Source organism: Xiphias gladius, chromosome 21, assembly GCF_016859285.1.
Source record: "Xiphias gladius isolate SHS-SW01 ecotype Sanya breed wild chromosome 21, ASM1685928v1, whole genome shotgun sequence".
NCBI classification, from domain to species: domain Eukaryota; kingdom Metazoa; phylum Chordata; class Actinopteri; order Istiophoriformes; family Xiphiidae; genus Xiphias; species Xiphias gladius.
The window spans coordinates 3,759,788-3,831,876 of record NC_053420.1 but is presented as its reverse complement, the minus strand read 5'-3'; the positions used below and the strand labels follow the sequence as shown (position 1 = coordinate 3,831,876).

Sequence of the window (72,089 nt, the reverse complement as noted above, 5' to 3'; positions counted from 1 at the left end):
TATTTGGCCCCATTGGACTAGTTTCCACCCCGTCACCACATTCGCCACAAAACTACGCATCGTGCATCAGTTTTTAAAGTTTGACTGAGCAGTTTGGTTTGGCTTTATCCTTCAATTCAACAGTTTATACATAACACGTGTGCAAGTAACCAATAAAATAAAACACATACCCAAAAAGTACATAATTCAGTAAATCATGCGCAATTCAACGTATGCGGACAAAAAATAGGGGAAAAGAAAAATAATAAAATAAAATAAATCCACATTCGGCTACACTTTACGCCACTAATTCCCATTAGTGGTCCTGAAGTGAACATCACTGCATCTTTATATGAAGCAGATTTCTCCCTCCTGTTCTCCTCTGCACAGACAGGTTGCCATAGTGTTCTGTTACCGACAGGGGGCGTCATTGTTACACTAAGCCGTCGCTTTCCTCCGCGGGCATCTGCCGGGCATCGAAACGTCAGCAGAGAGCAGCTGGACGGCGCGCTCTCGGCTGCAGCTCGGACAGATAGGGGGATGCGCAACGCCCAGTCCAGTCCGTGCAGACGGAATGCACACCGACTGGCCGGAGGGTAGGACCGGGAGAAAGGGAGCGAGGGAGGAGAAGACCGGTGAGAAAAGAGGGTGGAGATAGAGAGAGGAGTGGAGGGAGAGAAAGTGTCGGCCAGGAGGAGGAGTGGACCAGCGGGGAAGTGGGGATGGTAGAGGGAGGAGAGGAGCGGACGGTTTGGGCAAGGCCCGGAGATGAACAGACACGTTTAGGAATGAGAGGAAGTGGAAGAGGGAGAAATTAGGAGGAAGAAGGGTGAGGAGTTAGTGAGAGAGCGACAGATGCAGGAATAGAAATAGGGCTTGAGCACAAGAGAAGAGAGAGAAGAGCGTGGGCAGAAAAAGAAAGACAAAAACAGAGACGAAGAAATGAATCCATGAGAAAATGATTCTAAATATTTTCTTCTTCCTCCCTTTTCATCCCCTCCTCTCATTTACCCTTCTCTCCTCCTCTTCTTCCCCTTCTTCCTTCGCTCTCCTCCTTCTCTGCCCTCCTCTCCCTTTCTCCCCATGCTCGTTCCCCCATCCCTCTCTCTGTCTTGGAGCATTGGAGCGAGACAGTAATGAGTGCTGTGACAGATTGCGCCAAATTATCGGCGTCCTAACGCTGCTTACAGGGGCGAGCTCCAAACCTTCCCTTCATCGTGATGGAGGAATGGAGAGAGAGAGAAAAGGCGGGAGAAAGAAACCTACCATTTTTCCTCCATTTTCACTTCTTCTTTACCTCTCTTTTATCCTCCTGCTCATCTGTCTTTCTTGCGCCCATTATTTTGCTTCCTGCATCATGTCTTTCCCCCCTCTCTCCATCCCTTTTCTGCCTGTATTTTCCGATCTTTCAGTCTTTTTCCATCTGTCCTCTCTTTTCACCTGATGCTCTTTTTGTCTTTCGCCACGTTTCTCCTCACCCTTTACTTTCCATCATCTCTCTCCATTCTTCTCATCCACTTGTACAGCTCTCACTTGCCCTCCTTTCCTTCTGTCCTTTTTCATTCTCCTCAAGCATTTTTCGTTTTTTTTTTTTTACCCTCACCCTGCATCCTGTCTTTTTCCTTCCTCCCTCTGTCTCTTCTCTGCCTGTACTTTTCAGTCTTTCCCTCTGTCAACCTCCATCTCTCTCCTCCTTTATCTGAGTCATCCCTGATTTTTTTTGCTCTCCATCACCCCTTTTGCTTGCCCCTGTGTCCATCCGTCTTTCGTCTTTACCCTCTTTCCCTGTCTGTCTTTCTCTCATCCAAATCCCCATGTTTTTCTCTCTTTCCTGTTCTTCTCTCCCTTTTCTTTCCTTCCTCCGAACTTATTTTTTAAATCTTTTTTTTTTTCCTTTCTAAATGATGAAAATTTCACTCAGAGCCGCTGTTCCCCTCGCTACCTCCCTCTTTCTCTCCCCATACATCCATCAGGCAGCGATCAGTAACAGTTGTTGTCCCAGTGGGAAACCAGACGGATCCCATCCTGGTCGCCCAGACTTAAAAAAAGCACAGACACCAGGCTTCTCCTACTGTATCCACACACCGATAACAGATGACAAGGAAAAACATGAGGGAGCGATGAGGAGAAGGTGGCGAGGAGAGTAAGATCCTGTATTGTTGGAGAAGGAGGGAAAGTAAGAAGTCGCAATGAGCGTAGAGGGAGAATATTTCGTTCCAAAACCAAGCAACATTCTCCCACTATATGACTGAAATTAAAAATAGGAACTTTATCGACAACACACCCCTTAAGTATGAGAAATTAGGGGGAGGGATGAATGAGGGCAAGGGAGATGGGTTGAACACTGGGGTCGAAAGGTCGGTCTTGGATGGGCGAAGTCGGAGAGGTACTGTTTTGTGGAAACCAGGAAGTGTGACGCTGGTTGGCTCCCGTGATGAGGGTGAACGGACACAGAGAAGGAAAAAGGGTTTGGAGGAGAGAAAGAGGGTAGACACACCTCGGTAGGCTTTGGCTCGAAATTTGGATGGGACTGAAGTACGGATTTTGTTCCCGGACCCAAGTTAAAATACCTTCGTTAACTTGAGGCTTTGGTTGATAATATGGATCACAAGGTAAAAAACAAGAATTTGTCCAGATCACTGAGCTGTAACCATATACAGTATGTACAGGAAATGGAACCTTTCTGATAGACGGCGTACATTTTTCTTTTCCATCGCTACAAGGGTATCGCTTTGAGGCTTTGCTTTCATGTTGAAGGTGCACAGTACTGCTGAGGAAGACATCATGAAGTACTGAGTTAATCTCAAGGCTTGGCAGGGACAAGGATTCTGATTAAGGTGACTGGCAGAAATAGCCACCAATGCAGACAGGTGACAGATTGAAGGTAAAGAGCAACAGAAGGTGTTCAGAATTGGAGGAATGCAAAAATTAGAGAAGGAAATTCATGCCAAGAAGTCTGATTTGAGTAATGCATCCATGGGTTTTCAGCTTTATTCGTAGCCAAAACACTGAACAATGGTTTACAATATTAGAAGCACGTGTTGCTTCAAAGTCTCCTGCAGTGGGGATCAACTGTTCAGCCGGGTTGCGACCTGGTGATTGTGAAGATTCCCATCACTCTCATCAAACTGTTCAGTGGCCTCCTGTGCCCCCTTTCGATGCGTCTGCCTTTGTTTGTCCTCCTATTTATTCAGATTTGTCGTTTGTCACCTGTATGGGTATATAATTAAATGCCAATTTTTCTCTGATCCATTTTCTTCAAATAGAAATTTCATGATGTTTGTTAATCAATATCGCATAATTCACCATATGACACTTGAAAAAAACGTATTCTGCTTGCGCCGTAAAAAACACAAGAGGACATACAATACTTTAATAATGTCATCACAGTTAGCTATGTAAATATGGAAGAAATTCCATTTGCTGGCGTGGAAAGAAAAAATATTCATAGGCTCAAAATCTGAAAATGTCAAAGAAAACGCATGAACTATTCATGTACTTTTAATGCTTTTATGCAAATCATAATGCTTGATGTGCATTTTGCTGGATTAAAATAGCACCTTTTACAGACCGGATCCTCTGTAAATTGGAAATATTGAATGCTGAGCTTCAGATGGTGATTTCTCTTTCACCTCCCCAGTGAATATATTAAACATTTTAGGAAATAACTTCTCAGTTCTCTGCAGATCAGCTTACGCCTTGATCACGTTGAAGGTGCTGAATGTGTTATCCTTTCATCCCACGGCGGTTCATTCATTTGAAATTAGAGAATCTTTTTCCACTGCGTGATTTTGTTGCAGATGTATCGCGACGTGTAGCTTTACTCTACTCATGCAACGATAATGCGTGCATCCCTGGTTTTTGCCTTTTCTTTGTGGTATTTTCGCAACGGCGGTTAAAGCTGTGCTGAAAATGTGAAGCATTAAGGAAAGAAAAAAAAAAACGGACTCAAACATAATATGGCATCCAGCTGGTGACCATCATTGGGCAGCAACAAGCCCTCCAGCCTAAATGACAAAGTCGGTCATTGGTTTTTCAAAATGTGCTTCAGTGTTATGGAATTGATTCATGACTTTTTCCTGATCTGCCATTTGGTTAAGTTTAGGCACTTAAAACTATTTGGAGGAAGTCAGGGTAAATTTGCAGTAGTGATTAAAAGGAAACCGCGTTGATTCATACATCCACCTTGACATTCTCCCTGGATGTTTTGCTGCACTATAGCAGTGTCACGCTACTCCTGCCTTTACTTTTCACAGTCATTATTTCCGTTGCTGTTGTTGAGAACAGTCTTGTTTGAACTAATTAAAAATCCAACACGAAGACACTGAGAGGAGCATTTGCTTTCTAATGGCATACGAGAAGAACGTTTCTAGAACATGTTGGATATTAAGCTGTTACATAATGAACTACATAATCAGCAAAGATATTTCAGAGTTGCTTCGGCGCCTTTATTAGGTCTTTATTTTTACCGAGTTGCAAAGAAACAAAATCCCCATTGTGCATCATAGTGCATCAGGGTATTAGGAATGTTAAGCCTCCGGTTTGTCTGCAATAAATATAGCAAGTGTAGCGATAGTCACGATGGATGAAAAGACAAAAAAGAGGAGCACCATGCAGCAGTAACTCAAGCTAGAGTGACAGAGCGTCCAGGGAGGAATATGGAATCGTGCACAGCCTGCATTCTTTGATTGACAGGTGATCTCCGGTAAATGTAGTGCAAGAAAACCATATCAAAACAGTAATGAGCAAAAAAAAAAAAGGATCCTGAGGATTACCACTTTAAGGTTTCCAGTGCAGGATCCAGATTTAGTCTCTCTGTGGAGCCGGGCTCATTAAAACATGCCAGTACTGCTGTCATATGAGAAAATACCTGTTATAAACCGGAGCCTGTGACCCACTTTATTATAAGTGTTACCTGTGGACATGTGGGAAATACACGCACACACACAGACACATACACACTATCTGACGTTACACACAAACAAACTCTCAGTTATTCAACATATTCTCCTCGCATGACCACAAACACTCCATAAAACAATACAGCACACTTTTCCTCTCACATGCTGTAGATAGACACACACAGGACCACAAAACACGTGTCTTCACACCAATTATCACGCCCTCCAGCCCACAATCACACACATGTACACACACAAACACACACCACAACAGTCACCGAGTTTGATGAGGCGCCGCACTGTGGGGGAAGCTGTCACCAGCCGGTCGGGATGGACAATTTGTTGTCACACAGAAATTCGACTGGTTGACAGATCAACAGGCTCGCGACAAGCCTGCAAGACATGGAGGGAGAGAGCGAGAGGGAGAGAGAGAGAGGATGTAAGATGGAAAGAAAAAGTAGAGAGATCAAGGAAACAATAAGGGCAAAGAAAGAAGTACAGGGGAGAAAAGGAAATTAAAGGAGAAAAAAGGGGGAAAGGAATAGAGACATACAAAAACAGAAGTGAGTTAAAGTCAAGAAAAGTGAAAGAGAGATGGAAAGGGATGGGAGGACTGGGAAAGTTAAAAAAAAGCCTTTGAAGAAAGTTGAAATGGGCATCATTTGAGTAAGATTGCTTTGTTTCATCAGACACATCTGCGTGTGTTAATTACAGTAGTCATTAAAATCAGTCATAAAAAAATCCTCGTTTTTGAGTGCATTAAAGAAGTAATTATATCAAATGGATGTTGACAACACTGGCACATTCATTAAGCTCTTTAAATACATGATCCACAAAGACACTTTACTGTCACTGTTATCTTGACACTCCCTGATTCTACTTCCACTGCCTCCGCCAGAAAAATCTCCCGCGGTTAAATACACCGAGATGAATTGCTTCAATTAGTTCGGTGAAACTATCGAGCAAGAGGGTGATGGATATTCAAGCATTTAAAAAAAAAACAAACAATCAGTGCTGTTGCAGAAATCAAAAAATAATTTTGTTCCAAAAAAGTATTAAAATAATTGTTTTAATAAGATTCGTGGCAATTATATATGAAATACTGCTTTAGTTACAAAGTGCTATTTAGCTAGCTAGCATCTAGGCTTCTTGGTGATAGGTGACAGAAGATTTTCCATCAAAATTTAACATGGTTAACAATGCTTTTTAACAATGTCATTAAAAATGTCATTTAGCATAAATCTTTAGAAGGTCAGCCTGACTCAGGACCTGGGTTGACTCTCGGTTCTTCACAGCAAGGCGGACCCATGAACACCTCTACTGCCCAGCACGACTTCAGGTAAAACGTTCCAGAGAAGCTAAATAACGACACAATGATGATTAGACCTACCAGCCGTCACACATTTAGTTACCGGCCGTTAGATGGCGTAAGGGTTGATGAGTAAGGGAAGTTTAAGCTGGCCGCGAAACCAGAAGAAACAAGAATAAGCCCCAAAATGTCAGGTATACGAGGTGGAAGATTTGGAAGCTGCACTAACACAAGTGTTAAACAAAAGAAGTCAACAAATTGGAAGGTGGAAGAAGCTTTACACCAGCGCAACACACAGTTACCACTCACGGTCACGTTGGGGAAACGCTTGCTGGAGAAATCCACTTGTTTTGCTTGACAACCTTGGGAAACTTGAGGTGGCCTCTTGCAGGCGCCATTTCTTTTTTTTTCTTGGGAAAAACATCTTTAAAAGATGCCAAAATTAAATTCTGCAGCCGCGATGCCTTAATGATCTCCACGTGGATTTATATGTCTGCGTGTGATCCCTGTGTCTGGTGCGGTGTAAACGTACCCACGACATTACAAACTCTGCGGATGACACCAAGACACAACCCCTCACACACACACACACACGCGACACACACACACACACACATATACACACACACGCGCGCTCATACACACACAGGATGCACAGCCACAGGGCAGGAGTCTGGTCTGACTAAGCTGTCATAAATTTATGAGACTGAACGATTGGCTGTCATACAGGGCTGCGATTAGCTGACGGGGCCGTGATGGCATTCGTTCCTGTCCAGAGGGGGGAATCCTTCCCAGGATACATCGCATGAATTCCAATCTGCTCGGCTTACTGCTCATGTATAAAAGTATATATGATCCCCTCAAATTGAACTGGCACATTGCACCAAACACGAAATACAGACGATACAGTTTACATACGGTACATACATTTGTACATATGTATTATACATTGATAATGAAAACAGGACGCAATGCAGTACGACCCAGCACGGCAGAACGGCCAACTGGTTGTCCGAGGAGCGTCGGGATGTCGACGTAGGCGCCGGTGGATCAGGAAAGGCCGGATCAATCACCGTCTAATCAGTTTAACGTGTAACATTGCGACACGGCGGGGTCAAGTACACTCGCCCACCCACACGCTTCACATGAAAGGGTCAAGCGGGCAGGGCTGGCCGGCAGTTTACTGCTGAGACCACAATAATATAAATATAATGCATGCCAGTGACACTGTGTGTGTGTGTGTGTGTGTGTGTGTGTGTGTGTGTCTTTTATTCATCATTCTCTGAATTATGATTACTTGGTGCATGTGGCGCAGGCAAAAGGGAGATGTGTGTTTTGTCCGTCTACCTCTGCGAATTATGGATAGCTGTAGAGGGCAGGGCACTAAAAATGTGTGTGTGTGTAGGTGTACTTCTATCTTTGTGGGGACCAGTTTGAGTTTTAGACCTTGGGAATGAGGACATCCTGGCGGGTCCCCACAGCTTCAAAGGGGCTGTTTGAGGGTTAAGACTTGGTTTTAGGGGTTCGGGTTAGAATCAGGTTTAGGTTAGGGTTAGGGACAGGGCTAGGCATTCAGTTGTGATGGTTAAGGTTAGGGTACGGGGCTAGGGAATGCATGATGTCGATGAGTGTCCTCACAAAGATAGAAGTACAAGTGTCTGTGTGTGTGTGTGTGTGTGTGTGTGTGTGTGTGTGTGTGTGCGTGTGCATGTAATTACTAATGTGAATTATTGAATTATGGTTCGCTGTGTGTGTGTGTGTGAGTGCGTAATAACTAATGCTCGCAGGGTAGATGGGTGCAGAGCAGAGCAACGATTATGGAGTCATTCCTCAGCTCAAGGTTGGCAGGGCAGACACACACACACACACACACACACACACACACACACATAAACAAACACATACACACAGCAGAGAGGGATAAATGATTACGCTGCTGTGATTGTCCTGTCCCACCCCAAAGTCCTCAACACATCCTCCACCTGGCAAAACTGTCACAATTACATGTTTGTATGAACTTGTGAGGACCTTCACAAACGTAGCTCAAAATAGTCTCCACATTATCATACTTTCTAAAAAATAAAATAAAATAAATTATCTGAATTTGAACACTTGTCACACACAAGCAAAATGACAAATTGCATGTAGGATCAACTATTTAAATCAATCAGAAGCTAGGACAGTAGATGCTTCGCTCTCCATGTTACATTCATATAAGCTTTGACTTCCTTGAGCAACTCTGGAAGAGAGGCAGATGACACTTACTGAACCATAAAGGTGAGTCTCTTATAGGTTTCCAGGTTTCCAGGTTTATCTCTACAGACACAACATAAAACAAGCACTTCGCGCCTTCAAAGCGAGCTAAGCAATACCCTGGGCCTTTTAATGAGTGAGGGGTGTAGCCCAAAGGCCGCTTCTCTCAAGACTTCAGTCGGGAGACGTTTTCACCGGCACGTCAGTGCTAACACAACTGATAATGTTGAAGCCTTTTCCTGCATTTAGAAGCAGTGGCTAGCACTGTTAGCATTACTGTTAGCTTTCATCCTACATAATGAAAAACATTTTTTTTTGGCGTCAACGTTACCTCGTGTTTGATCATGCCTGTATTTCAACAGTATCAACAGTAGGTATAGATATAAAACATGTTGAGGGTTTTTTTCCAAGCCACACAAGATTCTCTATTTTTCCACTTTTTCACTTTCCTTCCAGTTGCACTGCCTTCCTATGTACTTGTAACACATTCTGTTGAGCGGATATTTTTTTCAAGCATTGAAACATATGGTACACAGCACAGGAGAAATTAATCATTTTGCAAGTATAAAACACACACACACACACACACACACACGCACAGACATTCAGCAGTAAAGTTAGAAAGGTCGTCGCATTCCTCTGAGGATTGAGATTGAGCCCATGTTCATCCTGTTTGCAGCAGAGCATGGAGGACAAGGGAGCAATAGCTCAACCTCTAGTGCTCAGTAGCAAGGGTGTCCGTGTGTGTGTGTGTGTGTGTGTGTGTGTTAGTGGTCACAGTATCATCAGCTGGGAGATGTAACCCCTTGATTCATTGACTTCATTATATGTTATGCTTGTTATATGCTGACCGAAGCTTATGCCACCGTTGGACTCATTGTACGACTTTCACCTGATGGACTGATGTGTAAAATACAAAAATATCCTTGACTTTTTTTCGTACGCTGACCTCATACTTAAACCTACAATATGCAACCTATGGAAATCAAGCTAGCGCTAGCGTGAGTTCGGGAAGCGAAGCGCCGCGCCCCTCGCACCCCTCCCTCTCCCTGCCTCGTTACGCTCCGCCCGGCCCCCTCACCTACATCCTCGCCGTGTTCGCGGTCTCGGCTAATGCAGGCATCGCTAGCCCGTGAGTCAGACTTAGCCACGTCCTCTAGAAGCTAATACTAGCCTGAAGCCTCAGTGCGAGAGGAGCAGTAGACCAAGAGGCGCGTTCACGTATTGATTTGGGGCCACGAGCTCCCACCCCTGAGTATGGCCTCCTCTGATTGGTCACAGAAGCCTTTGACAGCAACTCTCCACATTAAGGTTCGTTTTGGAACATATTTCAAATAAAAAAAATATCAGAAAGAAGTTACATACTGTAGCTTTAATTTATTTATTCACTTGCTTATTTTTGTTCCTTGGAGTTATTTTTCACCTCTGGCATCACTAAATATTATGTTCTCCAAATATTATATATGATTCTGTGTGTGCGTATTCGTGTGCGAGTGTGTGTATGCGCATCCATAAAATTACTGTTGTCGTTTTGCAGCAGACTGCTTATATCAAATCCTGTGCGGTGACCTTAACTGTCACCTGTCTCTCTCTCTCTCTCTCTCTCTCTCCCACACACACACTCACATTATAAATTAATGGGTATATCCAGATTCTTGTTAGTGTAGTGACCTAAGTCAGCATCGATGTACTGTATCATTTGTGGGTGTGTGTGTGAGTGTGTTACTGAGTGAATATGAAATATATTAGATGTTTAAATATTCATTGGTCTCTCCTCGAGGCCTCAGAGTTGGAAGGGGACCGGTCACCTCTCTGTAGCAAGCTGGTTGCAGCTGACAGCCTTAGGCTTTGTTCAGACTGCAGTCAAATTTGTTTCTCAAATCAGATCTTTAGGACAGACTGCCCGCCCTGTTATTTGCAAGGGATCAGATCAGATTTGTGTGTCCAGACATCACCAACCTACGGTGCATTCAGAAAGTATTCGCTTTTTTCCCATTCACTTTTGTCCCATTTTATTATGTCTTATTCTGCTACATAACACTTGCCGTGACACTTGAAATTTAGCTCACGTGCCTCCAATTTCTCTTGATCATTTTTGAGATGTTTCTACACCTTGATTTCTACACCTGAGGTAAATTCATTTCATTGGACGTGATTTGGAAAGGCACACACCTCTAAGGTCATGTAAGGTCTCGCAGCTGGCAATGCACATCAGAGCAAAAACCAAGCCATTAGGTCTGCCAGGAACTGACTGCAGAGCTCAGAGACAGGATTGTGTCAAGGGACAGATCTGGGGAAGGCTACATGTTCTGATGCACTGAAGGTTCCCAAGAGCACAGTGGCCTCCATAATTCTTTAATGGAAGAAGTTGGGAACAGAGCTGGCCGTCCAGCCAATCGGGGTGACCAAAAACTCGATGGTCACTCTGGCTGAGCTCCGGAGATCCTGTGTGGAGATGGGAGAAACCTCCAGAAGGAAAACCATCACTGCAGCACTTCACCTAAGCGTCATGTCATTGTGAAGCATGATGGTGGCAGCATCATGCTGTGGGGGTGTTTTTTTAGCAACAGGGACAGGGAGACTGGTCAGGGTTGAGGGAAAACTTAACAAAGCAAAGTAGAGAGATATCCTCAATGAAAACCTGATGCAGAGCGCTCAGGACCTCAGATTAGCCCGGAGGTTCATCTTCCAACAGCACAGGCCCTAAGCCAAGACAACGCAGGAATGGCTTAGGGACAACTCTGTGAATGTCGTTGAGTGGCCCAGCCAGAGCCCTGACTTGAGTCTAATTGAACTTCTCTGCAAAGACCTGAAAATGGCTGTCCACCAACAGTCCCCATCCAACCTGACAGAGCTTGAGAGGATCTGCAGAGAAGAATGGCAGGAAAAAAAAACAAATCTAGGTATTCAAAGCTTGTCACATCATACTCAAGAAGACCTGAGGCTGTAATGTCCTTTTGAATGAATTAGCAAAAGTTTCTAAAATTCTGTTTTCAATTTGTCATTACAGGGTATTGAGTGTGGATTGATGAGAGAATTTTTTTTTTTCTTCATTTTAGCATAAGCCTGCAACGTAACATAATGTGAAAAAAGGGAATGGGTTTGAATACTTTTAAGAAAGCACCGTATCTGCATGGGTTGCTGTGTTAATGACATAGGTGTAGCTACTCTGGTAATGCGGCTTTCCAACTCGGAAGCATGAGAAATGATTGCCCATCATCTCGCCCTCCCAAAACTAGACTCTCTGATAGTACTCTGCTAGTACCAGCAGATTCTGCTCACGCCATCATTCTAGATTTGGCACTGTCATTGAGCGTTACGTTGCGAATGATGCAAAAGACACTTTGAAATCCGATATGAGCAGTCGCGGCATCCGGACTGCACTGCATCTGCAGAAATCTGATTGGATTCACTTTTCAAACCACCTCCAAATTTGCAAGAATTGTATTTTGTGTTTTTTTGTGTTTTTTATTTTGGGCTGGCAGTCTGAACAAGGCCAGTGTGTGTTTATAACTAACACTTGTAAGTTAATAAATGATAAGTCTGATAGAAATCTGCTTGAAAATCAGATTTTAAACAAGATTAAGAGTCTCCAGTGGCTTCTTGTCAACGGCATGCTAACATGCCCACAATGACAATGTTTGCATGTTGATGTTTAGTAGGTCTAATGTTTAACATGTTCACATCTTAATTAACAAATAGAACAACATGGAGCTGAGGGTGATGGAGTGCCCTTTTTTTTTTCTCCAGGTGTTTGGTTATAAACCAAGGTATGAAACAAACTGAAATGTTGACCTCACGATGGTGCCAAAAGTTATTCACCCTGTGGGGAACATGGATGTCTCAGCAAAATTTCATTTTAATCCATCCAATAGATACTGAATGTCTAGAAGACACTCAATACCACAAATGTCAAATGGTGCTAGGAAAAAAAGTCGGGAGATCACCAAGGTCAGTTAGATACACTGTCGACCTTGAGTGTCACGTCAAGCAAAGTCAAATTTTATTTATATAAGCCATTACCACAAATCAAAAATTTGCCTCAAGGAGTTTAACAATCTGTACAAGGGTCCTTAGACCCTTGCTGTCTGTACAAAATTTTGTGCCAATCCATCCAGTAGATGTTGAGGTATTGCACTCGACAAGTGAAAGATCTGACCTGATGGTGGCACAAAATGAAAAGTCAAAGGGATCACTAAAGTCAATAGGCCTCACCCTTTCAGGACCATGAGTGTTAAACAAAATTTCAACCGACCACATACTCACATTGCCATCTGCTAGCGTGACTGAAAATATAATGTGCATTGCGAGCATATGTAGTTGTGCGTATCAGAAGCCAGTTGCTCATTGTTACATACAACTTTCATACAACTTTTAGATGCATAGGAACACAAGATATATCTTGGTTTAAATTGATCTGCCTAATAAAAAATGTTGGTGTATCTGGGTGAAAATCAGTAAAAAAAAAAAAAGTATTGCGACTGTAGTAGTTTCATCTTGTGACATATTCTCTCAATAGGCTATTTTTTAGTCTATCATTTATAATGAACCTAATAATAAATAATAATAAACCAATCATATTGGATCATATCAGATTTCAGTGTCGGTTTGTTGCATGAGAAAAAATGTCAAACTTTTATTCATTTTTAGAATTACAGATGGTGTGTCTATGTCACATAATGGCAGAACAGTAGACAGTTAATGTTATTTTGATGTGAATTCTCATTACAATGCAGAATTAATTCAGTTTATCTACTGGTTCTAATATCCTAAAATCTAGCTTCATGAATTAGATTGTTAAGGAAAACAAAGTTAATGACAGATAAAAAGTGGAAAGATTGAATATTGATTTTATTCATACCCATCCCTGATGATCCCATATGAATGGGGTTACAATGGCACTACAGTGACAATGAAAACTGACTAGATGAGTTCTTTTTCTCTCTCTTTCTTTCTTTTAAAAAATATGCATGAATGACTTTTCCCTTCAAACCTAATCGAAAACACAAATCCACCGAGTGCTTGGTTAAGGTCACATCTGTTTGCATGTTTCAGACGCGCTGTTTGTCAAAATAAATCCAGCCAAAGAGAAAAGCGATTGTTATTAAGAGACAGCTATTATCACATCCGAGGCCCTGGAGAGATGCAATGTTAAAGGATGCTTAAAGGACAAAAACAGAATAATTATCCACAAATTATAGGCTTTTAGGTTTCTTTCTGCCACCCAAAAGGTGCAGGAAAGCATGTGGAGTATTTGTGTGTGGCGTATTCAGCCTGTACATGCATCCGTGTATGTTTGGTTTCCTTTAACTCTGGGGAGAAGTATGAGATGACAGCTTTAAGAGAGGAAAGAAGGAAAAAGGGAAACAAGAAGTTGACTGAAAAATGATACAAAAGAAAATAACAAAAAAAAGAAGTCTTAGCAATGAGGGCAAAGAAAAAAAATGAGATGAGAGGAGATGAAAGAGAAACTTGAAGGTCAGCAGGGGTAATTATTGTGTTTCTCCACTTGAAAGACTTCAATTAAAACTGTGAGGGCACTTGCCACTGGACACTAACTTGATGATATGGAGATGTAGGATCTCTGTGATTACGGTCACAGCAGGGCAAGCAGAGGGGAGTCAAGCTGTATTGATCAACAGAGCCTGTAGAATTAGATTTCATAGAACAGGTTCACAAGGCAAATTAAAATACTTTCAGGGTAGTAGAGAATGGCTTGCCTTTCCCGGATATTAAGCGTGAATATACTAATAAGCACGAGCCCTTTTAACCGTAAACATGTTAAGTAGGCTAACTGATTAAATTATCATCATCGGTTGTAGAAATCCAAGACAACATAAGGTAGCATTAAGGAAATAAGGAGAAACCGCAGTCGCTGCCTTCTCCAGTCATCTCACCCTGCACATCTTCACCACCTGCACATTCGGATTGTGTAAATTAGCAAAGTCTGGAAATAAAGCCAGTGACAGCTCTCGCGCAATCGTTACACTAAATAAACATGTTCACATGTCAAACTTCCATTTTCTAATGATATCCGGGGGGTGGGGGATACCACTGATAGCTGCGATCATTTTGGCAAGGTGTGAAACAATTAGTCTTATTACTGTAAACATATAATGCGATGATACTCGTGCGTAATGCTGCATGACAGATGCACTGGCACGCTTACAGGGCTACGTGAATTGAAGAAATAATAGGGAACAAGTGTTCAGGGACCACAAAGATTTCGTTGGCCCATGATGATGACTGGCTAATAAGCCAATTTAGATTCCCTAGAACCATGCTCTTCGATATATGTGCTGAACTGTGTCCAGCATTAGACAGACCAACCCGATGGAATCGCACCGGTACAAATACAAGTACTGACCACTTTGGGGTTTCTGGCAACCGACTTTTATCAGCAGAGGAATTAGCCGACAGGTATGTGTTTGATATGATTAGCATGACGACCCTGACCCAACTGGGAGCAAGGATCCATGAGGATTGTTTGTCAGCTGGCAGTCCTCTTCCTTACTGCCTTTATGGGCACATAGCTACGTTTCCTTGCGCAACACAGCAAACCAACCGTTAATCAGTGCAACAGCGTGACACCAGTGGCAGGACTGCGTATCCTGATGCAGACAAAACGGTAGCCTACTTGTAAAAATATTGCTCCAATGTGCTACTAGTAATCAAAAAACTCCACTGGGTACCTTTCTAAAATGGGATACCCGAAAGTCACAATCGTGGGGTCATCTTGATAACTATATTTACAAACATTTTTTTCAAAATAATTCTTGCCCTTGAAGCAAGATCCTTTTAATTCTGTCATGTGTTATTTGCATGAGCCAAAAAGTACAACTAAAACTAAATCTTTAACCTGAAGCTTTCTGTTATTTTATGTATGTTGTGGCCAGCATTGATTGAAAGACATTTAGATTCCAAATTACACTGTCTTTCATCTTCTGTGAACTCATCGAGGAGCCTTTGAACCCCCCCCCACCACACCTCAGTGACTTTCTCCAAAAACCAAAGATATTTTTGTTGTGGATTGCGGAATCTCATTAACCTTTGGGATGCTTTGTAATTTCTAAACTGTGGTCATGGCGCTGCCGACCAAGGTTCTGATAAGCTATTTTCACAGCCTTTGGAGAGTTTATCAATATGTCAAGCTTTTTCGAAGAATTAGCATGTTGATGAAGTCTTAGTGTTTGTGTTTTAATTCAGAATTGAGAGATGTTTTTTCTTCTTTTTTTGGTGTCTTTCTTTGCGTTTCTATTTGCATGCATTCTCTGTCTTTCTAAACAGAACGTCTGGAAGTGGCATCTGGAATGAACAGAAAGAATCAAAATTCATATTTGAAATTTAGATTTAAAAATTAGTCTAAGGAAAGTACAGCACTGCATGGTCACTTTGTATGCTACAGTATTTTAAGCTTTGTCCTATGCTGTGTGGTCCTTGTGATGGTTCTCTGGTTGACTTTTCTACCAAATTAAGCCCAGTTTTAACCTATATGTCCAGATGTATTTTGACCTTCAAAAACCATAAAACCATCAGAACTATGCTTATTGGGTGCTGCACTCTCTATGGATCTAATGACTGAGATACAGAACACAGAAGAATGAAAGAAGCTTAATTTTAGTTGCAGTAAGTGTCTGTAATAGTACAAAGGTGTCTTTAAAAGGCTGTTTCCTATTGACCTTTTCTGGTGATCAAGATTCCAATACAACTGACTTGCTTTTAGCAGAACCGCATTCCTTAAACTCCTTCCATCCCCCTTGAGTTATTGGCAGCTTGTGAAAACATGTCTGTGTGCACTCAGAAGTGTTAACCTCCACTAAAAAGATGTTCTTTTGAGTTGTCATCAGCAATTTACATGCATACGACTGAGAGAGATGGTGTTTCTCCATGTCTCTATTTATTGAGTTTGTGTGTGTGCGTGTGTGTGTTTTGCATAACTCAGAAGTGCTTTCATTCCTGACCTGCTCTACCTTAATAAAATCACTTGCCATCCTCTCATGATTACCACTCATCACCGACACAGCATGAACCCCTCCTCGACTACTTTGTTTTCCCCAATCCCATTGGAGTTGTACAGCAGGGGGCCTCCTGCTTCGCCTGCGTGGTTATCAAGCACAAGCCATACTGACAGGACAAACATCAAACACTTTTTTTTTTTCTTGGCCTATTTACCCACCAGCAAAAAAAGGAGAAAAAGCAAAAAAACATAGCTTTTTATTCTTGTGTCATGTCCATCTGTCTTCCAAAGTGCAGCTGTTGACACACTGTAAATGTAAGCAGCCCCTCATCTTAATTCTACAGTTTAGAGTGTTGTGAATGTGATTGGTGTGCTGGCAGGGTGATGATTGATGGGCTAACTGGCATGCATATGGTAGCCTGAGGGAAGGCACAAAGTAGATTTTTTAGCCATTTAGCAGACACTATCCAGAGTGAATCGCTTAAATTCTATCATCAACATTACAAGCCTCGAATAGTGGGGAGTTCAAACATCAGAGCCGCGGGCCCCTGACCACAGGGACTGATAGTTAATGTTAAACAGCAAAGGCAATGTGATTAGAGGCGGAGGGAAGAGGTAGTTTGTTTTTTATAAGAATGGAGAGACCAATAAAGACGGGAGGAAATATTCACAGGTTTTCATGAAAAGATGCATGTTTGGCTTGCAAGTTCACGATTTAGAAGGGAAGATTAATTGAGGTGAATACATACAATTGAACTGATTCAATAAATGTATATGTAGAGTGTTTTCAGGGTTGACTATTTACTATTTATAAGATCAAATATTTTGATATTTAACAGCTTGAAATAGTTCCAATAATCGACTGAAAACACCTCTGTGGTTTCTCCTCACAATTTACCATTGTCTTCCTTGCTTCTGATTGGTTAGGTCAATCACATGTCAGGGAGAAACCAGGAAGTGCTTGTTGCTGTGTAGTGGATGAGAGTGTGGTGATCCAACGCCATCCAGCTTCTTGTTTAAGTTACATGCACATTGTGTGCCTTGTAGGACGGTCTTGCCACCACTGGAGATACAGCACAGAGAGAAGTTGCAGGCTGAGTGGAGAGGCGAGCAGGTTGCCACAAGGTAGGGAGGGGGGTCGGGGCATGGCCTGGAGGTGGCAGAGTACACCAATCAGCCACAACATTAAAACCAGTTACCGGTGTTAATGTTGTGGCTAAATGGTGTATACTGTGGAGTGGCCTGCAGGCAATTGTTAGGTTGCTTCCTAAATATAAATTGACTGCTTTCTGGTCTTCTGAGGCAGCACTTGACTTCAAAACAACCCTTAATGTTTGAAAGCTCTGTACACTCAGTTGGCAGTTAATTAGGTACACCTAGCTAATACTAACGCAGTCCTGTGACAAATTCTATTTTAATGAAGGTTCAAATGTTCAGTTTTTGTTGAAACTCTTTTACAGAGGAGTTGTTTCTGCTATGTGGTCATGTTGCGGGCTGAAGTTTGCAGTGCTGCCGATTTGTATAGCATTAGACTTAGATGTGTTTTTATTATTTTGCCTTTTACATTTATATAAATAAGGGTAGGGTTAATAGATCACAGACACAGTTTTGATGCCAGCCTTTGGCAAAACAGAACCCCAATCTATCCTTTCACTGTCAACACTTTTCATGTTGTACAATGGTTAAAAAGACAAGCATAAAGGATAAAACTGCGGTCCACGGACTGAAATTGTATTCATTACTATGGAAAGGCTTCTGGCTTTATATTTAAAAATCAATACAGACGAGTGATGGTGAGAGCTGTTTGTTGATTTCTTCATCTCTCTCCTCTCACTGTTCCCCCTGTTTGAGGGGTGTTCCTCCAAACTTATGTTTAGATTGATTTTTGATGGTCTGCAGCTGAAAATAAGTCCTCATTTAAAGAGTAAGAAAGTAGCTTGTTTTAAGATTCATGTCTTTTTTTTTTAAGATTAGCCCAGATCTTTGTTGTTGTTTGAAGGTAATGAACCGCTCCTGTGAAAAGACAAACATTTGGGGCAACCCCTTGGCTTAGAAGTTAAGACACTGACCATGAACAGCAATGTTCCTGGTTCAAGGCTGGCTGGGGAAGTTTGTTGGCCATCTCTCTCGCCCTCATTTCATGTCATCTCTCTACTGTTGCTGTCTAATGTGCCTTATTTTAAGATGGCTCAACTTGTGTGTAACATAATTTTTATTTTTTTTAATTATGATCTTATTTCAAGATTGTAATTACTTTGTTGTCCTGCTTTAACATCTTAACTCCAAAACTAAGGTGACTCTAAAGACAAAAAATCTGTTTTTAAGCATATTAAATTTGGCTTTCCGACAATTCATTGCCTGTATGAAGGTAAATTTGATACTATTTTTTTTTTTACTAGTTTTTAGATTAGATAGTGTTTTCTAGTGGCTAGTTTCAAGAACACCTATTAATTTTTTTTTTTTTTGCGTGAAATTAGAAAACTTCACTAGTTCAAAGAATGTTTCATGTTGTTGTTGTTATCAGTAGAGTCGTTGCAGTTGTCTGTAATTTTGAAAATTATAGAGTTCGGTGGCTTGTAATTTGAAATTTTCCTCAATTGTACCAATGATTGAAAAAATTATCCAACACTGATATACTTTGAATAACTGTCAGGGTTATTATTGATCCATGCAGTCAACCAATCAGCATCCTGAATGATCAAAGATGGTTCGTTATGCTTAACGCATTACATTTTGCATAACATTTCAATTTACATGTTGCAACTCTTAATAAAACCAGTTTCGACTACTTTAGTTTTACTTTTACGGCCGTATCATTGATGTACTCGTGTAGCTTCAGTAGTACAATATTAAGGTCTGTTATGGTTGACTGAAAGACAAATACTGTCTGTCTTTTATGTCACGCCATCAGTCACACTATCTTAAACATACATACTACACACAGGCAAAGGAAAGGTTTAAGCCTTGTAGAGATATCTACTGTTGACACAAGCAGAGTTAAAGCCTCTGCAACACTCACGAACTTTATAGCGTTTGGAACTAATGCCACCTAGGGTGCCCATCCTACCAGAAAATCAAAAGTAAATATTTCATGTCTGAGTATGTTTTTTTTTTTTTTTTTTTCAACGTTTTTCTTTTTTTTTCAAACCAAGATCAAATATTTGCTTTGGGTTAGATTTTAGATATTGGTTCAATTCTTTCGCTACTTATCTGACTGAAAAAAAAAAAAAAAAAAACTTCATGTTGATCTTGAGCTCATAACTTCCACTCATCCTTTTCCCTGTACCTCGTCTTGTCGGCATAGCATGCACAGCAGCGTGTTACCATGGTGACAGTCTCCAAGGGTATGGCAGTGACAGCTTCACAGTGTCACCTTGGTGATGGTTGCTCAGTGATAGAGGAGGTTGTTAAGTGGAGTGGACATACGATACTGACACAGCGGGGAGCACAGTGTGCGATGCCAGTGTCCTACTGACTGTCTTCTAACCTTCTAATGCCAGGTGAAAACCTCCTATCTCCTGTCATTACGTCCTACAGGAGTCACACTTTGAAGATGCAGGGCACATCCACTGAAAGCATGTTTGAGGCACTTTTGTTTTTTCTTTTTAAACTTCTGATAACCATGAGATACATCTGAGACAGAATCATTACAGCAAGGGAAAATGCCCAATGGATCAGTGGAATTATAAATTTATAAATTATAAATTGTACAACACTAAGGGTATTATGCCCATTATACTTGGAACACTTGCCATCAAACTGTCATACCAATTAATCAGTCAGTCAACATTCATTTAATTCTCGGGGATAAATTTGAGGGTAGCCCTCATTTTCAAATATGCAGTAACAAAATAAAACAATGCAATACATAATAAATATAATAAAATATTTTAAAATAAGTTGATTTCATAAAAGACAATAAAATACAGACAAGACTCAAATAAAATCAGATTAAAACAGTAACAATTAGGCATAGTAAAATGTAAAGAATGCAGACAAGAAGTAATAAAATTAGTTAAACCAGTTACAAGTTGAGGCGGGGAGGTTTGTGATCATGTTTTTAAATTGCCCATAAGATATTAGGGCATTGATTTTTACACAAACAAAAGGCTGACTCTCGTAATTCAGACTGTACCCGGGGGGCCTTGCGCATAAGCCAGTCATTTGAGTGCGTTTCAATCCACCAACATTGCGATATAAGGCATTATCTTACCGATAATGGCCTTATAAATAAACAGAAACCAATGTTTGTTTTGCCTCTCAGCCAGAGAAGACCAACCAACTTTATCAGAGAGAATACAATGGTGAGTACCATAGCTATTTCCAGTAACAACGATAGACTGTGTCTAGGGTTTTAAGATTGGAGGGTCCAGCAGTTTTATAGATTCTCCATCTCTCTCCATAGTCCAACACAGACAGGAAAACTGCTTCAACAGTTGTTCCTCTGCTAAACATTGGAAAGGAGGTTCTGTTTCTGTAAATGTAGCCATTTCTTTGGGGTCAGTTTGCTGACCAGGCTATCTGTATGATATTTAAGTTCAAATTTCTCATTGAGCCAGATGCCAAGATATTTATATTTAGTGACTCTCTCAATATTAGATCCATTTGCAGTGGATATATGCAAACTAGCGTTATCAATATTTTTGGCTCTAGTGAACTGCATGAATTGTGTTTCATTTCTATTAAGTATGAATTTAAGATTGATAAGAGCCTCCTGAAGAACATTAAAGGAGAGTTGCAGGTTCTCAGTGGCAGAGTCAGCAATTCAATATAGAACAGTATCATCTGCATATAGATGAACTCGACAGCAATACAATGAAGAAACAACATTGTTAATATAAATAGTGAATAGAACCGGACCCAAAATTAACCTTTACGGGCACTCCCTTTGTTACTGGTAAAAACTCACACTAGACCATTCCCGACTTTACACAGTGAAGCCTCCCAAAAAGATAATTCCGAAACCGAACACAAGCCTTTCCATCCAGACAAATACTATGCAATCTTTCTAAAAGCAAAGGAGGATTGACTGTATCGAATGCTTTTGATAGGTCCACAAAAAGGGCAGAACAGTCTTATTGTTGTCTGCAGCAAATATAATATTATTTGTAACCAATGCAATAACTGAAATTGTGCTGTGATTAGCTCTAAATCCAGACTGATGCGGACGCAAAGAAATGACTTGAGTAGGTAGCTTAACAAAGATTTCCAGGATTTTTGCCAAGCAGGGTAATTTGGATATAGGACAGTGTTTAAATCTCCTGTATAACCCCCCTTTATGTAGTGGAATCACGTGGGGCGATTTCCAAACACTTAAAAATACACCTGTTGAGAGAGAGAGAGATTAAAAATGTGAGTTAAAGGCTCCATGATGATTGTTTTAGGGTTAGATATATGATCAAATTTAAAGTATTTGCTGTTCATTCACTTTGATTTAATTATTTCAACATTGTTGCTCAGAATAGTGTTTTGTCTGTCAGTTTAGTATGACAGAAAGCTCTACAAATAATACAATACCCGTGAGCGTCAGCTGCCTTTAGACAATTCAGAGCCGTAGCTGATCCAAAATGCTTCATCTTTGTAATTGAGAACAACCACTGCTATCAAATAATCCAACATTTACCCATAATCCAAAAGTGAATGGATTTTAAACTGTTGAAGGTTTTATCAGGTAGCTAAACTTTAATCTTTAGCTTTAGTTAACCACAAAATAAGTTTAAGTTCTCGGTTGGATGTTTCTTACCAAAATGTACTTTGGGAGAAGTAGTTTGCATCTAAACCTGTTTTTATCTACACAGGCTTTAAATTTTTTTGAGCAAAGAACCAAATATTGTCTAAGAGATTTTCATCCTTTGTACTGATTATTCAATCAGGAGATATTACTGCATTTTGAAGCCTTGGCAGTGCTCTAGTCGCAAGTCATCTCGGACCTGTCTATGCAGAAAATAAACAGGACTATTATTCAGAATTCGTAACATCCAAAATAACTCCTCCCTCCATGTAAGACTGGAATTGTACTTCTCTGTGCTGCACGAATGCTAATCCACACGGCAGATGTACGGAGACCTTTGCGTGTTTCCTTTAAACTTTTACATGAACCTCCACCCTCCTTTCCATTTCAAACCTGACTCCCGACAGGAAGTTGGATCAACCAATCCCCTTGCTTGAAGTGCAGGTCCAATGTCTAGTTTAGATTTGGGAGGTGTACACATCATCTCCTCTGCAAGCCTTTGCGACATACTGTTACCCATGACACCCTTTTCTGCGTAAATCTGCGGAAACGTTTACATGTATCTTCTGAGACGCTTAATTCCTGCTGAACTCTACACAGTTGTACCTTAGAATTCTTGGGAGGATAGCTTGGCTGGACTACAATAAAGGAGTTTTAAAATCCTGACAGAATTTTTAATTGTGTTTCTGAAGTTATTACCTATTTACAGTTGAAATCCACATAACCTAGCACTCTCTCTCTCTTACATACACAGGCAAACTAATTCTCCACCCCTTTCCTTTCATCAGATACGCCCATGGCTAGCTCACTCTCTCACTCTGCATTAATTTAGAAAGGCAAACAAACATCTGTGGGAGACATATCCTGTTATACTTTCCCATACAAGAAATGAATGAACGGATGACTATGACGAATGGAGCCAATCAGAATCAAGAATTCTCAGTGGCCATGATATAAGCTAAGTTCCTACCTCAAGGCAGTGTACTGAAAAATGACTGTAAAAGTGTAAGGCCGATTTACTTTATCACTGCAACAGTGTGATTTGAGCAGCCTATTCTGCAAATCAATACAGTTTGTGGGCTGATTGATGACACGTAAATCATCTTCTTTTACACACAAATGGGAGACAAGGATCCATCATCAGTTCATTCATTTAACCAATTTTACAGTTTTTCTTTTAACAATTTTACACAGAAAACAATCAAGTCATCCATCAATCTACACAGTTATATTACCAGCTATTTCTCTCTCTCTAATGAACCTCTGTATCTTTGCCTTAATCGATCTTTACCTCTACGTTTATCTTTACCTCCATTTCAGTGATGTTTTCCTCCATCTCTGTCTGTGCTTCCTGCTTCCTTCCTTCTCTCCACCTTCCAACTGCCTCTCCCTTCTTCCAGTCTTTGCAAGCATGCTGCTTGCCATTTGTCTGTGGCTCATTACTTCATGTCGTTGCTAATTATCCTCTCCTATAGGCCCAGACCAATTCGTCCATCCACCTTGCTACATGCCCCGTCGTTCCTGCAGTCTGGTCATGCCTTATACTTGAGCAAATTGATGACGATGTATAGGATATATTTTGCATTGTTAGCATGTGAAGTCATTTTGAACTCAAAAACACCTTTTCAGTGGTGTTGGCAGTTGTTGGCTGGTACAACATAATATTTGCTGTGGGTGTGTTGTATCATGAACAGTTTTGAGCCACTTGTTGATATCAAAATGATGCCGGCAGCCAACTCCCACCACCCTGGAGGCGGTGAGCCCCTCCATATTGGTCTAAATTTGGACAAACTAAAACAAGTGGATTATATAGGTACTGGAGAAAACTTAGAAAAACGCGATGATTTCCAGGGAAGTTCTTCTACAAAACGACTGTGTTATGACTCTGAGAGGGAGCATGAGTTTATTTAGCCAAGTGTGGCAATCGGTCGCAAAGGGTTTTAAAGAATCCCCATGAGCTGTGCGATACAGCGGCTGCTGCTCCTGCTGCTGACGATGTTGGTGAACTGGAATTGTCCTGTAAGGATTTCTGACAGCCGTGTGAAGGTTTAATCTTTCCTATATCAATGCTTACTACAACAGGGAGTAAGACATCCATCCATTTGTATAAACTTTGTCTATCATATCAGAAAGTAAAAGAAGTTATGCATGCAGCCTTTCCTCCGTCTATCTATCAATCGATCCATCCTGTCGTCCACCCATTCATCTGCTACCTGCAGTCATTTTTCTGTTTTAGAGTGCCCACTGTGTTGTTGCTAATCACTCTCTCTCAGCCTTGCCTCCAGCAACGATTAATGGCTTTCATTTACACTCATTTGGAGGCAACACCTGTGACCAATGAGAGCAAAGCTAGGAGTAATTATGCCGTTATTTGAAACCAGTAAGTGTGTTGTGTGCGTCTCTGTGCCTGTGTGTTTTTACGTGAGAGCGAGAACGTTGTGAGTACAGCAAAGATATAATAACTCCAACTTCACAAAACCTGTGTGTGTGTGTGTGTGTGTGTGTGTGTGTGTGTGTGTGTGTGTGTGTGTGTGTGCGCGCATGTGTTATTTGGGAATGACACCCAGCTGAGCTTGAAGTAATTACGCCGATGCTTCACCTGAACTATGTTTGTGTGTTTGAGAAAGCGTGAGTGAGAGAGAGAGAGAGAGAGAGAGATGGAGGGAAGGAAAGAAAGAGAGAGAAACACTTCTTTGCCCAGTGGTACATCTAATCGCTCAGATGCATCGCGTGAGCTTTGTGCGCATCCGCGTGCGTGTGTTTGAGTGCATGTGTGTGTAATTACTCTGATACATCACCTGAACTAGATGTGAACTCCCCAGCAGGAGCTACCTATCAGCCCCAATGGAGCTTTTATACTCTGTGTGTGTGTGTGTGTGTGTGTGTGTGTGTGTGTGTGTGTGTGTGTGTGTGTGTGTGTGTGTGTGTGTGTGTGTGTGTGTGTGTGTGTGTGTTCATTGTTTACATGTCTATGAGAGAGAACGCTGCATGTGTATGCGTGCATCTTTTCTTCCTGCAAGGAGCGTTGTGGTATTTGTGTGTCTGTGTGTATCAAATGTACTAATGAAAGTGTTTATCCAATATGTTTTTCTCTTTTCATCTGAAACTGCACCCACGTTTAAATCGCTTAAATTTGAAACTGCTGTTTATGTGTGACGAAGATTTGCATCAACAGGTTTTTATTTAGTTTTTTTGTCAGTTTAGTAAACATCATTGCCCGCAGTGTAATGCCAAAACAAGAGAAAAACGGCTAAATCCCTTTTTCTCCTTCCTCGTTCAGTCAGCAAACAACCAAACTAAATGTTAGACTGAAACCTCAGTCTGGTCACTCTGCTGAACCTAAGCTGGTTTCACCGCTGTAATTACAGGTGGTCAGAGCATGTACGAACACATCTAGGTTTGCAGTGCTGACGGCAATCGGATGCAGCCTGCTGTAGTTAGTGGCTATGTAGTGAACTTTTGAACTGAACCGGATGAAACAATTCAAACCAGCAAAGTGATCTGTAGTCTCCACCACTACCCGTTATGTCTCCGTCTGTTCTCTGCTCACCTTTGCTAATACGGTCAAACTCATGTACATGTTTTCCTCCGTCAGCCCTCAACAAGACTTATGTAATTGTTTTCTTAATGTTCTGTCAAGGATCCCGCTTTTTTCAAGAAATGAATTTCCGGGACATTTTCAAAGACATTGGGCTGGTACGTCACCTGAGATGCCCGCTTCGGGATGCCCACATGACATACCAGTATTTTGGAAGTTTAGTCGTCCGGCCAGTGAGGTTACTTTCAAGACTATTTAACTAGTCTAGTTAAGGGGCGTGAGCGTAGCAGGGCCTATCCGATTACAACCGCAACAGACCAAGAAGCCAGCAGACGGGCTGCATCATCTGCCAACTTCTGCCTGCTCGCAAAGAGCCCCGCTCAGCCCTAAAATCTGCTCCATCAAGGCTTTCAGCCGAGCAGCCCCGCTGTCAGACCTATTGCTTAGCAACCGCTGCATCCCAGGGCGCGCCGCCTCAATGGGGAGCTGCGAGTGGAGTCGGCATTGAACCACATCGGTTCCAACTGAAAGGGGCCAGCTCCGAGCCAACACTGCAAAAGTAGGCTAAACCTTACTTCTGCTGTCTGTGATAGTTGGTGTCAGATAATGCTTTTTATTCTTAATTTTAATTCCTAAAGAAGGAAGTTGTCCCCTAGCGTTCTGCCGTTCTCTGATAACTTTGAATTCAACACTTCATATCACTACTAATACGACTAGACATTACATTTTACTATATTATACATTTAGCCATAAATAAATCCTCATTTATCGCCAAGCAGAAGACAGAGATCCCCAAATACAGAGCTTAACTACTTCTGATTATACGGCTGATTCATTTGAACGATCTATTTTCCTTCAATAGAAGGTGGTGCCCCAATTTTCGATAAGGGCAAATTTAGATTTAAAGCGCAGTAATAGTGCTACGTGTTATCCATCTTTATTTATTTATTTATTTTTAATATCAGCAAGCGAGTACTGTCTTCACCAGTATGACACGATTCAGAGTGGATTCAAAAGCCCACAGCTTTGAGGGATGTTCAGAGAGTTTCAGTATCTCTGTGTCCCTTTTCCACACTAAAACACAGTCTGGTGGTTTCCGATTTATCTTCTCTGGAGAACTTTTTCAAAAAGTTCAACAACTTTCGGTTGTGAAAAACATTGGCTCAGCGCTGATGGAAGGACATAACGAACAGAAAAATACGCACTTTCAGATCTAGCCGGCTCCGTGTCTATGGAGTCACATTTTTTTCCCGTGTGCTTTCTGATGGTTTCTCCATAAGTGTGTGATCATTCTCGCAAATGCATGCATCAGGGCATTCTGTACACTTACTACTCCTGCTGGTACTGCATGCATTACTCTCTCTATGTCACTGCTGCGCTCTGTCTTCCCCCGACTTCATCTCATCCTTGTTCAACCTCTCTATCACTGTTGTTGTTCATTCCCCTTGTATTCCTCCTCGAACCCTCATCTCTCCTTCTCTTCCTTCCTTTTTCTACTCCAGTCTTTTACAGCCTCTGCTCCTCCTTTGTTTGTCCTGCTTTTCAGTCCTCGTTTAATGTAATTGTTTCTTTTGTGCCTCTTTATATACGGTATGCTATGTTTCTCTTAGGCCTTTCTCGTCCCTTCCTCCTTTACATTCTCTCTCTCTCTCTCGCTCTGTCTCTCCCTCTCTCTCTTTCTCTCGAACAGCATTTGGTTTTCCCAGCTTGGCTTTTTTTTTTTTTTCCTACATTGTTAGAAATATTGAATTTGTGTTTTGTTCTTTGATCAGTCTGGGTAGAGGGTGATAGACAGGTGGAACTCTGACTGTCTGCACAGAGTACAGAGGCTGTGTTAAACTATAGCTGCATTCAAAATGGTTGAATTTTAGCCTTTGAAAAGATAATGCCGGTATCATTGTATATTTTTATTTTTTATTTAGAATCCTGTAAAAAGACCAGTGAGGTCTTCTCCACAGCCTGATGTAGGTTAAGCCTCTGGGCCATTAAACTTCACTGTCATTCTAAAACGTTTGAAAATACATAAAAAGATGGCATACGATGACCAGTTCCTTATTATTATTATTATTATTATTATTATTATTATTATTATTACAGTGAACAAGACCACTGTTAATAACAAGAACTCAACTATTGTTGGTTTACTGCCCCTTTAAGGAAAAAATGAGCCATTTCTGATACTTTGGTTTGCATAGGGAAGTTCATAAACGTGCTGTGGTTTACTTCTTTGTTACTTTTCTCCAGTCCTTAAAGAACCAACCATGTCTCCTAGAAATACTGTTTATATATTAGTAAACTGTATCCTCAGCTACGTTGTGGTGACAAATGGAATTGCTGCCTGGATTATGTTCAGAGGCTATTTTTAATTTTTTTTTTTTTTTTTGAGTGCATGAGGTGCTACATTTGTGTAACACACATTCCCTTATTATGTTAATAGAAAATCTAATTGGGCTGACATAACATTTCGTAACTTGTTTGCTGCTGCAAATTAGTTTTATATAAGTGTCATTTCTAGGATACAGGGTTGTAAAGAACATAAGTCTGTGATTATTAGGGTAATAATCTGTGAAATACTTATCTTAAAAAGTTGCCTTCAGTTTGTTAAGTTCCTTTATAACCTGTGGCAAATGTTCAGTAACACCGTGTGTCACCATGTCCTTTTTCAGTGCTAGCATTCAAGCTAATCGCAAGCTCATGGTGAAAGCAAAAAACAAAAAAAACGTTAAGCGCTTGATAGTACTGTGCAAACATTTTAGGCACTTTAGATGTTTAAGTTAAAAAAAATAGCGAAATAGTCACGAATTTTCATCTACTGATTTGTGTACATGGACATGATATGATACCTGAAATATTGATAGGATTTTTTTCTGCAGCATCATGTATGAAGTTAATTAATAAAGAAAAACTATTCATGGCATAAACTGGTTACTTTGTTTTAGTTTGGGACTATCTTCTTATCTCTAGTGTATGGCTATGACTATCTTTTTCTATCCCTATGAATAAAGAAGAAAAACAGATTAGTTTAGGGGCAAAGTATGCGTTGCAGTTGCAGGAATGGCCAACTGCAGCGCATACTTCTGGAGATGGTCTGGCTCACCTTGCAATCAGATCTCAACCAGCATCGCATCTGTACAGTTTGGCTTCTTTTTTAGAAAAACAATCTCCCGACAAGCTGAATGTCACCTAACTCTTCCTCCTCTCAGGCAAACCTGACAAAAAGCTTAGATGACCTTCTCCAGACAGGAAAAATAAGTAGAGCCCATAGCCCCACAGCACACAGTGTTTGTTGACAAGCCTGCCAGCTCGGCCTACATACTTTGCATATCTCATCACAATGTGGGCAGAATAGAGATACAAGGTGTAAATGCACAGGCCTTTTGATAATTTGTCATTATCCAAATATGGTATCCAGATACAGATTTCTTATGCTTATAACAGCACATGTAAATAGGGTATTAACTAGCATTAAGAGCACAGAAGTAGAGCGCAGGCATGTCCATCATGCTGAGTGGCGTCGTCAGTCTTGACTCCACTTGCAATCGGAAATTCTCAACAGGTTACCAAAACTCTGTGCAACACATCTCCTACTCTCTGAAGCGAAATGCAACAACGAAAACTTTTTTTGTGACTGCTCTGTCTAAAGAAAACAAACCGGAGGTGTGATCCCCACGAACACCAATATCCTCTGTGTCCCCTCAGCAGCTGCCCTTGAGCAAGACTCTGAACTGCTCCACTGGAGTGTGCAGGTTGGGTTCTCTCTGAGTGGTTTACACCACTCAGTTTATAAACAAAGAGAATCCGCAGCATACTGTATATTGGTTTATTCACCCCGGTTCCTCCCCAAGCTCTTTACAGTGATGTCTTTTGTAGTGTAGAATAGGCCTTTCTGATGCCGGCAGAGATGCAGGGGCGAGTCTCTGAGGATTTAAATAAAGGGAAGTTGAATCAAAATCAGCCACAGCCTCTCGGTTGTATAGCCGCAGGCTCAGCCCCTCGGGGATTTAGAGTGTGTGTTTCCTTGTGGAACCCGTCATGTTGAATGATTGAAGTCCTATACCTGTGTTGGGTTACTCCCGTGGGACTCTGAATGTGCATGTGTCTCCGCAGGTACAGGTGTTTGTCTGTGTGAGAGGGAGGCCAAGGAAATTGCATTTCCTAAAGAATGGCTCATGTTGATTTAACAGGATTATTGTTTTTCCAGTGCACACAGTAAATGATAAACAACCAGTCAGTATTCAAATGAGTGAATTTCTTTAGCTCTATTAATATTTAATAAATGAATAAACCCCTTTTGGGACCTGCAGAAGGATTTGGAAGAATCAGTGGTTTGAGTATGTGCACATATCGGAGCGTGTCTCAGTATTTACATATATAAATAACACAAAACTCTGACTTGCTGCATTTCATATTGTAAGCATGCACAGAGCTTGTACCTTGAAAACTGAAGTATTTTTTTTCTGGAACTGAGCAACATTAATTATGCCCATAGATACATTTATGACTTGTATTAACTTCAGATGTTAATGGTTTGTATTACTAAAGATGCATTTTTGTCTATAATGTCCCTGGACCAGTTGTTCTGAGTGACTTTAGCTTTATCCTTTCCTAATGAAAAAAATGAATAAATAATGATAATAATAATATTAATAATATCACAACAATTTCATTCAGAAGCAATGTCAAATAATTCATGTTAAGTAGACTTGACTGTTATGTTGTTTTTTTGCAGTCTAAACATCAGCAACACAATCGACAGAATATAAAACTTGCACTTTGACATTTTTAGGAAGTTTGTTTTTGTTCAGTGTTAGGAACTACATACCGAAGCATGCTTAGGAAGAGTGTGTAACATGGGATTGGTACACCGCTCACATCTTTATTCTTGTGACCTTTAATTTGCAGGGTTAGGATTTTTTTTTTTTTTTTCATTGTCTTATTTTCATTAATGGGTAATAAGTATTCTCCTCATAAATCACCTGAAACCGGAGTAATGGTTGAGTTTTGCAAAAAAGTCAAAGTAAGAATCTGCATTCAAAGAACTTTCCTCTCCAAAGTTTTCAAGTTCAGGGCTTTCTACCCTTCAGCCTAGACTATGAAAGTTAAGAGGAAGTGCGTGTGAGTGTGTGTGTGTGTGTGTGTGTGTGTGTGTGTGTGTTTGTTTGTTTGTGTAAAGACTCAAGGAGGATTTAAACAGATACTGAAGTTTAGGAGTGCAGTGTCCTACACTACACACACACACACACACACTAGGTAGCAGACATCCCCTGCGGAGCCATATCTTCTTCTGTATCTGACTTTCCATGGCTGGGTGGGCAAGAGGATACAAACGCACACAAACACGCACGCACACTGACACACGCACGCGGTTGACTTGGGTCTTTTGCAGTATCATCATCTTCACTCTGAAAACCTCCAATCCTCTCCCTCTCTCTCTCTCGCGCTCTCGCTCTCTCTCCTCTTTCTCTATATAGCACATTCTTTCCCCCCCAAAGATCCATTTCTGTAAATAAATGGTGAGGCTAAATGGAAGGACGGCAATCCGACAGAGAATCCGGACCCGATGCTGCAGTCACAGAGGGAGGTTCCCTGAAAGTTTTGGAAACACTACTCTCCTCCCCCGACCCCTTTGTGAGGAAATAGGTTCACTGCCACCACAAGGCCAATCTAATTCTAAGTGCTCTCTAAAATAGCTTTCTACAGGACCCGCTGCCTTGAATTTCCAAGCAGACGTGAAACACAACCTCCGGTTTCCCCTGCAGGGCCCAATCAGGGCTTTCACTGGAGGCTAAGGTGATACTCACTTCAACGAGTTTCACCTTGGAAGTACTTTTATGAACTGACTGTGCCGGCATCTGTCAGCACAGCCCATAAGGGATGTTTTATAGCCGGAGAGTTCGCAGTAACTGAGCGCCCACAGTGCAACCAAATGTGGCGATATCTTCTATATCTTCTTATCTTCTACTGTGATCCATTCTGGGCAATGGGAGAGACCGCGACGAGAGGATGCTCTGATATCTGGTTTCAGTTAGGATATGGTTCCAATTTAGTAAAATGCTCCATCTCATCAACAATCATATATTAAAGGGTCAGTTAACCCATATTACAGATAAACCTATTTTTTGAAATACACCTGGCACTATCTGGCCATGCATATAGTAGGATCCCAGTTTCTAAGATGGCTGGGTTTTCTGCCACTACTCTGGGGTTGAGTAGAGCCTTGTTTTTGGTGGTCAAAGCAATGAAAAATTCCGTTTGAAAAACCCACAGCAACACGTTGTTCCAGAATAATACCCTGGCCTTCTCTGAATAATTCACAGACCATACTGTGAACAGTTTTCACACTGTCTTCCAGAGAAACAGTCCTGAAAACTGCTGACCATTCGGTTTGAGGACTATCTTCGGTACCTGAGATTATTAAAACATTCTGGTACTCATGGCGCGATCTATGTGGAAAAACATGTTTTAATTATTTAAGTGCCAGTCTTTGTGTTTACATTTGTGAAAAAATATAGTTTTTTATTTCACCTGAAACCGTTGAAGCTAAAGTTGAGTAGATTTGATAGCAGACTCAACAGAATTCTCTTTCAGTAAGCAAAGGCAATGCTGGGTTCACATATACTAAAATGTTATCAAACACCAACCCAATGCAAACTGGATCCAGACTATGCAGTCTTGTTTGTTAGTTTAAAAAAAAAAAAAAGAGATGACACAAGTGGGGAGTAGCAGTGATATATGTAGTGACGATGGTTTCGACTATATTCCCCCAATAGTGTTCAGATAGTTTAGCTATTTTTGAAATCCTGTCATGGGCCCAGTAGTAAGCAGTAAGGTAGCACGTGATCAAAATATCAGAAATGATTGCATTGCGTCCCACAGAGTTTACGCCTGCGTCTCTCCATCCCCACATTTAGGAGAGAATTAAGCGAGCGGACTGGGTTGAGCTGCGGAGCCGAGACAGAGCGGGACCAGCAGCTGACTGGTTGTAAAGGACACATCCAGCGCCCAAGAGCTGGTCAGTCCAGTGGGGGTTAGCCTGGTGCTGGTTCCACTCGCTGCCGTGTCCATTTCGACATTGTACCTCACCCCAACTGCATTCTGGCAAGACAAAATAACAAGAGGTAATAGTGTGAAGACGTAACATATCATCAGAAACCATTTCATAAGTCCAGCTGAGAAAATTGTTATATTTTCAAGTGAAAATGTCCAATGGGTGTAAATTGGCCCTGATCAGCTCTTACCTGGCCTTGCGGTGTGAGAACCTCCCAGCGAGATTTCTCTCTAGATTTCTTTCCATTACAGGTTTACTGTACATGTCCATTAGTTATGATGGATGTCCTGCAGGCCTAGCTAGGGCAGAGAATGACAAGAAATGAGAACATTCACCTCCAATTACTGTCATCCAGATGAAGTGCTCACGACATGCTAACGAAGCTGGCACCGTGCCCTTGTAACAAGCTTAAATCAGTTAAGACAAAATGCTCAATTTACCTCCGTAATTAGCCTGCGCATTAACGGTTATTATCACGAAACACATTTATTCGTCAGTTCTCTTGGTCTCTTTCTTCACCTCCACCCCCCTCTGAAGACCATGCACTTGATGCTAAATGCGAAGTGTGCAATCAGCTAAATTGAATTTAATTGATTAAATAATTAGACAGATTTAAATGAGTCAATTAATGAGTCAATTATAGGAGGATGGGCGGGTGGGAGGGGGGGTCCCGTGGGTTTCAGGGGTTTATTAATAATAATGGGGATTTTAACATCTTGGCACCAGGGAAATGTAATCCCTCGCTGTCTTTGTGACCCAGAAAAGCTTCGCTCCAAGGAGACCGAGCCAGTCAGAAAACTCAACACAGTGTCTCAGTCTACAGTGAGGAGACAGAAAAGTATAATACAGAGCGGGACTGTGATGCTCTCTAAAATTCTCTCAACATTTCCAACGCGTAAATATGAATGTCTTTATTCATAACCTGGCACCTATCTGCAACTTTAGCGTAGTGATGCCGTGATGCGTTGTGTAGTATGTCTCTAACACAGAGCATCAGTGTGACATGGGGTTAAAGCATTACCAGCCCCACCCTGATTTGGACACTCAAAACGTCCACGGAAACCTTTAGAAAAGCCTCTGCTGCATAATCCACTTTTTTACAGCCATCGGCACACTCAGTATGTTTCTCGTAAATTAGATTGTATCTTACATGATTTGACAGGTAAGTAAATCATCGTGCCTTTATCACTTCTTATCGTTATCACTTCTTTTTTACTCTTGGGTAACATTTTTATTTTTAATCTAACCTGCCCACCACTGCGGCTGCATACATTCAGTAATTTCATGTTAACTATTATGTAAGAACTTATAATTGGGAATATATATATATTATAATATTAGATTAGATTGGATTCAATTAGATTATACATAAATATAATATACATATAAAAATAATATACATAGTGGAGTCCTAATAACCACTTTCCCAGATGATGATGATGATGATGTAGTTCCCACCAATGGTGTCCACCACTTACCCAAAATCTAAAGTAGAGGACAGTCACACACGTGCAAAGGGACGACTGTGTGCAAATGTGTTTAGTTAACTTTTGCTGGATTAAAAGCTACTTTCAAAACAAAACAAAACAAAACGAAAAGTTTCAAAACTTGTTTCCATCCAATTGATTCCTTGATGTTTTTTTTTTTTTTTTCCCAGACAGCTCATACTGTTTTCTCCTCCCTTAGATTGATTACAGTCTACAGTAATGAGACAGCGCGGCGTAGAGTTTTTCTCATCACAAAGCAACAAGGTAAAAAATATGAAGGACATCCTCAATCAGTCACTCATATGGACTGTGTCAGTTTGAATAACTGCAGAGCTTTCTGGTAAATATGGGAGGCTGGAGGCAGTAATGGTAACTGATTGATATTTGAAGTGGCTATGAAACAGTCCTGCTGCTATGCAACCTGATGTGCATAGCTTCGGCCAAATGAACTTAAAAACCAGGCTTTAAACGGCTTTATCACCCTGAATTACTTATTGGGTATGCAACTCCGGTGCATCCCATCCCTACAGATCGAGACAACACAAATTTGTTCAAAATCCCCTATCAATCGACTGAAGGCTCATTTTCTTTGCTGATGGTAGGCGATGGATCAAACCTTCAAGTGATACTGCGACAAGAACGTATGATTTGAGTATCAGACAACTTACGGTTTGATAGGCGGCTCTGAGACGTTTGTAATGTGCTACTTTTCAATGGACAGCAGCTCTAGTCAGCTTGGATTTGCAACGGTTGCAAAGTTACCATTTGGCAAACCCAAATGTCCGCTTTTGGTCCGATCGTGTGCTTGGGATGTTTCAAATGCTTGAGTTTTTGCTAGCACAGTTAGCTGTTTACCTCTGTTGCACCCAACTGCAGGGTTTCCCAGATTTTTTTGTAGCGGACGTTTTTACACTTTTATAAAATATAACATCAAGGTTCACCCTAAAAGAGCGGCAGTGCTACGTCTCACAGCAAAGGCCACATATTTAATGACTGAGGTGACTGTTTGTTTAAAACTTCATCCGGTAACTAATTTGATTATGTTGCAAGACAATGCGGCAGGATTTATCAGATTCATGCCAGCTAGTTATTGATTGGTCATATTGTATGTTCACTTCAGCGTGTCGTGATGTCTGAGGAAAAAAAACAAAAACAAAAAACTTGGGTGCAATTAACTTTCTTTCTAATCATGTTTCAGTGCAGTCCTCCATAGAGATGCAGGATTCTTTAATATAACATGTACTGTTCTATGTCATCAGGTTTGCTCCTGTGTATTTTTATAATGTCTTTGCCATGCGACATCCAAGCATCTTCATTTTAGATCTGTAAGATCTTAGATCTTGAAGCAAATAAGTGGAAAGATATCATACTTAGCATATGATATTGTGCAAAAATATTTTTTTTCCAATATAATTACAATAGTTACAAACACTACTCGTCGTTTTCTGTCCCCATCACATTTCAAACTTTTCTAAATCTAAAAGACTGAACCAAGTCATTGAAATTATATCACAGTGATCTCTCACTCAACCGTCAAACAAACAGCAACACAAAGAATATTGACTGGGCACTTTTCAGTTTGATCGGTCTCGGGTCTTGTCTGAGAGCCTGTTTGGACTCAGGTGGTCCTGATCGTAGCCCTGATAGCTATATTTTTCTGATGTGTGTAGAATACCAACAGGGCACCAAATCCATCCTGGCGACAGAAGGGGGATGGTTGTTCAAGAGCCAACACAGACTCCTCTCCAAATGTCGGAGAACATATTTTCATTGCTTTCAGACAGTCCAAACAGCACTTCTGAGAGACTACATATTTGTTGTAACCCTCAATGATCTCTCTGTGTGTGTAACCCTCTCTGCTTTGTGTACAGTGATCTGTGCGTGTGTGTGTGCGTGTGTGTGTGCGCGTGTGTGTAACCCCCTCTGCTTTGTGTACAGTGATCTATAAGCTGCTGTCTAAATTAGTGAGAGCTCAGCAGGGAGGGCACAGCAGACATCCTTTGTTCCTTTTGAAAGTAAGACCGAGAAATGTTTGGAGTCAAAGTTATTATGGAACAAAGTATTTCTCCTTTTCTCTAAGAGTTTTCAACCACACACAAAAACACATACACGGACACACAAACACAAACGATCATACTTAGTTTTCAACCTATGAGACGCCTCTCACTTTTTTTCTGCGGGCACGCAACCATGAGTGCACGGACAGACTCGCGCACGCACACACACACACACACACACACACACACACACACACACACAGATAAACACAATCAACGATCTTCTCTTCTGCCATCCTGTGGTTATGTCATTCTTTGATGTCTGAGAAGGGAGTTATTACAGCTGGGAGTGTCAAAGCTGCTCTCAGCTGCGATGTGTGTGTCTTTGAATGTGTGTGTGTGTGTGTGCAAATAATTGGGTACATAATGCTTGTATCTTTGCTCTGTGCGTGTGTGTGTTGGGTGTATTTTTTATGAAATAATTAGAAGCTACAAAGCCGAGTCCAGAGCAGCAAGTCTTTTGTTTTTTTTTCCTTTTCTGTAATTTATGAAACCTACTGACAGAGAATAAAAGAAAGACATTATAGAAAATGAGGGACTGTACTACGTCTATATGTTACTGAGATACAGAGGCAAGAAAAAGTAAGTGAACCCTATGGAATTACCTGCATTTACGAATACATTTGTCTTACGAGATGGTTAGATCCTCATCTCCTCATCTGTTTTAACTAATTACACACAAATTCTTGTATGGTGCTTGTCTATATTGAATACATCATTCAGACACTCACAGTGTATGTTGGAAAAAGCATGTGAAGCCCTTGGCTAGTGACATCAACAAATGCTGAACTGAACTCAGGAGTAAGCAAACCAGGATTCCTATCGTTGAAACCCGATCATCGGAGGCGCGGGTTGGAGATACTTTGTCTTATAAAAAGCGCTCAAACGTTTTGAGTCTGCTATTCTCGAGAAGCGTCTGTTGAAGTGAACGGTGCCTCCCAAAACGATGAAGAACTGTCGATTCGCATAGAGCTGGAGAGGGTTATGAAGTGCTCTCAGAGTTTAGATATTCATCGGTCCACCGTTTGACAAACTGTCTATAAATGGAGACAGAGGTATAAACAGAAGCCCCGAGCAACAGTTAACGGTTTAAAGGAATCAATGGAGCTGCTTAACATCTCCGATCATGGGTGTACCATGCACAAATCATGGTGCATGGCTGCATGGAGCATGGAGGTAGCCACTGCTCTCCAAATAAACATTCACTGTGGACCCTATTTGCCAAAGACCAGCTTCGCACTCGAAAATGCTACTCGAAAAATATTTTGTAGACCGATGAAACTAAGCTTGAATTGAAACTAAGCTTGAACATGCCGCACTGCGTACGGTGTAAAAATGGCACTGACGTGAAAACATCTTCCCAACGGTGAAGTATGGTGGGGGGAGCAACACGAGTTGGGGCTGCTTTGCTGCCTCTGGGCCCTGACAGCTCGCCATCAATCGAGGGGAAAAAAAGTATTTCCCAAGTTTATCAGGGTACTTTACAGGATTATGTCAGATTGGCTGCGTGACAGCTGAAGTCGGGTGATGCAGTAGGACAATAACCCCAAACATCGATGTAAATCTACTACAGAATGACTAAAAATAAAGAAAATCCTCCTTTTTGGAGTGACATAGTCAGAGCCCAGACCCTAACACAGGAAAGATGCTGTGGAATGACCTCAGAGAGCCGTTCACACCAGACAACCCGAGAACATATCTGAACTGAAGCACTTCTGTAATGAAGATTGGTCCAAAATTCTACTGAACTTTGTGCAGGTCTGATCCGTAGCCACTGGAATTGTTTGTTTGAGGTTATTGCTGCCAAAGGAGGTTTGTCCAGTTATTAAATTCAAGGGTTCAATTACCTTCTCCATCAGTATTATGAATGTTCAATGTTCAACAGCATATTAGGGCCATTGTAGATTAAAAAAAAAAAGATGGGTCCAGGGGAATGGGGTAATATTCAGAGAAAAAACTCTGAATTTTCGAGATTAAAGTCACAAATTTAAAAGAAAAAAACTCATTGTTTCTTTTTTTTTTTTGTCAAGGTACCACATCACTTCAATTTGCCATGTTGGATAAACTTCATCACAGCACAGACGCCGCCGTTTGCCGTGTATAATGCCTGCAGTGGATGACCTAATCAAATTATGCTATGCAGTCGGATTTAGCAATAAGGAGACTGCCATGACCTACATCGCTTCACTTTGCCAGGCAGGATCAACCTCATCACACCAGAGGTGCAACCCGCGATATCCTTGCATCTGTCAGTTTTGCTGTAGCTCTGGAAAAGCTATCACCTCATCCAAATCGGTATGTTGTTTTCTTTTGAATGGGCCCCATTCACATTAATGTCTCTTCAAAGACGCCTATGATAATACGGTGATTCTGGGCTAAAATCACGAGGATTTCGTTATTGCTAACTCTGGTTGCAAAGTACAATTTAATTACATTAGGTCAAACACTGAAAGCATAATACGTGGTGAACGTCGGTGTCTGTGGTGTGATTTGGTTTATCCATCCTTGCAAAGTGATGCGATGTGGTTCCTTGACAAAAAAAAAAAAAACCCTACTTTTTAAATTTTTATACTCGTAAATCTGTGAGTTTAGCCCATTAAATTGACCACATTAATATCAGAGAATATTCACGTTTTTTTATCTTGTAAATTTTATCTTGTAAATACCCCCCCTCCCGTGGCTCTGTTCTTTATTTTTTTAACCTGCAATGGCCCTAATACACCGTTGTACAAATGGGTGTGTTCCATAAAGACAAAAACAATTATCATTGTTTGTGTATCACTAGCTTAAGCACATTGCATTTGTCTACTTTATACTTGTGACTTTGATGAAAATCAGATCACACTTTTTTGATCAATGAATTCAGGAAACCACACAGGTGTGTGTGTGTGTGTGTGTGTGTGTGTGTGTGTGTGTGTGTGTGTGTAGTGAGTGAAGAATTCCAATAAGAAAAATTGTTAATGAAGGCTAACGGTAATTATTTTACCGTTAGCCGCAGTAGTGGCAGCACACACACACACAATTAAGTTCAAAGGTGTATAGGTGTACATTTTTGAAAATGCAACATCTCTTCATTGTTGTGAAACCTTCCCAAATGAATAATAAATGCATGTTTTCAATATGGTCTCTGTGCATCTGTGACTAGAGTAGCGTGTGGCTCCGATGTCACCATGTATAGAGAAAAAGCGCTGGGGTTATGATATCGTCACGTCAGCAGTGTCCTGGCTCTAGAGATGGTTAGTCGGTCCACCACTTTGGTCCGGATTGAAATGTCTCAACAACTAATGGATACATTGTCATGAAATTTTGCAGAGACATTCATTCAGTTTATCCAGTGCTTGAGAACAAATATCTGCCAAACTAGTGACACTCACATCAGACTCAGCTGTGCTTCGTGTCTAGTGCCAGTTAGCGATGTTAGCGTACTAGGCAGGCAATAGCGAAAGGGTGAGTATGATTGACATTACCGCCTGAACATCACCATGTTAACGTGGTAATTGTCAGCCTTTTACCATGCTGATTCTAGCATTTAGCTCAAAACAAACACTCTGCCTAAGATACAGAGCTGCTAGCCTTGCAGTAGACCTTTAGTTTTGTCAAATTGTAAAAATCATTTTCGGCGCCTGCAGTCAGTTTTCCTGTCTCTCGTTGACACAGTTTCAAAGCAAACATACATACATTCGGATGTGCTCCCGATCCGTCTCAAAGAGACAACCGCTTAGCTAGAACACGTTCACAAACTCATTATGAGCCACAGAAGGCCAGTCAGTCTTCCCCAACTAAAACAGTCGTTGATGAGCCTCTTCCGTTATTTAAAATGAGATGGGAAGCTTCTGGGTCAGCAGTCAGACATTCAACTTAAATTTATAGTCACGCCATGCCTATTTCTTTAATGGAAAAGTTGATTGGGAAAGATGGGAGGAAGAGAGTTAAGGCAGACTTTTTAAAACCTTTTTTTTTTTTTTTTTTTGTCATTGAAAGCAAATGCAATTTATCAAATGAAACGATAGTAAAAACTGGTGTGGTACAGTTATTTTACCACCTGTCACTGAAAATCACAGGGAAAGGCTCCCTCTGACAGTGAAGTATGATTCGAGAAGAATTCAGACTAAAAACACAGATTTATCAGGGCTTTTAGGCAGCAAAGCTGAGGTACAGAGAGAGACAGAAATGCCAATCCAGACATACATTCAAAAATATAAAAGGTTTTGAAAATCCATTCCATCAGACATTATTGGGTCTCTCAGTGGTAGATATATTTATATTTAACGATTCAGCAGTCAAAAGCAGCAGCAAGTCGGGTTCGGGCGTTTTGGTGCCGCCTTCTGCAAATAGCATGGGAAGAATTCAAAGAGCAAAGTCTTCTTCGAAAGGCACAATTTTTAGCAACGTTCAAAAATCATACAGAGTGAGGAAGAGGAAGACAAAGGATTTCTCAGCCGAAAGCAAATTCAAAACACCTAAATGTAAAGCTCTTAAGAATACAAGGAATACACAAACAGAGAAATAAGCTAAAGGTTTTGCTAAGATATTAACAAACATATTTCGATTTCTTTAAATAACACATATTATTTTGATTTATATAACATGCAACATCTTTTCATTTTTTACTTACTTTCTTACTCATTTACAACCTACAAGGCTCTGAGCATCTCTCCGGTCTCTGAGACCAGTATATACCAAATGGATGGTGCTACTCAGTGGCGTCACATCAGCTCAGGTTGACTCTGTGTTGTCTTCACATCAGCCGCCCGTACGCAGAACCCTACAGATGTAAATATTAAGCATGCGACGTGGAAATTAGGAATCACTGTGTCATTTCAACTTGTTGTCTTGGTTGTCAAATAGTCAAGATTCATTGGGTTACTGCGTAGTTTTTGTTTTCTTTGTTTGTTTAGAGTGCTATGACGTTATGGCAACGTTTGTGACTGTCCTCGGCTCAGTGTCAAGGAAGTCGCTCAGTTTAATTAAGCTTTACGCTTGCGAATCAATGGCTGGCCCTTCACTGTGCACAGGTGATGGCCCTGTGCACAGTGAGGGGAGTTCAAAAGCAAAAAGCTGCAGATTGACGCTAATGATTCTGCATACTCAGGTCAGCTCTAGGATTCAGTGGTAGTGGTTTGTCTGTTCACATAGTAAACACCCGCGTTAATCATATAGTTTGTTTATAGCACACATTGTGTTACTGATGCTAATATTCTTAATGTTCATTATGCACCCCCTTCTTTCACATTTACACATACACACACACACACACAAATTAGTTAAAAGATGTTTATGCAGGCATTTTTGAAAATGCAACATTTTTCCCTCTAGTGTGAAACCTTCCCACTAATAAATGCATGTTTTCAATATGGTCTCTGTGCATCTGTGATTGGAGTAACACAAGGCTCAACTGTGACCACCTGTAGAGAAAAAGCGCTGTGGTTATGATATCACCATAAATGCAAAGCTCAAATTTGGATGTTCTTGAGTTTCTCAGAGTTAGATTTACACACTTTCTTACTATCTCTTTTTCTCCTACACATACACAGACACACACAACAGTCCTCCTTCTCTATGGGATACCCTCTCATTGTCTCTCTCCTTCCCTCAGCCCCTCTCTCTCAAATCCAATTTGTTCTTTTATTTTGGCACAAAGCCAGAGCGTCCTACACCTCCTGTTTCAGGCTGTGTGTGTGTGTGTGTGTGTGTGTGTGTGTGTGTGTGTGTGTGTGTGTTGGTGTGTGTATTAACTCTCATAACCTTGAACCTGCCTGTTGTCACAGGGGAAGCTGATTTCTCGGCCAGATTTACTGCGGCTTGTCATTGGTTGAGCCAGCACTGCTTTGCAAATCCACAACCTTTAATTGGTTCAGATGGTGAGGGGGGGGACAATGGAGGTTCCAAAGGAGATGAGAGGAGGAGGAGAAGGAAGGAGAGAGAGAAAGATGTTTTCAAAAAAGGGAAGGGGCAAAGAAAAAGGGGAAAAGAAACAAGGAAAGGAGAGAGAGTATGAGAGTAAGAGTGGAGAAGAGGAGGGAAAAGGTGAGGAAGAGTAAATGAGAGGGAATGAGTTAAGAAGAAACAAAGAGACGAGGCAAAATAAAGACGGAAGAGACTGGAAATATGGAAAAGAAGAGAGTTAGCAAAGTTAAAAGTGTAGATGCTTTCAACATTAACATGCAACTAAAGTTATAAATAACTAGAACTCCAGACTGAAATGAGATTAGTGGTCACCTTTCATCGGTAAGAAGGCAGACACACTGCAGACTTAAGTAATGTTCACAACCTGTAACTCAAACCTGTAGATGAGATGAACAGCAGAAGATACGTATATGTATCTGACGCACTAAAATAACAACTGTTGCCTACTTACGTTTACACTTTATCTTTCATGAGCTTCTTGCTCCAACTGGTGGACGTCCTGGTTCTGAACTTTTGAACTGATAAACTTAAAACACTGATATAATATTAGGAAAGTTTAATTGGGAGTCAGGACTCCCGGAATTGATGTGACGTGATCGCCTAAATCATTTCACCAGAAATAACTTATCAATTTCTTGATCTTGTTGGACTGAAAAAACACTTGACGAAGATCAGAGTGGTACTTCCTCCTCTAATGGCCAATCTTTGGCTGAGACATAGGCTTAGAGGGAGAACATTGACAACGCCTTGCTCCCAAAAAGAACAACAACATCAGTCGTTTCAGGAAGAGCCCCGAAACTAGATATGAATACATTCAAGTGACAAAGCACAGTAGCTGTTGTAGTAATTACGACGGGAGCAAAGTGGAAGGAAGATGGGTTGGATGGTTGGACCAGCAAAACACCAAACATTTAACACGGGAGGCAGCTGTTTTTTTTTCCCGTTTCAAACTGACAGTCAGCGTTTTTTTTAACGCGTAACCACAATTATCCCACAACCTTAACCACATTTGTTACCGTAACCATGAGTGCAAAAGTCCCATAACCTCAACAACGTAGTAATTATAAGTCAAACCATGATGTCTCCCTTAATTTAACATAGTCCTTATTCTAATCCACACTGTCATCTTTGTGCCTGAACCTAATCAAACCTTAACCGTAAGTTTGTCACAGCCTAATTCTGCCTCATTTTTCAGTGGAGATTTCTATCGGTTTGGCAAGGCTAAGACAAGTGATGTCGCCCTGCCGTCCCACGTCAGATCCGAAAACGCTTCTGTGTGTCATTCTAGATGGCATGGACAAACAATTTAAATTTGGTTGTCATTAACTGGACAATAGCCAAGAGATTCCATCCATCCATCCTTCCTTTTTCTGCCGCTTATCAAAAGTTGGCTCGCGGAGGCAGCGAGCCGGCTTTGGATAAGCCCTCTCCCCAGCCATGTTTTCCAGCTCCTCCTGGGGGACCGCGAGGCGTTCCCAGGCCTGTTGAGATATATAATCTCTCATGCGTGTTCTGGGTCTACCCCGGGGTCTCCTACCAGTTGGACGTGCCTGAAAGACCTTACCGTTGATGTTTTCTACATTGCTGTTTTCTAATAAATAAAAAAAAAGAGCAAGGGGAGATCAGTTCCATAAGCAATTTGTCAGCATTAGAGCTTAGTGAATCTGGGTGTTTTGCCACTGGAAACGAAATCCAAAATGGAACTGGCTACTGTCATCCGTCTCTAGTGGGATATTAGCATGGATGTATCAACAGAGCTTGATACCATGTTCCAAGATGGTCCCCCATTCATTCCAATGAAATGGAATGAATAGTTATTAGTACTTATTACTGGGCGCAATAAGTACTTAAGAGGTAAGTACCTAAGAGGTACTTACTGCCTCTTCTACTTACTACGGGTAAGTAGAATAGGTTTTTCAGGATTCCCTAAGGTTCCATGTTTTTAGGACATGTTTTTGGGTTTTTAGGACCATAAGGCAACACAGTCCTTCTCCGGGTGCACAAAAATCCGTAAGTGATATGGCTCTTTCAGACAATTAAAGTTATTTAAGTTATTAGATTCAAGGATTGATAGAATGATGCAAGATATAGAACAAAAAAGGAAAGAATGGAAGTGGAGCAAAGGATAAAAGAGAGGATAATCTGGCCTTGTAAACCGTCTCTCTCTGTCTTTTTTTCTGTATTGTCTTTTTTCTCCATCTGTATTCAGCTTTCCCTTTTCCTCCCTTTGCGACTTCTGTTTAATGTTTGTCTCGTCTCTGTTTCGGCACCTCTCTCTTAATGTAGGCAAGCCTCAATAATACAGACTGTCACTGGAGACTTGAAGTGGGCAGACTGACATGGTTACACACACACACACACACACACACACACACACACACACACACACACACACATTTATCACATACAGAGAAAGAAACAAGTATACAAAGAAGGCAAAAGGAAATCAATACAACCACATCCAAGTAGCATCAAGACCAGTACAAACGCTTCATCATCAGTCTTTTTCTGCACAGAACCTACTGGAACTTTGGACACTTTTTACAAACTATTAAACTGCTATCCTTACATACTTTTCACCACAAATGTTATGCATAGCACCGGCACAAACTGATTTATTTCAAAAAGGATATCCACTGACTGAGCAAAATACAAAAACAGGTAAATACAACCACACAAAAAGGATACTCCACTGAAAATGTATCTTTTGAGTATCAAATAACAATTGTTTGTAGGAGTGAAAGTTGGAACAGAAAAGTTTGTTCTCTTAGATTCACAGCTGTTACAATGGATTTCAGTGGAAAAGTCTAGTAAAAGAGAATCATGGCAAACGATGTGTTAAACAGTGTAAAAAAGGAATCAAAACATCCATACAAGCTTTTAAAATGTCTCCTGCAAAGCTAAATAATCGCCTCTTCAGAGTTCCACAGAGCGAGAATGAGCGTATTTAACAGTTTATTGGCAAAGTGATCACTGTTTAGAAACATACTGAGCAAACAAATTGAAGGTTGAAAAGCGGATTTGGTATCACCAAAAAATCTGAATGGATAATCCATTTTGACACGATTGTGGTGATAGATAATTAAGATGTAATCAATATAAGACGTAATCGAAACCTTTCCGTGCTCAGAATTGTTTCTGGAGAAGACATTTTTGTGCCAACATTATGTGACAGCACAGAAAGTTGTGTGCTCTTTTTGTAGCAGCTGCATCTCATCATTTCCGCAGATTTGTCAGCTGCGCATTCAAGCTGCCAGTCCCCCATTCTAGCACATCCCAAAGGTGGTCTACGGGATCCAGATCTGGTGACTGGGGAGGCCATTGAAGTTCACTGAATTCACTGTCATATTCTTGACACCAGTTTGAGACTTCTGTTTTGTGACATGCTGCAATATCCTGCTGGAGGCAGAACCATCAGACCTGGCCTCATTTTCCAGTCTTCAACTGTCCAGTTTAGGTGACCCTGTGTCCACCGCAGCCTCGGATTTCTGTTCTTGGCTGACAGGAGGGGAACCCGACGTGGCCCCTCAGTTGCTTCGACATGTTGGCCATTCTGTGAATCTTTTTATGCTCACCCTAGTTGTAAAGAGTGCTTATCTGAGTTACCGTAGCCTTTCTGTCATCATAAGCCAGTCTTGCCATTGTCCTCTAATAGCTCTCATCCACAAAGTGTTTCCCTCCATAAAACTGCCAGTCATCGGGTGTTTTTTTGTTTTTGGCACCATGCTGAGCAAAACTCTAGAGACTGTTGTGGTGGAAATCCCAGGAGATCAGCAGTTTCAGAGATACTCAAACAAGCCCGTCTGGCACCAACAATCATGCCACAGTCAAAGTCATTGAGATCACTTTTTTTTTTTCCCCATCTGACTACTAATGTGAACATTAACTGAAGCTCCAGAGCTGCATCTGCATGACTGTATGCATTGCACTGCTGCCACACGATTGGCTGATTGGATAATGGCATGAATAAACAGTTGTACAGGTGTTCCTAATAAAGTGCCCGGTGAGTCTAATTGCATGCACGGATATTGTACAAAGAAAGAATTTTTAAAATATTGACAATGAACGTTACAAACCTTATCCAGATAACACAGATGCAGAATCGTACGGTATCAACATTCTTATCTGGGAACAGGGTCGGTTTACCTGACATTCTAAGGAGCACATTGTTTTTACATCACACAGGTTACAGTATGTCTCTATATAAAGGCGTTACGTGAATAATAGTTATTATGTAAGGCCAAATAACCACCATTAAAATGCAATTTTACAAAATAAGTGCTGGTATAAAAATCAAGCACGTTATGGCCTTTGATACTAGTCAACAACTGCCATGGGCTGATGAGGACTGCAGTCCTGTCAGCCTTACAAAAGTCTACAGCAGGCATAAAACTTTGCTTCTAAACTCTCCTCTCCGAGATTAGTCTATGTTGTATTCTATTTCTTCTTTCTGTCTACCTCTTCATCCATTTTTCATTCCCTACTCTATCCCTATGCCAAAGCCCTCTGTTTAGACCTGTGATTGTCCTAACTCTAGTGTGTTCCACCAGTCAGCCTCAACATTGTTTTATCTATTATCACTTACACACAGGGCAACACCGCAGCGCAGACAAGAGCAATTTAGCACCTTTTTAATGCAAAGTGTTTACCAATGTGTGGGAATGAGCCTGAATCGATTGTGCATCCCTGTTTCTCTAAACGTCTTTTAACACCAGACTCCTCACACTGCCCTCCGGCCTGTAATTGTTTCTCTCAGTTTCGTGGAAAATCAATCCAGCAAAGATTGGAAACCCCACCCCACCCCTCTCCGCCCCTGTCCTCTCTTAAAGGTCCCATCATGCTCTAATAACATGTATACATATTGTTTGTCAAGTCATTGTTTGTGCATTTAGTCTTCGCTTAGTATTTCCTTTTTCTTCACATCTGTCTTCTGAATAACCGCGCAATTTGCTGGTGTACCGCTGAATGTCCTGCTTTGCAAACTGGGGGGGTCAAGTGTGGAAGAAGTGGGCAGGGAAGGTCAAATGAAAAATGCTCTTGAGTTACATTGTGGAAAATCCAGGATCCAGTGCTCTAAATTGCTGGAACCCAACCTAATCAATATTACAACTTAGTGGTTCTGCAGCTCAAGTATTAGATAGTGCAGCTCTTCCTTTGGTGGAAGACATTTTGTTTGTATCATCACAATTGATCAGTTTGAGGGCTGTATTTTAATTTTGCAGTGCAAACTTTCACAAGGGATAAAATAATCACGCGACAGAAATCGCTGCGAAAGGTTTTTGGACGACAGATTTTTAAATTTTTCTGCTAGCGACAAAGGCTAACAGCTAACAGTGGCAGTGTCTAATTTTTTTTTGGTGTGTTTTTTTTTTGTTGTTGACCCAGACACACTTCCAGAGAGTTACAGTCTAAATCTTGACATCTACTGTCTAACTGAAATAAAAATCAGTATGGATACAGTCTTCATGGTCCTGTAGTAGACTAGTAATGACCTTTTCGTCTACCTCGTCTGTCAGATTAAAAATGTGGTTCTCACCAACAATTTTATCCATTATTATGAAATTTTCCTTGGTAGTTTATTATCCCCAGAGGATGAGTCCTTCTACTTTTGGTGAAGCTCAAGCCCCATCTTCAGGCCAAATTTTATAATCTAATCGACAGATTGAGAAGAAGTTTGCTGATCATGTCCATGCTTAAATTGATCATCTCTGTTCAATTTTAATGGCACACTTTTATGTCTGTGTGCATTTTAAAAAAAATGTATTTTCTTTTAAAATCCTATTTAAATCTTTAAATCACCAGATGGTTGTGGAGGAATAAAAAGCACATTAAAAAATAACAGGTCAGACTAAGGAATGGTTTTTACATTACATCACCTGTACCATATAATTTGCCTTAGAACTGGTTTTATTGCGTTTGTTTGTGAGAGCCAAAGTGCGTGTGCACATGAATTTCTGTTGGACACAAAAAAAAACTTCTTTTATTTTGGCGCTTTTGTGCCTCAGTATGGTTCTTAACCAAGGTGCTATGGACAGTTTTGCTTGCTATCACATGGAACGACTACGGAGCGATGGCTTCTCATAAAAAGTATTCCAGCTCAAGATTCAGGCCAACAGGAGGTGTCTCAAGGTGCCGGCACCGGTTCCAACAGAGCCCCGAGCTGTGAACGCTAAACAAAACTAAGCAAAACTGTCATCACAAACAAAGCATTATTTATTTACATTTAATAATCAGAGCATTCACAATAATCACTCAAAATCAGCAGGGGCAGGCACATAGAAACAGTTGTTTACAGCTTGCAGCTCTCTATCTTTGTCCCGTGGACTCTTCCTTCACTACCCTGTGTTTGCCATATTTAGACACCAAAAAGCATTAAACCGCTTGCCAGCATACAGTGCATCTACCGGTATGTGTGGCAAAGGACATGCAGACAGTTTTAAGAGCGATCGGTATGTTTGCATCCGGGTGTTGCGAGTTACATTTCCCAGTGCTACTGGGGGGAGGGCAAACACCGACTTGATTATTCAGGGGGGTTGTGACTTGAAAAAGCTGAGAACCACTGACCTACAGATTCAGCAGATTCATGTGGAATTCAAATACAAGGTAAATTTGAGTCTTTGGGATCATCGCCTAAAGGATTTCTCCTCTAAGTCTCGAGTTCTCTCCTTTTTTATATACGTGTTTGTTGTCCTCTTCCTCTTAGCTTTTCTCTCCTTCAACTGTATCCAGCCATGCACACAAATACCCTCCCTCTCTGTTTGTTTCTGACAGTCAATCTAATGCCAAAGAAGCACCCATACACACACACACACCCACACACCCACTCGCTCTGCCTCACCATTTGCAGCTCCTCATGCTGCCTTTTCTGCAGCTTCCCTCTCTTATTTCACACTTCTCAGCGCTGTCCTCCAAGACTTCTCTTTGAATGCTTTAGATCAAACAGAGCCTTAGTAACATCTATGTGTCTTTCCAGCTGCATCTGTTTTTGCTCCCTTCATACCAGCGGCGAAGTCAGGGCCTGGGGATGTTTAAGAGGGTCATGACTTTAGAGGACTGATGAAAGAGTCTGGCAGAAATCTAATGATTACAGAAACTGAGTCTCTTCTCCTGTGGTGGGTTGGTTTTTGAGTTATTCTGGGTGGGGAAGAGAGGCATGTATGAAATGAGCAAATAAGACTGATACATTTATTTGCTGTCATGTTTTTAAAATAGTTGTGGAAGAAAAACGAGGGAATCACAACATCCCTAAAAGATAAATACAGGAAGAGAAGTCCTATATACAGCAGCAGCGATTATTTGTCCCCACAGATGCAAAGCTAAAAAGCAAAACAAATTTCTGAATTGGGTACCAAGAACATTTCAATACAGCCAATTTCTTCTTCATGTTTTGTGTCTCTGAAGACTGAGAGAGGTTGAGAATCACTGCTACATACTCTCAGTTTACCTTTTGCATCCTAGAGTATTTAAAACCTGCTACTTATTCCCCCTCTTCAGCGTGAAAGAGGAGAGGCTTTTCTGTCGACATGACCTTCTTTTGCTCCGTGATTGTCTCTACATGCTTTGAACACTGCGATCGCAGGCCTTTCAGGAGAGTTTTACCACGAAGCTCTGGAGTAATGCCTGTAAAATAAGTCTTTTTTGGGGAATATGAATCCCTTCTGAGACGAGACGACTGGGTCACTCCCAGTCATCTCGTCTCAGAAGGGATTGTCAGGTATTGCAATGTAATTGAAGGACCCCTTTTGAGGACTTTCGTAATAAAGCCAAACCAAGGCTCCGCTGTTTTGCCAATTATCCTTTTTTTGTGGGTTCTTGTTAAAGGATGTCCTTCAGAAAGAAAGCGTGTAACTGCTGGTCTGTGCTGTATCCTCAGGCATTATATGGTACCAGATTCTGAACATTTCTGCACCTGCTGGCTTTTCATTTGTATAAAAGTGACGGTTCTGAGATTGTTCTTTCGCTTGAAATGTGCCTAAAATATTTGGTTTCGTGCAGACAGACAGAGCCATGGGCCAAGTGCAGCGGAACTTTTTTTCAGAAGTTAGATTCGCCAGTACAAAAGTAGGCGGTGCATATGTTATCAACAAGTTGATTCATCAACATTTATCAGAGCTGAAAGACAAAGAATAAATATAAAAGAAGCTGAGGCTTGCAAGTGGAGGACTGTTTAGCGTTGTCACTGGTTTGTGCTGTGTAAATAGCCAAACAATTCAAAATTACCTCAAGCAAATGACAGTTTCTTCCTCTGTTTTTGTTGTTGGATTCTTTCAGTCAACTCCATCCATCCATCCATCCATCCATCCATTCATCCATCCATCTGCAGGATGCTAGTCTGTCACAGGGCCAACAGTGACATGCCACCATTCGCAGTCAGGTTCAAGCAGACACCTTAGGGTGGCCACTTCGCCAAGCCCGCATGTCTTTGGACAACATGCAACCTCCACACAAGCAGGTCCCAGATCAGCTCCCAGCTGGGCGACAGTGCTGTACCAAGCCATTCGGTACTTCCCATTCTCTGACTGACACTGGCTGCCAACTCGACACATTCATTGTAGGATTTAACGGGGCGATGCTGCTTGCCTACCTGAATTGATTGCAATGCAAAGTTTTGTCAAGAGTCGAGTGCATGAATAATAATATGAACATCAGTGGTAAGTTTTAGAGTTACATGGTCTAAGTACTGTTTTATAATCTTCACCATTCTACTGAGAATAAAGCAAAAATACAAAAGTACAAAAACTGGCCGGGCTTCACCCTTGTTTCCTCTCTGATCATGAATATACCAGCCACATGTGCCCCCCCCCCTTCATCCTCCTTTCTAAGTGTGCAACACCCCGCCCACACACACACACACCGTAAATGCCCCTCCCCCACCCTCTGGCTGATTGCTGGGCATTAACAGTTTAAATTGTTTGCCTTTTTAGTCACGCCAATTGTAATATCGCTTTCGGAGAGGCAGTAGTTAATGAGTTTCTACTTTGGGGTGCTCCCACCGAGACAACACAGGAATAGATATCACTCCTTTTCATCCTTTTTCTATTTCACTTTTTTTTCTTTCTCACTTCCTGTTTTCCTTCACTGGCAATCTGACCACTGGGCTCTTATTCTTTCATTAGTAGAAAATATACAAAATGAAAAAAGATCTGAGGGACTTATTGTATGTGAGTCTAGGTCATTTTAGTGTGTGTATATGCCTCAGTCTGAATCTCAATGTGTGTGTGCGCGTGCGTGCATGTGTGCGTGCGTGCGTGCGTGTGTGTGTGTGTGCGTGTGTGTGTGTGTGTGTGCACCCTGAGGGCTTATTGCAAGTGTAGAATGTGTTCTTAATGAGAAAGCAGTGAGGTAGAAAACTATACATGCTTACTAATCTCTCCCTGTCTTTTCTCTCTCTCTCTCTCTCTCTCTCTCACATAAGGCTGTCAAATATTAAAGTTCTACTTATTGTAACAAGAAACACCACAATAGGGTGATAGTCCTCTTTTTCATATCACTCACGGCAGACTTAACAGATGTCTGTCAAATGTTAGTGATTACGGCGGCTACCATGTAAAATTGAAAAGAAAAAAAATGTTTAATGCCAAAACTCCTGTAAAATTTCAGATGAAGTTCTCAAAGCAATCCTGCAAGCATACTCCACTTCTCTGTTCTCCATCAGTACACTCAGTATGACACAATTTTTTTTTTTGTAACAATATGGCTAAATACACAGTTGTCATTTAGTCATTCACTAACAACCCTCGCGGGCAGGTTCGTGCGTTGCTCGGCACATGTTAGGACACGTGCTTCCGGCTCTTCCATTGGTCAGAACAACTAAATTCCTACCAACCAATGAGCAAGTGTGATAGACCCTACTCTGGCTTGTTATTTTTTTGTGAATTTAAAACGGCGTTTACTAATTTTCTTCTGGACAGGTCGCTCAAGAAGTTAACTCTCCTCTATTAAAATCACATAACACGACACTGATTTGGCAGATGCTTTTGTTGCTCCAAAGTGGCGGCGGTGGCGGTGGTGGTGGTGGTGGTGGTGGTGGTGGGGCGACTGAGAGAGTTAGAAAGAGGGAGGAAATGATGGGTTTGAAAAAGGTGAGGAAGCAGCAACGAGAAAGAAAGAGACGGCAGAGAGACAGACACAACACAGAGAATAACTCAGTCCTAAAAGAAGAGAGGAGGATAAAAGACCAGATGAGCACGGCCTGGTCGTCTTGTCAGTGATTTGCTCTATCAGTCAAACTCATCTCAGAGCCTGGCCTTTGAAAATGTTACAAATAGCTCAAGGTCCCTAACTAGCTAGCACCCTCCACTTTTAAGCCGGATGAAATAAAATGTCCTCTTCAATTCTGCTCTCCGCCTCTCCGTCTCTGCCAACTTTAGTTAGTATTGGACGCATTTGAGGCAGCTATCTGCACAGTGCAACTGTACAATACACTATAATTTCTGCTGCACCGCCATTACAGACGAGTAACAATAAGGAGGTCGGAGACTGACATTTGGGTGTAGAAGCCCTCATTCATGACACTTCTTAATAACTTCTATGCTCTTTGCTACTCTCGCTCTCCCGCTGCTTTTATGTTCACTTTAAATTTGTATTTGTACTTTGTATTATAAATGTTCCAAAATACACAAATCAACCTTTCGAGTTGAAGTTTTAATGAAAGGCACTTTGGTTTATGTGCATAAATCGGCATTCTAAAATATTTTTAAAAAATTCATTGCCTGCTTTAGCATCTCTTCGGTTTCACTCGGGAGGTCAAACTGTGATCAGTACCTGTCATGTAATCATGAACCATGAGGATAAAGGAACAGCTGATGAAAAAACTCAAATTCTCTTTGAGCATCCTCGCCTTTGTCTCACTCGTCCCTCCCACTTTGTCTTTTCGGTTTCTGTGTCTTTCTCACCCTATCTCTCTTTTTAGTTTTCCCTCTCTGCCCTTCACCTCCATCTCTTGTTCTCCGACCCAAGCTTTTGATTCTCTCTGATTTCTTGTCAAAGGCACAGCGAGCTGGCTAATGGAGATTTAAATCATGTATGGCACAGTCTGGTACCACCAGATGGTGTATGAATAACTCACCAATTTCTTAAGTCATTTCATCATTTCTCCGCTGACTGAGCCCTAACCCTAACCCCAACTAAAACAGCGTTAAATAACACGCGGAACGCTTGAATTGCGTCGACTCGACACGCGAAATGTCAATTTCTTCCCTTCGAAACATGTTTTTGATATTATTTTTGTTTCAGTTACTAAAAAATGTACATTATTTGCAGGTTACTTAATGATCAGTCGACACAAAAAGAAAAGATTGCAGGGGGATCAACTGACGGCTCAAAAACCTTGGAAACGTCCAGTATAGCTGCAGTATCAAGGCGACTGACAGCACTGAGGAAGCACAAACCAAGGACACTGTAGCAGGACGGATGCTTTCCTTTGACCAATATCTAATAAGCTGTTTTCACAGATAACATTCACTGTTACCGCTACTTAATGTCACCTCTGCGTTCTTGCGAAGTTTGACCCAAATACTGCTTTTGCATAGAGAGGCTCTGTAATGAATGCATTTAAAATGTGCTGTGTGCCAGGACAAAAACAAAAAACCAAAAAAGAGAGTCCTGGTAATAATTTATTGGTTTTACCTTTTGTGAGATTGCATCCTTGCCTTTGAGTTCTCTATCCCCTTTTTTTCCCCGTGTATTTCAGAAGTGGATCCTTAAAGTATCTTGTTTGGTATTTTACACAAAACAACTACAATTTTTGATTTGGCATTTTGTCTGACCGCCAAAAGGGAATGGTTTTGTCTTTGAAAGGCAAGCGAGCATCTGCATTTTGTTTCTTTTCGGAGAACTGACATATGCTTTCTCCTTTTGTCTTTTTTCTACATTTTTCCCAGAGACAGATGAGAACAGAGCGGTCACACGGTGTTTTTATACCATTGCCGCCTCTATTTTGCACGATAGATGAAATTTGCTGCATTTCTGTTGTATTGTTCCAAGAACGGCTTCAGCATGTGCTAGGGGTTCCAGGGGGCCTTCCTGTAACCGCCAAGACAGCAACAGCTGCAAGGGACATTGCGTCCACCGACAGCCAAGATATTTAACATCACTTGAATTACTTGTGTGTTACTGCGGATGAAAACAGCAGCTGAGCGTCTACATTGAGCAAAAATTAAACCGAAGAGATACCGTGTGTGAAAGAGAGAGAAAGACAGATTAGGTTTGTGTGTGTGTTTCACAGTGTGTGTTCACTTTTGTATGGGAATTACAGAACAAGTGAGAGAGATAAAGAGTACGTGTGTGTGTGTGTGTGTGTGTGTGGTAAGTGAAAGATAGCTCTCGGGGCAGATTCTCCCCGATTCGTCTCACTGATTGTTCACATCTGTCTGCGTCTAATCGGTGGAACATACATTTTTATCCCAACAAGAAAAGCGCCTCATTTTCTCTTTTCTTTCCCTCCGTCCCTCCATGCAGTGTTAGTCACACAGTGCTGAGCTGCTGTGTTTGCCTTGAATGAAGGGAAAAATCCATTTTTCTGATACACACACACACTCCGAGATACACAGACAAGTCCAAGTAGGCAAGTTGGAGCTCACACGCACCTTATGTAGAAACATATATAGACACGGTACATTACACGCTCTAGTCCTCTGATTAACTTTGTTTACTACATCCTTGCATGAAGAAGCTAAATATTAGTAAAAGAATGTCTAAAAGTCTGTTTTCTCTTAATTCTTGTCATGATTTTTTTTCCTGTATTCTATCCATTCCATTACTCAACCTCTTTAAGTAATACTCAGTTTTTTATTATTGACTGTTTGTCTCTTTCTATTACTTCTTTTCTCCATCCATCTGACTGCTCTCCCTCCCTACGAATCTCCCTGGAAAACCTCAAGCCATGTCTTACCTGCCCGTACTGATGCCCTTCGGTCACTAGATTTCTATTCAGCGGCCTTTTTCCTTGTCAGTGGCAGCCGGTTTTGTCGGCCTTGCCAAGAGAGAAACTACCTCGCGTGATCTCCGGACCCCCCACGGAGTCCCCAGTTGTCTTCGATGAAACGCTGACGACCTTCTGGGGAAAGGTAAACAACGGGATGAGTGCGAGATTGTAGGATACAAGTATGAAGCCAGTGGGAGATGCATGAGGAGGCCTATGTTTAATCCATAATCTGTCTGAAACGTTTCATCATCGTCGTCAATCACACCCCCTGCAAATTACTTTCATACGCAGCTATTCTGTAATATCACAGAAGATACATTTTGGGGCAGATGTAATTAGAGACAAACTATGTATGTAGCATTATACCTACCTCCATCCCATATTTTTGCTGCACCATATAAAAGTCACATTACTTTTTTGCCTTCCGCTCTGACTTCCTGCTGCCACTGGAAAGGCCTCCTCTGCTCTATCCGAGGCTCCCCGAGGTTTTCTATCCTACGCCCCCGGCTGTCTATATGTCTCCATTACGGGACAACGTCGTGCAAATATGTTAATAATTTTTCACAGCTGTTCACAGAAGACATCAAATGTTATTCACCCATAAAACCCGTAAATTCAGAAGACAACAGTGATGCAAAGGATCCTGCGTCACATATTTCGTCGTCCAACACAACATTTTGAGATCATAGACTATGTGGGCTGGCTAACACAAGCAAGCAGTTTGAAGTTGGGACATTCTGCGGATAATGTACTCCTCTTACCTTTCTTTGCTATTTGGAGCTGACAACAATCAAAATAGCGCAACGTTTGTTTTTGTTTTTTTGCATAAGAGAGAGACGCGGTGCTGCTACGACGGGGTGTCACAAAACACTGTGTACGGAGGAGAATGAAAGCTGTCGCACTCTAACAGGTGCGACAGAGGCAAGAGGAGGTACGACGCGACATGAAACGCTCAATCGATGGGACTTTCTACGTCTTGGGCCCCGATCACAAATTAAACGCCACTGCAGTGCCACAGTCTGCGCACTGTGAACACCTTGGAGTGTTTACCAACTCACACTGCTGCAGAGGTGCGACATCAGGAGCCTTTAATGCGGCGGAAGGAATAAATGAAGGGTAAACAGATGAAACCTCGGATTACGTCATGCAAAGTGGCAGCTTGTTGAGCGACTGCTGAGCAAATATTTAGCAAATCCACGTGTGCCAAAACAGTGAAACACAGTTTGTGGCATGAAAAACGTTCATTTCAGATAGTTTATCCTCCGTCCTTTTGCTCTTCCCAGTCATTTCTGATCTATTTTCCCTCCCTCCACCAATTCCCCCAAGTAACCTAATACTTTTCTTTAAATATTTTCATCTTTCACTCTCTTTCATAATGAGCCTTGTTCAGCCCTCCTCCTTCCATGTACGCTTTCTTGCCAATTTTTACTTCTTTGTTTCCTTCCATTTTTTTTATTCCCCTCTTTTGATTATCTCTCCCTTTTCCCTCCTCATCTCAGTATGTTTTCTTTCTCCACTCTGTCCTCTCCTCTTTTTTATGTCCTCTGTGGTTTGTCTCTTTCTTTGCCTAATGAGCCTTATCCCATCCTCTTCTCCATCGCTTCCTCTTTATTCACTCCCTCTGATACCCAGGTTACCTTTTCTCAATTTGTCTCTTCTTTTCATTTATCCCCTAATCCCTCCACATTTTTCTTTTCTCATCGCCACCCTTTTCTTCCATTTTCTCTCTAGCTTCTCCTGTCTTTTATCATTCAGCTTCCTTTTCTTTTATCCAGTCCCCCATTTTCTTTTATTCCCTTTCATTCCTTCCGTTGCATCTAAGTCCTTTTATTTTTTTTATTTTTTTTTCCTTCCATCTCTTCCTGTCCTGCTCCCAACTTCTCCCTTTACATTTGTTTTTTTTTCCAAACTCTCTCTATAATGGCATGCCCTTTGCTGTCTGACCACAATAGTCTTAGCATTTGGATTACTGTAATGGGGCCTGCATCACCCTCATATGATCAGCCATCTGGGGCTAGCTGCCTTTTAGCATCCAGTTAGTATCTCCCCAATGGAATCGTCTGAGAAAGCTAAGCCGGAAAAGCACTAATCTCCCAGCACTGGCCATTGTTGGTGTCCCCAACGGCCTCTGTGCTAAAAGGGGGCTAATTGATGTTGCCGCCTGCTTACTGTAGGCCTTAGGAGGAAGCGGATGATTCTCGACTGCTCATATCGAGGGGAAGTGATGTGAAGCAAAGGAAAGCCTGAGTCGGAGGTCGCGGTTTCAGGCCTGATATTACCAACCTCTGAAGCAAATAAAGGAAGGAACAGAGATGACTTTGCCACACACACTTTGTGATATTGTCTTTTAATATCTGTCACACTATTCACTTGGATTACAATAATTTAGTAGCTCAACTTTCTAGTATATATATTTCTAAAACTACACTCCATAAATGTTCCTGCTCACTTGACTATATGTTCAAACAATGTGCACTTAATGCTTTTTTCACCACTTTATGAATTGCTCTCTCTATGTACGACAGATACAATATTCATCTTTATCCCGTCTGTGGCCCCCAGATCATTCATTCTTCATTAGGGTGTAAATCTGTAAAAGAGGGTCACAAATATATAGTTGCAGTTTTTAAAATGTTAGAGTGTTTTCCTATAACGGCTGGGCACTGTAGTTTATACCCAACAGAAACACATAGTGAATTTGTTTCTTTCAGCAGCAGATTGATACAACATTTGGTGCCCTAGTGAGTATTTACGGCAGCAGAACAGCGTATGTGGAATTATCTTGGGATAAACTACAATGCCCCTGTTCAGGATAGTGACGGAACATTTAATACAGTGCACCAGTTTGGCTCACTGAAGGGTTTTTTTTTTTAGTTTCTGGATAAAAACAGAGGTCAGTGGAGGGGGACCACACATAGAAAAAGGCTATATCAGACTTTGGCTACACAGTGTACTTGACAGTGTAATCGGTTCCCTGGTGTTTTTAGTTTTCTCACGGTATTCCTTCACATTGTGCCCAGGTTTTCAAATACACAGCCAGAGTTGACACAAGCTCCGTCTGTGCTTACAGATGTGTTATACTTTAGCAAACGTGGAGTGCTGCCATCAGTGTATCTTTCTGTGTTTGATGTCAAACAGCTGAAGAGATGATCCGATCGAGGGTCTCGAGACGACACAGTGGCAACTTAGCAAGGCTAATAATAAATCCTGCCCCCTCGGCCTTCGAGAATCTATAATCCCGCAGGCATCTAACAACAGAAACAGAGGAAAATGGCACAACACCTGCACTGCCGGACAAATTGTATTGAGACGAAGCAAAAATAAGAGATGACAGGGTTGGATATGATATAAAGTTGGGCTTTCAAGATTGCTTGCAATGACAAGCACTAATCTCTACCTCATAAAGACAGCAGAGATACATTTGCCGTTTTCTAGAGCGTGTCTGTTGTTACCATAGCAGCAAACACAGTCACAAAGTTATTTTGCTACCACCAGGCTATCCCTTAGAAAAATCATTTTCACACACCTACACAGCAGTGACCCCTTCTGGGCACAATGCATTTAAAAGCAAAGACAATGGAGGACTGCTTTCTTATCTGTCAGCCTGCAGCAGGGCCAGGCCAACTGATAACTCAACACGCACACACGCATATATTAACACACACACACACACACAAGTTCACAAAGAGAGGCATTCTTAGGCACATACACACACCCATAACTTAATGCCAGTGGCAGATGAATGGCCCCCGTAGTGGCAATTTGATGGTGTGATAATTAAACAAACAAAAGAATTATTTTCAACCTGCGTCAGCCAACAATATTTGTGAGTTTGTGTGTGTGTGTGCATCTGTTTGACTATTTTTGTGTGTGTGTTGCCCTGTGTGGCCCATTAATAAGCTCATAACTCAGTTTTTTGCTGTTTTCTACAAATGACATTGTGAGTGTGTGTGTGTGTGTGTGTGTGTGTGTGTGTGTGTGTGTGTGTGTGTGTGTGTGTGTGTGTGTGTGTGTGTGTGTGTGAGTGAGCGAGAGAGAAAGAGAGAGGTGTAGCCTGAGGTGATCTTTAGATCATTTGGCCTTTCACAGCGGTGAAAAACAGCTTACCCGCTAATTTTAATGCTGTTTGTTTTATATTTGTTTTGAATGGTATTGAAAGTTGCACCTAATGTAAATATCAAACAAGTTATATTAGCTTAAGAAAGCATTCTTAAAGGACCATATGCATGATTTAGCCTATTTAACAAACACAGAACTTCAGCTACATTACTGCTGCTGTTATCAGTTCAGTAACCTACTGTTTGAAAATCGGTCCTCAGAGGATTGAAACAATCTCGAGAGAGGTGATCGTATCAAATCATCTGGTTTTATTTTTGTTGGAGGTACTACTATAGTTAAAGGTATTATTGTTGCATGATAATGCAATTTCAAGTCATCCAAATGTCCCTATGAAATAAATTCATATCGGACAACTCTGCATTTGGCAATTCACCACTTTTTAAAAAAAAAAATACAAGAGACAGACAGAACAGCTTAAAAGACGGACAGAATGTTGAAGCCAGCAAAATAAAATGTTTTAAGACCACAGAAAGCCAAAGAAAAGTGAGATGATTTTTAAAAAGTTGAAACAAAAGTGATTTGGTTTCTCACAGACTTTTCAGGAGGCCGAACCAAAGTCAAGAAGCAATATTAAGAAAGTTCTATTTTGCCTAAGTTTGCACCTATTTGCACATGTCAAACACCATAACGTCGTGCCATGTGCAAATATTTTAATGTACTAAAAAATGTAATTCTTGCAAAACCATTATTGAATTTAATCCATGTTTTTGCAGTGTTTGAGTTTAGTTGTGTGAGCAGGCTTATGAAAGCACATATTCAAATTGCTCTAGTAAGTCTGCTTGAGTGATGCACTCATTTGATGACAGAAAACATACAGCTTAGGCTGGATCTGCCAGACGGTGTCATATTTCTGGCAAGAAGTGACCAAATTCACAAGATCCCTTTCATAATGCTTTAACAGTGCATTCAGGAAATATTCAGACCCCTTCACTTTTTTCACATTGTGTCATTTGGCAGCCTTATACTAGACTGTTAAAATTACTTTTCTCCCCTCATCAATCTACACTCAATACCCCATAATGACAAAGTGAAAGCAGAATTTAAGAAATATTTGCAAATGTATTAAAAAGCAAAAACTAAAATATTACATTGATACAAGTATTCAGACCCTTTGCTATGACACTTGAAATTTACCTCAGGTGCCTCCCATTTCTCCTGATCACCTTTCGATGTTTCTACACCTTGATTAAAATTGAGCTGTGGTAAATTCATTTGATTGGATGTGATTTGGAAAGGCATACACCTCTCTATGTAAGGTCTCGCAGCTGGCAATGCACATCAGAACACAAACCAAGCCATTAGGTCGCCTTCAATCTACCATATTGAAGGTTCCCAAGAGCACAGGGGCCTCCATAATTCTTAAATGGAAGAAGTGTGGAACACTCAGGACTCTTCCTAGAGCTGGCCGCACGGCCAATCGGTGGAGAAGGGCCTTGGTAAGAGAGCTGACCCAGAACCCAGCGGTCACTCTGGCTGAGCTCCAGAGATCCTGTTTGGAGATGCAACAGTCCAACGATCTGGGCTTTATGGCACAGAGGCCAGATGGAAGACGCTTCTCAGTGAAAGACACATGAAAGACCGCGTGGAGTTTGCAAAAATGCACCTACAGGAGTTTCAGACTGTGAGAAACGAGATTCTCTGGTCTGACGAAACCAAAATTGATGTGTTTGGCCTCAATTCCAGGCATCATGTCTGGAGGAAACCACCTTCCCAATACCATCCCGATGGTGAAGCATGGAGGTGGCAGCATCAAGCTGTTGGCGTGTTCTTCACCTCCACAGAGAGACTGGTCAGGGTTGAGGGAAAAGCTGAACAGAGCAAAGTACAGAGATACCCTTAATGAAACCCTTACTGCAAACCTTGTCCAGAACGCTCAGGACCTCAGACTAGCCCGAAGGTTCACCTTCCAAGAGGACAATGACCCTAAGCACACAGCCAAGACAATGCAGGAGTGGCTGAGGGACGACTCTGTGAATATCCTTGGGTTGCCCAGCCAGAGCCCTGACTTGAACCCAATCAAACATCTCTGGAGACACCTGAAATTGGCTGCGCCAAATCCAGGTGTGCAAAGCTTGTCTCGTCATATCCAAGACACCTTGAGGGTGTACTCACTGCCAAAGGTGCTGCAACTGAATACTGAGTATAAGGTCTGAATACTTCCGTTTTTCCTTCTTAATGAATTTGCAAAAATTTCTAAAGCGCTGTTTTTGCTTTGTCATTATGGGATATTGAGTGTAGATGGATGAGGGGAAAAAATGAATTTATGATATAACGAATTAACGTTTTAGGATAAGGCTGCAAAATATCAAAATTTCACATTTTGTATTAAAAAAATAAAAAATAACAAAATACAAAAAGTGAAAAAAGTAAAGGAGTCTTAATACTTTCTCAAAAAAGTGAAGCAGTCCGAATACTTTCTGAATTCACTGTATTTGCCTGTTGTTTATTTTCTGGATTGTAGTCTTCCAGTAGAACAGCTTGAGAATGCAAGTTTGGCATTTCATCAGATGCTTCACCGAAGACTGTGACAGCAAATACTTTGTGAATAATTCAGCAAGGTAGACTGAGCTGGCCTTATACAGAGAAACACTTTAAAAGTTCAGTGTTAGGCCTCCCAGTGCTACAGTGAAAAATAACCTTGTGTCCTGAATTAATAGTGTTTGGTAAAAAAAATGTTTATCAATGAAGTGGACATTTTGGTTACATTCTAGTTTCATTGCAGAGAATACAGTATAACCTACAGAGAGACAGGTAAATTCAGCAGATCCACATCAACCCATGCCACCAGGGAACCCAAACAATCTGGCGTCATTGTAATGAAGCTATAGACAAATAAGGAAAATTTTGTTTCACCTGTTAAACCCATGTTCAAGCTCAGCAATGTGTAAAAGGCTTTTATTTCCAAATTCTATCAGTGCATATGAGTGTTGAAATTTCCTGTTTTTCCTACGCTGCAGAGGTATAGCATGCTTGTCGATACTTTAAGTGTTTGTCATTGCCCCAGAGATAGCAGTGGTACTGAATAATATGACTGCCAAGTTATCAATAAAAACAGAGATTGGTTTTGTAATAATAATAATAATAACAATAATAATAATAAAACTTTATTTATATAGCACTTTTCAAAACCACGTTTACAAAGTGCTTTACAAACGGAAACAGAGAATACACAGTGCAATTAAACATAGAATACTTTCACTGTAATCAAGAAATAAAAAAACAAAGATAAAAGACATTGAAAAATCTTAATCATAAAACGAAGAGGAAAACTCTAATTAAGAGCCATTTTATAAACATTAGTTTTTAAAAGAGTTTTAAAAGAGGACACCAAAGTGTCTTGTTTGATTTCCAAAGGAAGGTAATCCACAGTTGAAGAGCCCTTACAGTAAATGCCCTACTACCCTCTGTCTCAAGCCTTGCCCTGGGGACTGAGAGCAACAGCAGGTTTGCAGAGCTAACAGTATGAGCAGGGGTGTAAGGGGTGAGAAGTTTGATGATGTAAGATGGGGCAAGGCTGCTCAGTGATTTAAAAACAAGCAGTAAAATTTTAAAGTAAATTCTGAACATCAGGGGTAACCAGTTCAATGAGGCGAGAATAGGGGAAATGTGCTTATTTCTGTATTATAGATTTCTGTGGTAGTCTGACAAATAATGAGTCACAGTAATCTAGATGGCTGGAGACAAAAGCATGTGCGAGTGTTTGTGCATCACCGAATGAAAGAAATGATCAAATCTTGGCAATATTCCTGATTTGACCGATAGCTCATTTAATGATTCTGCTAAGATGTTTAGAAAAGTTCAGGTCCGAATCAAAGATTACTCCCAGCTTTCTGGCCTTGTGGGTTTACTGCAAACCTTGGCAAACTCAGATTTGTCTTACACAATCCCGGTGTGCTTTGGGTCCAAACACCATCCCTTCAGTTTTGTAATTGCTCAGCATTAAGAAGTTACTGGACATTCAGGACCCGAGTGAGGTAGCGGAGGTGAGACCTGATAAAGTTATGAATAAGTAGATTTGTGTATCGTCTGCATAAAAATGGAAAGAAATATTGGAGTTGCAGATAACTTGACCCAGTGGTAGCATGTAGATTAAAAAAACAGTGAAGGGCCAAGATTAGACCCCTTGAGCAATGCCACAAATGACATTTGCATATCTGGAGGAGACATTCCCAATTGAAACAGAGAAAGTTCTATCACTCAAGTAAGACTTAAACCAGTCTAGAGCAGTCACAGTCATGCCTATCCAATTTTCTACTTGATCAATCAATATGCCATGATCAACTGTATCAAATGTAGCAGAGAGGTCTAATAGTACCAGAACAGTACAACAGCTGGAACCTGAATTAATTCTAATGTCATTTAAAACTTTTAGAAGTGTGTTTCTCTACTATGATGATTTCAAAAACCTTGAACTTTCAAAGCAAGAGGGGTTATTCATAAAATAAACATGCCTAGAATATACAAATTTCTCCAGTACTTTGCCAAGGAGGGATGATTTGTTCATGGATCTAAAAATGATTAAGATTGTCTGTGTCAAGGTTTAATTTTTTATCAGTTGGGTTTGAACAATAGCCGATATAAAAATTGGAGGTACAACCCCTGCAGAGACTTGTTAAAAATTGTTAAAATATCTGAGTATAAGAAGGTAGAAACCTCTTTTAAAATCTAGTTGGTAAAACATCTAAGGGAGAGGAAGAAGATTTCATGCCATTAATTATCCTGTGTAAATCTGACTAGGATACCTGATAAAATGAATTTAAAATCTGATAAACCTCGCTTCATGGTAAAATAAACGGAGATGGCAGGATCTGGGACTTAATGTTGGATACTTTATCAACAAAAAAGGACCGAAATGTCTCATATCTCTCAATAGAAGAGACTTCATTGGAGTGGGAGGGTGGTGGGTAAAGGGGTAATTGGCCTAAATAGCAACTCGGGGTTATGAGGATTTGTCATTTTAAATGACAGTGTCCAAGATCCAATGGAGCATGAGGGTATTTATAATAAGGTCCTGCACTTAAAAATTACATATTAGTAGTTTTAATTTTTAAAACCCACCAAGGAAGCTGTCTCAGTTGTTATATTTAGATGCTCACTCTCCAACCCAATTAATTCATTTATAAATCAGTCATTTTTTCATGTCCTCTGATTTATCTGTCTCTACTACTGTGTGCTCCAAGCTTTGGCTCAATTACTGCACAGTTGTTACAGCATTTATAATCAGTGCTGTCACTTGTTGTCTAAATTAGTTATGGGTACATCTAAGAGGGTGAAATCCAATTGGCCATCCCATGCTCAGTCTCCCTGCACTTTTGATTTTTTTTCATCAATTGATAATCCCTGCAATCAAACACTATCAAGCAACTTCTTTTTGTATTCTTAGGCTATTATGTCACATTGTAGCTGTTTCAGACGAGGACTCTAACCCCGACATGAAATGACTCATCAACATTGTTATTGAAATGAGTCTTGCCAAAATACATCTTTACCACGAATGTAATCAAACATTCAGTACCACAAAGGAAAAAAAGAATACAATAACTATTTTGCTCTTTTATTTACATTGAACTGTCAAATGGATAACATTGCAATTGTGACAGTAGGCAATATCGACCATTAGAGTTTGTTCAGTCTGAGGTTGGCCCTTTATGGACCCACCATGCAACAGGATGGCAAGCAAATAGTTCATTTTTAGCCTGGTATCTTCTCATCTAAGCTTTACTTGCTTAACTGGTTCCATCCAGTTTCTCTTCCTGCTACTCCACTCAGAGAATCTCCATGACTTTCATCTCTAGAAGGCAACCTAGACCATAGACACCTCCTTTCATCTCGCCATCCCCTCTCATCAACCAGGACAGAGAAAAGAGAAAAGAGTGAGATCTTAACAACTGTTGAAGAAGAAAGGTATCCACGTCCAAAAAAAAAAAACTTCAGCAGGTGCCGGACCGAGCAGGCGATATCAAGGCAAAAAATTGCCTGCACACAATCTGCACACTTTTTTGCCCACATTATAATTTTCATTTACTGTTTCTGTGCAATGTTTCAATCTGTCAGGGATCGTCGTCAGGCACAAAGCCTTTCCACAGGCATTAATTTACGTACAAATCACAAAACAATGACGCCAAGCAACACATGTTCAGTCTTAAAGGCTGTTTGGCTCCAACCCAAAGCAACCATGTGTTCAATTTCAGAGGACTATGGAGTAATCATAAGCCACAGGTGACAACAAGAAAGCAAAACAATATGATATTCGGTCTGAACAGGTCCCCACATGCCACATCGCCCCACAAGCCGGCAGCATTTCACGGAACTGATGCTGACCCAGCTGCTCTTCTCACGGATTAGGCCACTCTTTTGTAATGCAGCGTCTGAACAAAAACTTCACATATCTTTTCAGATACACTCAATCCAAAAGGAAACAAAGTGTGCAAAAACAATTATACATCATTGACCAAGACCCATCAATCCTGCAACAGGAGAATCCAAACACAGGATCCCACAGGATGTATCTTCCTAAGGACTTGATACTCTGTGTCCCCAAAGCAGAGGTTGACATGTGGCTCCATCTATCACTCTGAAAAGACTACAGATGGAAGGTGATGTGTCAGGTAGAAGGCCAAGACACCAATCACTTAGAGGAAGTATAATTTGCCTCTACATCTTGTTGTGTCGAGAAAATGTTCCGTTATAGCCAGGAACCCCTCAACTTCCCGTTATAAAACAACAAAGGTCTCAATTATTGATTTAATTAGTTTTGTTCTTAATAAAAGACATTTCGAGACATTTTAACCTTTCCTGAAACCTTTCTCAATCTTCATCTAGTTTCAGCTGGAAAATGCTGATTTCTTGTGACTTTAAATATCTTGGGTGTCCATGTTTCTTCTTTGTTGGAATGACATCCGAGCAGCAGATAATTTCTGCCTTGTAACTCTTGAAGGAAGACAGCATTACTGTTTTCATGCCCGACCTTACAGCAAGGCCTCAAACAAAGAGAGGATATTTCAGCAATCTTACCTAAAAATGCCCAGAGATCGGTGTGTTTAATTTGGTCTTAACGACAACTTGCCAGTCTTTTGGCCGCAGCATGCTTAATGAAGATGTTATTGCACTAAGAGAGAGAAAGGAGAGCACTTCCAGGTTAGAGCGTCTTATTCCCTGACAGACTGCAGTATTATGAAAATGCCACTGAGCTGATCAGGAGGGGGCAACCAAGAGTCACCTGAGCAATGCACTCTTTGGTTGTGCGAGCGTTTGTGTGTGTGTGTGTGTGTGGTGGTGGTTGTGCGTGCATTTGTGTGTGTGTGTGTGTGTGTGGGGGGGGGGGGGGGTAAAAAGCAAGGAGTGTGACTAATACAGTTGAGGTTGGGATTAACTTTTCCGTCCTGAATATGATTCTTTTTAAACCTCCTGACACAATATGCTCTCTAACACATACACGCGCACACATGCACGCACACTATGCAAATAGCTGACTTCGAAAATAGCAAATGTTTACTGGGATGAAAGGTTTGGCTTATTTTCTCCCCTCTAAGAGGATCCAAGCCAAAATGAGTGACTGCCAACAATTTCTGTGTGAGTGTGCGGATATGTGTGTGAATGAAAATCTGGCTTCTTTGTACCTTCACACTTCCTTGGCATACCTTCAAACACTAGTGTGTAATCTAGGTCCGTGTCATTGGCATAACAAAGAGAAATGTTCACTGGTAACATGTATTATTCTTTAAATCTGCCTCTTTTTTCTTGCTTAATGAACTGTACTTCAAATATCGTCATTTTCACAAATGTTTGCCATCACTTCCCACCTCTCTCCCTTCCTATATCCTGACCCCAAAACCCCATTTATTTCCTTTCCTTCTGCTGAGTTCAAAGAGTTAAGGACATCTTTTCAAAGGGCTATATTCAGTTTGGAAAGATTTTGTTCCTTGAAACTTGTCAGTTAATATTTTACCCACCAGTGATTTATCCCACCAATTATTTTCTTATTGCAAGAGTCAATAGGATATGCTTACCACCTAATACTAGTGTTAACTTATACTTAAAATCTCTCTGTGTATATACAAATATACAAATATATCAGACATTTTAATGGCTGACTTGTTCTTTTAAGTAAAATTTCACACCGTGTGAAAAAATCTTCCAAGCGATAATGAAGCCCTTGGACATCAGGTATGGCAATCAGTCATTAAGGAGTACTCTCTTAGAAATCAATGAAAGCAGCTTCACTGCGGCATTGCACGTGCATTGCATCATGTCTATTGAAGCATTAACATAAAAAGGGAAATGCTCAATGGCTGCCGAATGTGTCTGTTCTCAGATGGTACAAAGGGTGAGAAACAAAGGGTCTTTTGGTTGGATTCTGGCATATGGACTTGTAAAAGACGATGCATAATGGGAGAAGCCTGTACCGTTTTGTTTGTTTGTTTGTGTGTGTGTGTGTGTGTGTGTGTGTGTGTGTGTGTGTGTGTGTGTGTGTGTGCGTGTGTGTGTGTGTGTGTGTGTGTGTGTGTGTGTGTGTGTGTGTGTGCGTGTGTGTGTGTTCCACAAGTGACAAGAGTACAGGCATATATGACAAACTCATTTAATACTATGTTGTGGTGAATTTCAGCCCAGCTTTTGTTTGTTGTTCCCAGCCTACGGTATATTATTCTACACATTGATGAATTTGATAATCTTGACTGTTACTTTCTCAACAAAGGAAACACGTTCTGTGGATTCTTACATTAAGGATGTTTTATTCTGTCATTATTCTTCTTCCCTTGACCTCTGTCACTCTGCTTATTAGATTTTTTTCTTTCATATGTTTTTTTGCCCCATTAATGATTAAGATGTGATCCCTATCTGGATATCTTATTTGTAAAAAGAAGAGCTGGTCTGGCTCGCATTGAGATTGGACCCACGAACAAGCTGAAAGGTCACCTAACTCCCCCTTTTCCTGCAACGTTCAGCAAGCCTGGCGAAAAGCCACAGATGAGCCACTCCTCTGCGAAAGAAAACTAAAAAGAGTCCGCACAGCAACACCACTTCCAGTCGCCATGTTGGTAGCCACATGCACCAGCTCCGCCCATCTGCATTTGCATGCAAAGGTCCGGACCCAATGCAGGCGGAGTGGAGATAAGGAAACTTATAAATACCAGATTTACAGTAAATGCAAAGGGTCATGATCAGATGTCATCATCCAGATAATGTGTCGACACACAGATCGCATTCACCACATGTATATGGGGTCTTTGACAGACATGGGTATTTGGTTTAAGCTAGTATTCAAAGTGCATATTAGCATGGCTAGACCCAGTAAGCGAATTGCACTGCTTCTACACCTCTTCTTTACCTACTGCCTCCCCTCTCCTCCCTACTGCACCCCCCCACTCCTTCCCTTTCTGCCAGTCTCCTTTACTGCTCTTTATCTCACTTTACCCCCCCCTCACTCGTTTTCCCTCACTGACATCCCATCTGTCTCAGCAGGATAAAATGAGTGGGACAGAGGTGAAGAAAAAGAGCAACGGTGTAATAAAATCAAAGCAGACTCATTATCCAAGGTCTCTTTAAGGGGTGAGATAGGTTTGTTTTCCTCAACAAGCCGTCCATTCCACTCTGAGTGTAATGTGTTGTGCTCAGTTACAACAAACCAGCAGTGCTGCTAATGTCCCACTTTGCCGAACAGATTAGGTCTATTTAGTGCATTGTTAAAGACAGATTTTGCCCTCTCACATTGGAGAAGGTTTGTCACTAAAGACTAATATCCATGACAGTATAGCTGAAAACATTTAATTACTTTTGCACTTACTTTTAAGTATAGAACTGATTTTACCAAAGGGTTATATTCTAGAATTAATGTAATGGAATATGTGTCCCATTTGAAATAAGCGATGCCCTCTTATACAGCTTGATTGATAAGACACAAAGCAAAGTATGGAACCTTTACCCTCCAGAATGAATTTTAAATATGTTTCCGAAATTAAATTAAATTAGGTTTGGTGTCATGCTATTTTTTTTTTAATGTTATTTTTAAAAAATGGTAAAATGTCCCTCCAAGCGAAATAGTTACAGCAGCAAAAATGCAGAAACAAAAACAACACAGCAATGTAAATACAGCGTGGGCAATGTACACTAGGTAGTATTTAACAAAGACTGTGCCGAGGAAATGTACGCATGAAAAGAGCTACCGTATTGGTTATGGTATCGTGAACAGGAAAGACAATATCAGATGCTCAGACTCTCTGATGGTTTAGTAAATGAAGCACCACAGATTGATGAAATAAGAAAACAAATCTGTCTAAACAGTAAAACAAGATGTTAAAGAACTTCACCGACGCTGTGTAACTTTTTGGCTCCTATGTTGCTCACATTTCAACACCTGCAGCGAGCCACTTTAAAGGCCAGATCGTCAGGTGTAAAGAACCCTTTCAGCTCCAATTATCATGTTATGGTAGAGTCGGTTGTGTTGTAAACGCGGTTACTTTCCAATGATAACTGTGCGAACACAAACACATGGACCCCAATTTTGCATCGAGAATCGCGTGTCAGTATGCTTCAACCGAAGTGCTTGTCGGATTGTCGAGCATCATCCCATCAGCTGTCGCCAGAAGCACACGGCAGACACGCAAGAAGACAGAATGAGTAGCCACATTACAGAGGTCCAACTTGGAATGCTGTTCTGGAAAGAGTGTATCGGTGCTGGGACATAGAACAGTGGTGCAAAACCAGTAAATAGCTGCAGAAGAGATCTTCATAGCCTGCCTGACCCGAGACACAGGCCAGACCAGGTCCAAATGTTTCGGCGTCAAACCCGGTCGGATAGGGTCTCGTTTTCCTGCCGCAGGTCTTGGGTCCCTGTGTAAATATGTCTAATCCCGAGTTGATCTAAATGGACTTGAGCATACAATCATTTGATGTGATTTGACATAATCCCCAGGGAAAATATATTTTAGGACATCAGCAGCTGATGTAAAAAATGTATTATTTAAATGAATTAAAGCCGAAAAAAAACCTACTCTTAAGACTTTTGATTTAAAGATATAACATTCTTTAGAAAATTATGATTTTTCTAACTATATTGCCGAGTTCGCCGCTGAATATTTTTAATGTCGGTGCAGGAGATGAAAATAGGATTTTCACTTATTTCTCAAAATTAATATTTGAAGCATATAAAGCAATTTCTTTCAAAATTAATATCTGTGACTTAACGTTAGTTCTTAGTACATTGCTATTATATTGCTGTTCAACAGTGGCTACTTCTTAATTACTGCTGCAAATGAGTGCATGATGTTGCTGCCAGTGTTGGTGTTCACTCTCTATTAGGGTCTGTTTGGGTCAACAGCATTTATAAACAGGCCGGGTCCGACTGTGCTCGGGTTCCCATCAGATTGGAAAGACCCCATCTCTTTTTTTTAAAAACTTAATCCGAGCACGTAAGGTTTGCATAGGTTTCCCTCTGGTCTATTTTTTTCCAGCAGGTTGGGCCTGTAAGAACCTCTAAAGTGCGGGTGTTTTGAAGTGCATCATATGCAACTGGTGTGTAGAGTTTTTAACGACATCTAGCTCATATTCTTATAGTCAAATGTGCTTATTGTAAATCCCCTTGACAGAAAATGTAGCTGTCTGGGTTTACTCATTTCCTGTGCATACAAAACAAGGTATATTCAAAGAACTGTGGGAAGAAAGACCTTTGATAGTAACTATACTATTTTATTTCAGATCACAGTCTTTTTTACCAGTCCATTAAACTAATGTGACAGGCAGGCTGAACGCATTTCTGGTCTTAAAGCTCCTTCTTATTCCCTTTTTCTCACACTTGCGATACCTAACACAAGGCCTGCTAAAGCAGTAGCAGTGCCCCGCGGAGCCCCCTGCCAGACACAGAAATGATTTCGCTGCCAATCTGCTCCTCAGATACTGGGCGAGATGACAAATGGGCCACTCTCAACTCTTAAGAAGTAGTGTTACAGCGAGGGGAAAAGGCTTAGATGCACACACATAAACACAATCACAGTCATAACAAGGCTTGAAGCAGTGGATAAATACTGCAAGCACACAAATACTTGAAATAGACTCCAGGATGCAGACAATGAAATCACACACAACAAAAAGATTAAAGTACACACATGCATAGATGCTAACAAATATCCACCAAAAAAAAGTAAAAGCCATTGTTAAGAAGGGATTTATGGGACTTGAACACTCACACACAAACTTTGAGCCCAGAAGAACCGCTTTACGACAACAGCACACTCCTATACACACATACATACGAAAACTTTAATATATACACACAGGCGCACGCCAGCCCCAGTGGATGAGGTTAAATACATCTTAACACAATAGGAGTGTTTTTGGGTCAGCTGTCCCTTAGCGTGGCGGACGGACGCTTCACTGACACAGTATCCCTTTAACGACATCATATAATGGAAGCTGCGGGCACACTTTACGGCTTAGAGCGGACTCTTTAACTGCTTAGATTAAGCTCCTTTGTGGCACTAAAAAAGAACAGCATAGGCTAAAAAGGGGGAAAAAATGACGCCATCCTCTTTAGACGATAGCCAGACAATGGCCATACGCTTAACAGATTAGACGGTCGTAAGGTTTTTGATGCACTGTAAACAAAGCAAAGTGGGGGATTTTCACTTTCCACTCCTCCGTTCACTCTCTCTTTGTTTGTACAGTTATCCACTTTGCACTACTTTGTCTTTCTGTAAATGCTCAGATCTGTTTTAAGGGATGAGCCTATGCTTGGGTTTTGGGGTTCGCAGCAACGAGCTAAGCTAAAATCATTGAGGGGATTGTGGTCGTAAATGTCACTGTGTCCCCTTATGGGGATTCTGTCTTTTTTTTTTCTTCTCAAATGATACACAACAGACAGCTATCGCTATTGTTTTACCCTC

The 72,089-nt window shown here is 41.0% G+C and overlaps 1 long non-coding RNA gene across 1 annotated transcript; it reads left to right on the top strand.

Annotated features, from left to right (window-relative positions):
* Nucleotides 1–17,313: 17,313 nt before the first annotated feature.
* LOC120783162 lies at nt 17,314–50,859 on the top strand. Its single transcript, XR_005706306.1, has 4 exons — nt 17,314–17,524; nt 34,403–34,467; nt 38,291–38,555; nt 50,439–50,859. It is a non-coding gene; the product is annotated as an uncharacterized LOC120783162 (long non-coding RNA).
* The last annotated feature ends 21,230 nt before the right edge of the window (nt 50,860–72,089 follow it).